The sequence below is a fragment of the Cucumis melo genome, chromosome 5, assembly GCF_025177605.1.
Source record: "Cucumis melo cultivar AY chromosome 5, USDA_Cmelo_AY_1.0, whole genome shotgun sequence".
NCBI classification, from domain to species: Eukaryota; Viridiplantae; Streptophyta; class Magnoliopsida; order Cucurbitales; family Cucurbitaceae; genus Cucumis; species Cucumis melo.
Window position 1 is genome coordinate 16,347,619 of NC_066861.1, and position 72,089 is coordinate 16,419,707.

At 36.9% G+C, this 72,089-nt stretch overlaps 2 protein-coding genes across 8 annotated transcripts in view; one reads left to right on the plus strand and one right to left on the minus strand.

Annotated features, from left to right (window-relative positions):
* Positions 1–3,214: 3,214 nt before the first annotated feature.
* Positions 3,215–18,954, minus strand: LOC103485828 (putative metallophosphoesterase At3g03305). 4 transcript variants are annotated; one of them, XM_051084397.1, is made up of 5 exons: positions 18,427–18,950; positions 16,556–16,797; positions 13,002–14,576; positions 5,147–5,309; positions 3,215–3,847 (listed from the first exon to the last, which is right to left on the minus strand). In XM_051084397.1, the coding sequence occupies exons 1-4, from the start codon at positions 18,731–18,733 to the stop codon at positions 5,190–5,192; spliced, it is 2,244 nt and encodes a 747-aa protein (XP_050940354.1). In that variant the 5' UTR covers positions 18,734–18,950; the 3' UTR covers positions 3,215–3,847; positions 5,147–5,189. The 4 variants fall into 4 exon arrangements, with proteins under 4 accessions (XP_050940354.1, XP_050940353.1, XP_008441771.3 ...); XM_051084396.1 differs by lacking the exon at positions 3,215–3,847 and adding an exon at positions 4,814–5,008; XM_008443549.3 differs by lacking the exon at positions 3,215–3,847 and having other exon boundaries at positions 4,814–5,309.
* A 52,926-nt stretch (positions 18,955–71,880) lies between these two features.
* LOC103485829 (chromatin assembly factor 1 subunit FAS1) overlaps positions 71,881–72,089 on the plus strand; it is an 8,773-nt gene continuing 8,564 nt past the window's right edge. Inside the window, exon 1 of one of the 4 annotated variants that reach the window (XM_051084452.1) lies at positions 71,881–72,089. This exon is cut by the window's right edge and continues 61 nt beyond it. The gene's annotated coding sequence lies outside the window, so the exon portion shown is untranslated. The other 3 variants (XM_051084453.1, XM_008443550.3, XM_008443551.3) reach the window with 3 other exon arrangements.

Below are 72,089 nucleotides of genomic sequence, written 5' to 3' on the forward strand. Positions count from 1 at the left end.
TAAACGGACAAATTAGCAAACAAATATTGATAGTAAAAAATGATTGTAATATATTCGTTATGCAATTTTTCATTTTATAATGTATAATGAATGTGTAGATTGAGTGGCACTTCAACGAATAAAATGATTGAAAAATAACATACTCGTCTATCCCTCGAATATGAAATCAACAGAAAAATTGAGAAAATAGTATAAGCTCGCGACAGTGTGAAAACAAAGGAAAAAAGTATGAGTGAAAGGGAATGGAAACGAAATGAAAAAAAAAACATGAAATACATTATTTAATTAGGAGGAAATTTTCATAAATATAACAAAACACCAAAATATTTACGACTCGTGTAACAAGATCAAAAATGCCATGAAGCTGGCTATTTTTTTAAAAAAATATTTCAGTTTTACCCTTCCTTTCCATTTTCTTGCTTCTACAAATTTTCTTTTTTTTTTTTCCATCATCTTTTACTGCAATTTTTCTTTTAGTTTTTTTTTAAACTATTATTTGTTGTTCAAGATCGTGTACCAAATATAAAAGATCTTGGAAAAAAATCGTTGGGACATTAGTACGTGATCGTCGTTTAGATTTGGGTAGTCAAATCTAAACAATCATGTACCAAAAAATCTTGAAAAAAAAACATTTAGATTTGGCTACCCAAATCTAAACGATCATGTACCAAAGAATCTTGAAAAAAATCGTTTAGAATTAGGTAGCCAAAGCTAAACGATCAAATATAAACGATCTAATAGTAAAGAATAGCCTAATCTAAACGATCGTGTACCAAAATTTTTTTAAAAAAGAAATGATTTAGAAAGTAACCGAATGAGAAAGATGCAAGAGAGCTAAGGAGTTCCAAGAATCATACCCTTGGAGTTCTTGATATTTATTGAGCGTCTTAGGATTGGAATAAACTTCAATCAAAAAACAATATACATGAGGAGTTTTGGCATTGGATTAAAATCTTTTCAAATTAGAAAATTTTAAAAATTGATTTAGATTTAAGTTTGATTATCTTTGCTTAATTTTAAAATTGAATTACGAAAAAAATATATATTTTCAAGTATTACAAAAAAGATTAAAACTATTTACAAATTATAGCAAAATCATCAAATTAAAATTAAAAAAAATAGTTTGAGTTTGAAAATATTGGTGTATATTAATTGTTTTTTCAAATTTATGTTCTAAAACTCGTAGTTTGTAGTTTAAAATCATATTCTATTCAATAAAGTTTTTATTGATCCGAAATTATTATTGAAATTGAATATTATAATCTTAAATCAAATAAACTAAGATCTCGATACTATTTTGAGTAAACTTGAACTTTACGTAGAGATATAAACGTGGATCAAGTTTGAGTATATAGCTTAAACGATTTGTAGTATATGAATAAGGTTTGGGTGCCTTATTATGGAGACGATGGATGTGGCCCACTTTGTAGTTAGCACAAACGATGTGATCTTGGATCGTTCATGTGGAGACATGGAAGTGAAGGCATTCTATGTAAAGAAAAATGAAAGTCATTTTTACATTGTAACACTGTTTACTATACAAAACTGACTATGTTGATTATTGATAACCTAGGCAACTTAATCTTAATTATTCTGAGCTAACTAGGAACTCTTGTTCTTCACACATGATTATCCTTAGAACTGCATAGGTGAGGGCAACTCAATATTGCTAGCTCAATAAGCCTCCCATTTCAGGGATAAGACCGAGTGGATAATTGGGGACATAAGGTGCACGATGGGGTTCACTCATGCCCATTATAAGGTTAGTAGATAGATTGTTCCCTTGAGAACTAAATCCAGGTCTTGAATACCTTACCCTCTCATTGGCTCAAGAGGGATTCAGTTTGTAGGTTGAATCTTAAACCAACTGTTCAATAGTGGATCAGTGGAACTTAAGGAACAAGATGCAATCTCGGAGATCAAACAGTATTTTGATCCAGTCAAGATTACGAACAACCTTTGAAGAATTAATTTAGTAATTATGGTTACATCAGATGGACACAAAATAGTGAAAAAATCAAATCGACTGAAATCGACCAGCGATTCGATCAACCTGTTCAAGCTTCTGGCGGTTGGTGGTCAGTTTCACCATTGTAAAATGACCTAGTCGTTTTTCGACGACGATTTTTGTACGAAATCGCCCCCGCCCGACCAATTATCACCCCTACTATTTAAAGAAAGTTTTTTCAATGTGTTTAGAGACTTTTGGCAATTTTAGTTTATTGTCTTTAAAATTTTAAAAACAAAACTCACCAAAAAAAATTTCTCTCTCAACTCTCAACCCTAACTCAATCCTTCAATTCCCATTCGTATCTTTCTCTTAAATCCTTCACTCATCTGGTTCCACAACCCGATTCTAATAAGTTAGAATGCTACCTCAACATTAGTAGTAGTTTGGATCGTGTTCAGGTGGAAATCGATGCTGTACGGAAACTTCAAAGGTATGGTTTCTTAAAACTCTAGCTAATTTAATTTAATTAGGTAAATACATATTAATTTCTTAGAGAATTATATGCAACTAGAGTAAATTTGATCTGATTTCCGTTGCACCTATCTACTATATCCATCAATTGCATCCTAGATTAAAACCCTAAATTCATCCCAAATTAAAATTCGGTCATAATCCAAATTTTATTCCATAAATAAAGTTTGGATTCTCAAGTCAAGTTAAAAATGAGAACTTTTATTTATCTCAAAAATTTGGTCATATTCCTAAATTTTATCCATTCAAAATCCAAACTTCTTTCAAGTAAAATTAAGTTGTGGATATGACCTTGATTTATCTCAAATTTAGAACGAGGCATTATCTAAATCTTATCCCAACACAAAATTGGGTGAAGTTCAAATTTCATCTTCAAAATTGTTTAAAATCAATAATACGTTGCTTGTATTTTGATTTCAATTTTGTTCCAAATTAAAATTTGGGCATAATTCAAATTTTTATCCAAAATTCAAGTTTAAGCTTTTATCCTCCAATTAAATTAAATTAAGGATAAAACCTCAAATTCATCTCAATTTTAAAATTTGGCCACATTCCAAATTTTAAACTTTGGTACAAATCCAAATTATGGTTCAAATTCAAGTTTATTTACCAAATTCATAACTTGATTCTATTGATACGTTAAATAGAGTTTAAATTAAAAAATATAAAACTTACATTTTGATTCAAAACATATCTTATTCGAGATTCATACACCTACATGCGTGCATAATCTTGAAAAGGGACATTTATTGAATGAAAAAATAAATGCCGTCCTGCGTTACGACAAGGTGACCCATTGCATGGCATGTTGTATCAATGCTTCGGCCAAAAGTCCTTTTCCTGCTTCATTCTTCTTTCGATTTTGCTTCAAATTTCAACAATTTCTTGAAAATTCTATGCTCAACAATCGACACAGACTTACATACTCAATAGCAATAATTAAATGCTCCAAACTACGGGCCCTTAAAACTTTAATCATTCATTAAAACAATAAATCTAAGTACCAAAACATGAAATTATTTAATTTTGTCAACTAACTTTTGCAATGTAGAATAGAACTCACCAATTCTAGAATTAAGTAACAAAACAAATTTTTAAGACACGATTTAACTCTGATACCAATGGAAGAGATTGGAATTCTCACAATGAATGCATACAAACGCCTTATGTCTCAAATTTTGTTTGTAAAACCTAATAGTAACAAAGAAGACGGAAACATGGATACACATGGACCCTTAAGCCTACTTTTCTACATAATTTTTCAGAGAAGAAAAGAGAGATCAAATACTAACTTTTGAAGAAACCTTCTTCTAGCTTCCTCTCCAATGAATTATCACGATGTCTTATCTGCTCCTCATCAACGCTCTGTTCATAAACACATCAATTTATGAACAGTAAGAAAGGTGATCACTCTCACTCATACAGATCAGTGGACTACTCTAATAGACAGAAGTACACAAATCACTTAGAATTGAGGTCAAATCACTTGTGGTCACCTGATGAAATGTAAGCCTCTTTTGGTAACAATGTTATAAAGAGGGACTATTAATTTTGTGGTCTAGTCTTACATACTCTTTAATAGGATACTTTGCTCATGTCTACACATGAATGATCAAGGTTATATCATTCGTAACACTTCACAACAATTGTAACAATCTACAAAACGAATTGTATTTGTAGTGTCACCGAAGTAAGATACCCAACCAAACCCCTACACTATTTTTTTTTTTTTAATTTTTTAAACATGATCCAGCTTTTATATCAATTACATACATGTTTAACTTTATAAATAATAACCAATATCAGTTTATTAGATTTAGTTAATGCAAACGAATAATTTGAATACTGCATTAATATAATATTCTAAAACCGAACGAAAATATAGCATTGACACAATTTTTATGTACATAAAAATGTATTTTAAATAAGTATTGATATACAGTTGAACCAATGTTATATTTCTTGTATAGCATTAGGAAGGATATACTTTAGATTTGTACAATATCTTTGATTTGAAGGTAAGACACCAACAAAAACCTTTTAGATAAATTGAACTTTAATTTCAAAATAAAACTTTAATTAGAGCTCCATAATTTTTACCGATTTAAAGCTCCATACTTCTTTTAGCAACTTGAAGCTTCATTGCCTCTTTTTTCTTTTAACGATAAATCGAACTTTAAATATAAAAGTAAAAGAATACACAAACATAAATAAAAGAAAAGAAAAGAAAAAAGACCCATCAAAGAAAAAATGAAAGTATACAATGATTTAAAGCTGCATAACTCATTTTTTTCAAAACAATTGAATTTTTTTCCATCGAACATCACCAGATTGAGAATAGTATACAATGATTTTTACACAGTAATCCCCACCATTACAAAACAACCAAAAATTTTGTTCTCAAATAAAAATAGCACAACTTCTAAATGAACCTATAGTTCGAGAGATGTGTTTATGGAGCACACTACACTCCAAGAGACATACAGCAAAATTTTAAAGACCTAATTTTCGGTTTCGATCCATTTGCTGCAACATAATGGAGATATTATTAATGGTTGGGCTTCAAGCAAGAAGTATGTTCTTTCTAATCTGTTGGTCCCTATCATGTCAGAAAAAGCATATTTTTTGTATAATATCTTATCTTGCTGCTCAAGAAGAAAATACCTGAAGCTGACTAAAAGTCCAGGGTAAATAGGGCGGTCCATGCTCAGTGAATGCCTCTGGTATGGTAAGCAACATAACCCAACAACAATGGTGTTACGAAGCAGTACACAGGGAAGTGGAGAAAAGGATTCATCTCATAAGCCTTCATAACAGCCCTGCAATTCTGTGATAAAAACACAATGAATTGGTAACAGTATTATAAGTCCTGAATCTAATGACCTTAAGGTGGTAATGGAATCAAAAGTGAATACTGGACTCAAATGACTTCTTGGAAAATATTTGTCCATAACTTTTCTTCAACTTTCATTTTATGGCGTTAATCAAAATTAGTTTATTGCATTGTTTTGTTTTTCCCTTTAAAGGGAGTCAGCAACTTCATTCATTATTGACGACAGCGAAAAATTTTGGAATCAAGATGACACCGAAAGGTTTTCATTTATAACTAATTGTATGTACTAAACAGGATGAGAAAACATACAAAATCAGCCTAAGTTCGGTAAGATCACTAATTTTGTGACCACAGTTTTTATGCTAGCAATTATTCATATAAAATAAAGCTAGTTGGAGCCGGAGGAGAATTCTTTCTCCGTGACAAGTAGGCAACTTCAAAATGTCAGGGGATCGAAGGGTAGGAGATTAGCTGACGCTATTATGATGTCATCTATCTATCACTTAGTAATTTATACTTTGAACCTGTGAAGGCATCAAGTCCCTAGCTTTGCATTTTTTTCTTTATTTTGTTTCTGATGCTATTCTGATGTCATCCATCAATCGCTGGGTTATTTATACTTTAATCTGAGAAAGCATCAAATACCTAACTTTACAATTTCTTTCTTACAAAAACAACTTTCATTGAAAAAATGAAAGAATACGTGAACATACAAAAAACTCAACCCACAAAAAATACCTCCCCCTACAAAAAGAGACTCCATGTAAAATAACTCCTATAGAATAGTAACAAAAGGTCTCTGAAACAAAGCCTATAAAGAAATAAACTTGAAGTAAAGTAAAATACTAAAATACCCCCGAGGCTACAAACTATCAGCAAAGCCCCTTATTTCCATCGGCCTCCCTCAAGTTGGGGTGTAAATGTCAAACTCAACTTGCTAACACATGAGGCAAAACTTGGCCTGAGTAACTCTTTGGTGAGAACATCAGCAACTTGTTGACAAGATGGAATATACGAAATACAGATCCTGTCATTCTCCAATTTCTCTTTTATAAAGTGTTTGTCAATCTCCACATGTTTTGTTCTATCATGTTGTACATGGTTATTAGCTATGCTGACAGCCGCTTTATTGTCGCAATAGAGTTATAGCACCATAAAAGTGCTATATTTTCTAGGCTAAACTTCCCGAGATAGTCACATGTATGCATTAATTCCCTTATTTTGTAAGAAATATTGATCTAGGGAAGCAAAGAAGTCCAACGAAGCAAAAACGACTCAATTCCAAGTTAAAACAAGTGAAAACAAGCTAAACGAAGTTCAAGGCCAAAATCCTAATTTTCTCCATATTGACACCGCTTGCAACGGTGCCCTAAACCGCAACATTTTCGAGCAGTGTCACGACGTCAAAGATGGTTATGCGTAGCACTGCAGCGCTACGAATTTTGTCTGACCTTCAAAGCACGCTTTTGCACGCATTTGACCCCAAATTGTTATAAGTCCCTCTTTCTTTGTTTTTTCTTCATGATTCACCTCCCACGTTCAATCCCAAATAGTTAGAGCACTCTAAATTGTATTTTATCACTCTAAATTCATCAATAAAATCTCTCACTCTTGAAGATGTCTTTTGTGTTCAACTTTCCTCTTGATGCTACACCAAGATCAGGAAAGAACTAAAAGGTACCTTCTAAGGAATGAGTTTTTAGTTTAATCTTTCTTAGGAATTTATGTTTTAATTGCACATTAATTTCAATTTTTAATTGAATTCCAATTCTAATTTTGTATGAGTTCTTGTTTGAATGACTTGATCAATTATGAGCATGAATTTTTGTTTAATTTGTAATGGCGCTAAGCATAACTTTTTAATCAAGATTGATAATTGGTGATTCTTGAATTATTTCCTTCGTCTTTTCTTGCATGATCAAATTTGAATTCAATTAATTAATTATTCTCAATATAGAGATTTTCCTTACTTTCAAATGTCACAACATTGAAACCTAATGCAAACTTAAAGGAGGCATGGAAACCGCTAATAAGAAAATGCATTTGATAAGTTTAGTATGAATCTTGATGCAATTCTTGTTCATTATATGTGTTTAATTAGTTTCTTGAATTAACTAGTTGTGAATTGATTTTAATTGCAATATGTTATTTATTCAATATAGGAAGGTTGGTTAAAAATACTCATTCCCAGGTTTATTATTGACTGAGAGAAAGGGTTTAACATTTGTGCCCAAATTTTATCAAAAACCCAATTAGAATTCTTGATTGTTTGATTAAAGATTTGATTGTCTAAACAAAATTCCCTAGGTTCGACCCCTAACTTCCTCTTTACTATCTTTTTAGTTAGTTTCTTGATTAATTAAGGTTGGGTTTATAAATTATCTTTATTGGTTGTGGATTGAGTGATCTTTAATCACATTTACATTCTTTGAATGACATTGCTCTATTTTACTACGAGTAAGTTGGTGACATTGCCGAGGAATTTTGGTAATAAGTTCCAAGTTTTCGGTCAAAATTTTGAATTCTAAAAGAAAAAATCAAAAGAGAGATTGTGCATGATTTTATTTTCTTTGGTGTTTGACCCACTCCTCTAGGAGTCTTGAGTTTGATTCTTGTGTAGATATTACTCGGGAGGAGAGGCAAATCTGAAAGGAAAGAAGAGAAGAAAGGCTTCATCAAGATGAAGTTCAAGAAAAGTTTCGAGCACAGGGAGTTCCAAGAAGATAAGAAATGGGTGAAACAAAAGAAAGAACCTTGAGAGAACTAGCATACCCAAACCTAACGCAAAAACCATTTTGCACCGTTTATCTGGAGACCACCATTTCGTTCGAGTTAAAGCTAAGGCTAATACACCTCTAGCGAATCTTTAAAAGGAGTTCCGCGCAAACATTTGAAAGATTTTCGCATGGTTTGTAACAGAATGAAACCTCACATAGTTACTGAAGAAAAACTAAATTTGAGGGTCTTTCCGTTTTCTAACCAATGGTGCGAAGAGATGGCTTTATTACCTTCCTCCCAATCAATAACATGGAACAAGTTGAAAATGAAATTTCTATAAAAGTTCCTCTCACCTTTGAGGGCCCACAGTATTAGAAAAGAGATCTACCATATAAGACAAGTCATGGGAGAATCTTTGGTCGAATAGTGGGAGAGATACAAAGAGTTATGTGCGAATTTCCCACATCACCAAATCTCGGACCAATATTTAATTCAATATTTCTACTCTGGTTTGTTAGCCTCAGACCGAAACACAATAGATGCAGCCGCCGGTGGTGCTGTTGCTGACAAGACTCCGTCGGAAGCAAGCAATCCAATCTCTACCCTGGTGGAAAATTCTCAAAACTTTGGGAATAGAGCAACCGATGTGGATTTTTCATCTTCTAAAAAGCTAAACGAACTTAGATCTCACTTGTCTAATTTAACTTCTCTTGTTACACAAATTGTAAAGTGAGCAAATTAACAAGTTATGGTTTGCAGTGTTTGCGGAGTGCTTGGGCACCTAACAAACAAATGCCCCAAGGTCATAAAGAAAGTACGATCCCCATAGTAACACGTACAACGTCGAATGGAGAGACCATCCACACTTGAGATATGGATATTGAGGGCAACACGAATCAAGGTCTTCCAATCCAACAACTTCTTCTAACAGGAGATACACCAATTACAAAAGGATTCTATACAACTTTCTCAAGAGAGCAAATCATTGCAACTTGAAACAAGGACTGGCTTCACTAACTTGGCAACCAAATAACACAGTTAGCAACGGTTGTAAGCAAATTAGAAACCAAAGGTAAATTGCTCGCCTAACCGAAGTATGCCAATGTTAGTGCAATAACTCTTAGAAGTGGAAAGAGCCTACCTCCAACCACTAGAATGCCGGATGATTGCTCCAACCCTCTTCCTTCTAAAATTGAAAACGAGAAAAAGAATGGTGAGAAAAATGAAACAAAAGACTCATTGTCTTCAACAAAGGTTCGTGGGAATTCCTTACCCATGATTCCTAATTATATTCCTAAAGCTCTCTTTCCTAGTAGATTGACACCCGAAAGGAAAGAGGCTAGCAAAGATGAAGGGTTTTTAGAGGTATTCAGAAATGTGCAAATCAATATTCCCCTCCTAAATGCAATTCAACAAATTCCAAGTTACGTTAATTTCTAAAGGAGCTTTACACAAAAAAGAGGCAAGCTAAGAAAAAAAGAAAAAGTGACAGTAAGCACTAACATTTCGGTTCTATCAAAAAGAAATGTCCCGTAAAAATGTAGAGATCTTGGTAAATTTACTTTACCTTGCACTATTGGTGATATTTTTCTTGAAACAGAGACAAACTTCTTTATTAATAATAGAACTCAAGGTACAAGAGAGTTATACAATGAGTGTAACAAAGAAGCCTAGAGAGCAAAAAGCAAGGGGATCAGGAGGCGCACCCGAACATCTCAACTAGGTTGACACCCCTTAGCACCAAAATATCATATATCATATCCCAATTAAAACCAGAATGAAAAACAAAATATTAATAATCAGTGTTCAGCTTAATACAGGAGGCCGAGACAAAGGAAATAATAGAAAACACTGAACCAAAACAGTACAGAAACAGAGCCTAAAAACAGCTACTGTGTAATCAAAAAACAAAACGAATTAAACTCAGAAGGAGGCTTGCCAAAGGGGAGAAACCAAGCTGTGAAAATTGCAGACGAAGTCACTAACGGAAGCTAAAGGACTGGTCGAGAGAGGAAAACAGCTCAATTGAGACAGATATCTTCAATGGAGTAATTCACAAACTCCTTGTTTAAAGAACACCAAGCTGCCGCATTACACTCTGAGGAGCAAATAATTTCTGATCTTGGTCTTTCCTTATCGTGAAAAATCCATTGGTTTCGCTCAAACCATAATTCAGCAAGAAGAGCTTTAGACAGATTTATCCATATTAACCAAGGCTTCTTTGGTAGAGACGAACCCTCCAGAAGCTGAAGCACCGAGGAACTAAGGGATCCATCAAAAACCCAAGCAATATTGAGGATGGAAAAAAGACTATTCCAGCAGAAGGATGTAAAGGATCAGAGCAAAAAGAGGTGGAGTAGAGTCTCATTGGCCTCCATACAAAGAGGGCAAACCAAAGGCAGAAGGCACTTGCTAGGGGACTTCTTCTGCAGAATATCTGCACAGTTAAGAGACCCAAAAAGCATGATCCAAATCAGAATATTAACTCTCTGAGGGCTGTTTGATTTCCATAAAGCTTTAAATAATCGTTTATCCATTGGGGAGGCAGAAAGTAGGTGCACCAAAAAAGATTTTAATAGTGTAACAACCTTGATGGTCAATTGACCAAAATTTATAATCTTCAAAATCTCACTTTTTCAGGTGAGAGGAGAGATAGTAAGGATTGGAATTGTGCAATTTCATCTTCTTTCAAGCATCTTCTAAAGAATAGGGACCAAGATAGGTTATCAAAATCCCAATGATCTAAGTTGGAGGTGTTTGATAGCACCATAAAAGTGCTATATTTTCTAGGTTAAAATTCCCAGATAGTCATATCTATGCTTTAATTTCCTTGACTTAATTCTAATTTGATATTGAGTCTCTTGTTTTTTATGTAACAAGAGGTCCGAGTACTTCCCATGGAACGAGTTCCTATAGTTTGTGGCCTAATAGTCAAAACATCTGCTCAAATATTGACCTTTCAACTGAAATACCTTCGTGTGGTGCACCAAGAGGAAGAGTTAAGCGGCCTTATAATGATCATTCTTATCGCTTCAAGGAGACTTTTGTCTTGGATTTTTAGAGATACAAATTTCAGATGGAAGCCAATGGTCATTTAGGAAAGCAAATTGAAGATTAAAGAAAGTTCTACACTCACTCAAAATTTATTTCCATTTTGTCACATTTTATTGATTTGCACAAATGATTTCTTGAATTGAAGACCTTTTCTTCATTTTGTAACACTTAACAGTATTTTGGAAGTGATTTAGAATTATTCATCAGGGTCCCGTCTCGAGAAACTTCCAATTGGTTGTTTTCAGGCCTGAATCTCTCTTGCAGTCAGTTTACATTTTTGTTGGCATGAGCTCCACTGTCATCTCCATATCTAGAAGTTTTATCAGCTTTTTGTTGGTTCATGCATGAAAAAGCTCACATTTATTTGGGTTCATGCCGTCAAAGTTATTTGGAGTTGGAAAGGATCAGAAGAATTTTGTAGGAAAATGCTTTGCTTGAGTTGCTTTGTTTGAATCCAAACGCTTTTAAGCTTCAACTTGGTGCATTTTTACTAAATCTTACGTTTGATTTACATCATATCTGCATTGCTTTTTTATTTCCATCGGTACTCTCTCCTTTGTAGAGATCTCTTTTCATTTATTCAATAAAAAGTTTTGCTTCTCTAAAAAAGAACATAGAACTTAACGAATGACCAAACATTGTAGAACGAACTGATGTTATTAAGTCATATTATCTAAAACAGACTAGTATTCTAAGTACGCTAGTCATTATCCTCCCCTAATATACTTGGATAACCATTGGCTTGTTTCCACAATATCTGCTTGAATATTGTTGGCAACCTACCTAACAATACCACAATATCTGCTTAAATCTTAACCTTTCGACTACTTGATAAAACCACCATGGATTGATCTAGTGATAAAAAGATAGACATAGTCTCAATAACTAACTAAGAAGTCATGGATTCAATCCAAGGTAGCAACCTACCTAAGAACTAATTTCCTACGAGTTTCCTTTAACACCCAAATGTTGTAGGGTCAGACAGGTTGTCCCATGAAATAAGTCAAGGTGCACATAAGTTGGCTTGGACACTCACGAATATCAACGGAAAAAATGTTGGATAATTTTGCAGTGTCTATCTTCCTTCTACTCCTCATTCAAAACATTTCTTTGTGCTAGCATATCTCATTGTCAACCTCAGGTTCTTCAAAGTCTCCTCAATATTACTATAAAAGTTTAACGATTTAAGTAATAACTTCATACTGACTGCTGTAATCATAATTTCTCCCTTGAAATGTGAGTGAACCAGACCAGATTGTTCGATTTTTACTTAGCTCTTATACCAATTTGTTGGTAGCATAGTGGACAACCTAATATACACTGTTTTATAACAAGGAGCTAAACGGCATATTGTAGGAAGACTTAATGCTTACTCTTGGTGTTTCTTTTTTAAATTTTTCATGAATTTTGTCATTCAAGATATTTGTCTCTGCTTGATTTCGATTTGTATTGTTCAATTGTAGTTGTCCTGCTTTTAGTATTTTTACTTGTATCCTGTATTTTGGAGCATTAGTCTCTTTTCATTATATCAATTAAAAGTTTTCTTTCCTTCCAAAAAGATGGGAAATAAACTATAGGCAGAAAAATCCTATGTATTAGTGATATGCAACAAACGAGAACAAATGTTTGAGAGAACTTTCAAGTCCTATTTCATTTCAACTTTTTAGCCTGAAATTATTTACAGTTATAGTGAATAACTTCCAAAGAGACATGCCAGAAATAAATATAAGACTCTTTAGCCATACCATGAATATATATGAAATTATGGAGTAGGCAATTGAAATTCATGTAATCGGTATTAATAATTTAAATAGGTAGCATCTCATAGGTCATTTATTTTTCATTTCAAGAAAAACTAAAACTTTTGCACATATAATAATGATTAAGGATTATATTATTTGATAAATGACTTACCAAAAAATGCTTCCAACATACAAGTGCACAAATGATCAGAAGAAATTTCCGTATCCACCTCCATCTAAACAAAAAACTAAACCTTCCACTGCTTTTCAAGTCAAATGATTCAGGCCTCTTATTATTGTAGTCATAATCATCTTCTTTCTTTGCCAAAAGAGAGAGGAAATGGTCCACATAGACTCCTCTTTCAACAGCAATAACAACCATGATGAAAATAGCAGGGTAAACCACAAAAAGAAGATGGGAAAGAACCACCACCAATATATCTGGAGAACCAATATATCTATATTTCTCTGATTTATTCGAAGTTTTGACCACCCATCCCATATAGGTCATGTATCCCCAGTCCTTTCCATCTGTGAAGACTTTCCCAATGAACCATGGAAATGATATAAGGTAGATTAGGTAACCTACAATGCAGAACCATACCATGGGTATCTTGCTAAGCTCCTGTATAGCCCATGCCATGCAATTCAGAAAGCTCCTATTCAGCTTCAAATTGTTGTAAGTGTACTGCTTCTTTGAAAAAATAAGAATTGCTTTTGGCAGAATTAGCATTGAAAGCATTATAAACAGAGTCGACCAGAGTACTGGGTAATATAAGGCAGCCCATTGAATTCCCATAACCCTGAACTCGTTCCATGTCCAGGACACCTTTGCAGTCAGACCATTGATAGAAAATGGCCTCAAGTCAGATAAAGTTGACCTTCCTGCAATATCAATTGCTTCTATTTGCAAATAATATCTATCAGGAGATGGATCTTCAAAGGCTTTGTAATTCCATGGAGCAGTGTAAAGATCTCCTCTTGAGATATTATCTACGGGCATTCTACTCATAGGTGCTTCTAGAATCAAACTGAGAGTTCCAGGATTAGAGTCGTATATTCTAGCCACCACAGATACAATAGAAGAACTAGAAAAAACAAGTGATCTTATATTTTCATAAGCTGAAGAAGCCACAAAATGGCATTTATATTCATAAGGTGATGAAGATCTTGACATGAAACGTGAATCTAATGGAAATGTTGGTAACAAAATAGTTTTCTTAATTTCTGTCTTAAAGTCAATGTCAACATATGACACATAACCACCATCAATGGCCAAAATTCGCATGGCCCTACTCTTTCTCCAGTCACCCATCTCCCACTCCCAGAATTCTTGAACTGGTGGAGCTTCAAGTGAACAGTTGGCGATACTTCCAGAAGATATTTCGTGCACATTAAACTGGAAAAAATTCTGTAACAAAAAATTAGAATTTGAATGATGATGCCTCTTCAAGTTTTTGCCAAACCTTGTATGGAGATGCCCGCATAAGTAAGCTGATAAAGAATGTTTCAAAAATGTATCTCTCAGACTCTTTCCTGAGAGGGTGGAAGCTGAGAATGAGAGAGGAAAATGCCCAAAGGAAATCTTAGTTACTGGATCAGTTGCCGACGAATCCCATTGAGAGAGTTCCAAATCTAAGTCAGTTAATAGCTGATCAGTTGGATGCCCAAAGACATTTGATGGCCCTCTCAAACCAACAGACATGGTGCTGTCAAATCCAACAAAGAGGTACTTCTCTTGACCATCCTGAATGACGGAACAAAATACATTATTAATATGTGCTCTTCTTTAGTCAACAATTAGCGAATGACAGGTATTTTTGATTCCAAAAGTTCAACAAATCAAATCTCATAGTTATATTCAGATCCAAGATAAGCAAAACAAAATTTTAAATCAATGAAGTTCCAGTGTTTAACACAGTTGATTGCAGGTATATTCTTGAAGATAAAGAGTATCAACATGAACAACCTTTTTTTCTTTGGATAAGAAGCAATCCTTTAACTAGAAGAATACACAGAAATATATGTATATATGTTGATTGTTTCCTTTCTTGTATTATTTTTATAGTATTGGTTGTATTATATTTGCCAAATTTACATTTTCCTTCTTTGTAATAGTTTGTTCTTCTATTTAAGGAAATCCTTCTCTCTTTGTGAAATACACAGAAAATTACATTGTTTGGCAATTTAATATATAAAGTAAATAAATAAACCCCAAGAAGAGCCATTTTACATGAGTGTCGCCATTTTGCACTTATAGTAAATTAAGTTAATTTACAGTTCAAACGATGAGGATAAGTTCCAATTTTAAAGTGCATAAATCCCCATTCACCAAATATTAAGTAAACCTTTTACTTCTTGAACGTGACTGGTCCAGAATTATCTGGCATTTTAAGTGTTCATTTCTAGCCCCAAAAAGTTCAACTTAAAAGGACACCCAAATAGAAGAGTTCTTAATATACCAAAATATTCCATGTGTACAAATGGTAGTTGACTTGAAATACATTATGAACACAAGACTGTCAAAATTTAAGAATTCTTGTGGGATAGATTTATAGGATAACAGAGGTTGTTTTTTCCTATTAAAAAAAAATGGATTGTTGTTCTGGGATAGATTTATAGGTTGTTGTTTCCTATTAAAAAAGTAAAATTTAAGAATTCTAGTGGGATAGATTTATAGGATAACAGAGGTTGTTTCCTATTAAAAAAAATGGATAATAGAGGTTGTTGGAAGGTTGAATACTTGATGCGCTTGGCAAAGAGTAAGTTCAATCTTCCGACAGGGCTGCCTTATTTATGCCATAATTCTTACCATAGTCCTGAGAGGATGTACTTTCCTCAGTCTACAAAAGGACTATATTAGAGAACAATGATAACGCATCCTCAAATGGGTTATGATTTCTGGACTCCTGAATTGCTCTTCAGTCATGCAAAGAAAGTTACCAAACAGCTGCTTATCACCCTCAAGATGTCCACTGTGCAAGCAAGGAGGAGAAGATTTACTGCATCTGTTTTCAACTTGTTCCTACTCTGCAAATTGTTGGTGGAAGTTCTTCTCAATTTTTGAAGTAGATTGGGTTTTTGGAGAATCTTTTAGCCTAAATGTACAGCAAGTTTTGTTGTGGCCCATTTTAAAGAAAAAACTGAGACTAATTTGGGCAAACTTATCAAAGGCTGTGTTCACAGACATTTGGTTTGAACAAAACCAAAGAAACTTCCGCAATAAGGAAATGTATTGGTTGGAAGACTTTGAGATAGCTAATAGGACGTTGCAGCTAGGTGTATTCTACACAAAGACTTTGAAGCATTCTCCATCCAAGAAATCAGTCTCAATTGGCAGGTCCTCATTTTTCCGGAGCACTAGTAGCCATCTTCTTCACAAATCGCAGTCATCACTGAAAGATTCTTGTCTACTCTTTTGTGCTGCTGCTGTTTTTTCCATGTTGTTTTAGTTTTTTGGCTTTACAGCACATGCTTGTTGTTTTCTTGAAAGACCTTATCTTTAGGCTGTATTTTTGTTGGATATGATGAGAACCTAGTTAAGATGTCAGGGTGCGTCTGCTGATCCTATGGTCTCTTTTTGTTTAGCTCTTTGCATAAACCTTATGTACTTTGTGATTTATTATTATTAATAAAGAGGCTGGTTTCCTTCTCAAGAAAAAGAAAAAACAATGATAATACAAGTACATGTACTCACCACAAACCTCATCAAAGATAATAACTAACCTGAAGAGTGACACTATACACATTTGCATTTCTTCCCAGCTGCCCACTGATGCTATAGTTTGAAAAGTAATCAAACGAACCACCAACAGTCGGAACACCAAATTTATCATGATTTCCTCTGAGGTCAAAGAAGATGCTTTTGTCTAGTCCACTTTGTGTTATAACTTCTTCCATTACATTTTGATATTCAATCCATTCCTCCTCAATTTGTATCATTGTTAACAAGTCCTTACTTTTGCCATCTGATAAATATAGGAAAAATCTCAAAGGTTGTAACATCTTTTTGACATCGTTTGTGACTTCTAAAGGATTAGGAAGATCAAGTTTCTACACTAGATAGGTTTAGTAGTGTGAATAGGATAGCTGGAGTCCACATTCCTTAGCGATACTAGTGCTACTCAAAAATCTGCATGCAACCTACCATATCAAAAAATTCAAGGTCCTATTTCTAATTTTTGCCATTAAGAACTGTAAGATGAACTCAAAAATAAAAAGCAAAAGAAAAGAAAAGAAAAGAAAAGAAAAGAATTGTAGGCTCATTTATCCTCATTGGCAAGTACAATTGAACATGTTTGGATGACATGATGTAGGAGATATCATAAACCATGATGCAGTTATTACCAATTTTCGTTGAATATTTTTCTTTTACATTTTGACCATTTGCATCACTTATAGCTGGTCATTTGTTATCATGTTATGCATAGGTCATTATCTCCCTGTTTGTATTTCGAATAATGGTCTATCTGTTAGACCTCCAATATTGTTCCAGTACAGCAGAAGGAATAAGAGAAAGAATTAGTGGGGATGGCATTTTTGTAATAACCCTTTTATTAGAAAGTTGGTTAGAAGTGGTTGAGAGAATAGGAAGTCGGTGAGAGATGTTATAAAAGGGTTTAGGCGGGAAACTGTTGGGTAGCTTTTTGGAGACTGAAAGAGTGCTTGCATTTCTTGAGCGGAGAAAGCAAGAGAGATTGTGACGACTTCTTGTAATCGAATTGAGATCTCCTCAATTCTGTTTCTACTGATTTTACTAGTAATATACTACTGGATATTCATACTTAAAATCGATACCTATCACTATCCCTCCCTTGAGCTTTAAGCTCGTTCAAAAATGATTAAAATGAAAAGACATTCTGCAGCAACCCTTACAACATTCTGTTAGACCCCCCATTATCCATACCTATAAACGCAAGGGTAAGATGGGCATTGCACAAAAGACAGCTCTTGGAAGGACATTGGAGAGGAAGAAAACTGATGAGGATGAGGGGACCCTGATGTTGGTATTTAAGGAATGTTTTGGGGATTGCTGAAAGTAGGTTTTATTTGGTAAAAATGCTGCTGTGAGCTTTTGGAAGGAGAAGCCACCAGCTCCAGCCTTCTTGAAGGAGCTGGGATTTTTATCATTTGCTTACTGTTTCATTGTTATTTCCTTATCGTTTGTATTGTTCTTCGGTTGACATTGTCTTGTGAGACTCTTGGATTTACTTTCAATACTATACATATATCAGAGATTGTCTCGGTTCTTTCCGTTTGTTGAAATTTTCTGAGTTTCAGGTTGAAGAATCCCAACACATTCTACCACAAGGTCCCAGAACTCTTGTTATGTTTAGGCTTTAGCCATCATCAAAAAAGAGAAATGAACCAGAAGAAATAGTAAGAAACATTCCAACGAAAGCAATTAAAAATTAAGTTTTACCACAAGCTGAAAAGTTATGAAGACCACGACCAGTAGAAACAACCACCAAGCCTATGACTCTAGAGGCATGATACTATGAATAATATACAAAAAGTCAAACAGAAAGAGCAAAACAAGACAGAAATATCATAGAATAAGAGGAATATACATGAAATGAAAACAGAGAGAGCAGAACCTGTGAGATCACCGGTGATAAGAACGAGGGAAGGATTGATCGTGGCAAGAGCAGGCCCAACAAAGTCCCTGAATTGGAGAGCTCTGTCGGGATGGTGAACACTGAAATGGAGATCAGAGAGCTGAACCACCCAAATCAGAGATTGAGGTCCTCCTTTGGCGTCCACTATTTTTCTGTTAGTCCAATTAGTGGGTTCTGAATGAGAGAATCCGTCATTTTCTTGGGGTCTTGCATAGAGAAAGGGAAGGAAGAAGCAAAAAACTAATGTGAGAGCAAAGATATTCATATTTCTTCCTCTCTTCAGCATAATTTTGATTCCTTCAGTGTTGAAGAATCATAATTTCAGCAAGGAGGTGTTGTAGATGGAGGTTCCCTTCAACAAAGCTATACTCGCGAACAAAAAAGGGACTCAGAAATCAAAAGGGGAGAATGGAGAATGGGATCGATGTAACTCTATGAATAGAAAACGAGTAGAAACTCTCGTCTTCAACGTGGTCTTTGCAATTGTAATTGAATGTCGTATAGAAATATTTTTCTATCCATTGCACTCGAGTTTGGAATTGAAGTACGTACATCGTCAAAAATTGAATGTAAATAATTTTTCATTTATTCGCTACTTTTCGAATTAATTATAATTAACTTTAGTAGAATTAACATCTAGGATGTGAAAGCATGAAATGAAAATAGTTTTTCATTTACATTTTAAAAATTAAATATCTTATTAATTCTAATTAACAATATAAATTCAAATATTTGAAAGTTGAAAGTTTTTTGTAATATTTTTTACTACTATATAGAAAGGCTTTATTGATTTTCTTCTACCAATATTGTTATTGAGAAATTTGGATTCATCAAATAAATTGTGTAATGAGACAAGATTGATACGTCGATCATTTAGCAAAAATATTATACATGTTGAAATAGCAACGGGTGATGGTGTAGTAAAACAAATTTTTCTTCCACGAATGTCATTAAGCCCACTGAATGACAATTGATATCCATTCAAGTTCAAGAGAAAACAATTACTCATTCTTTTATGCTTTGTAATGACAATTAACAAAGTACAAAGACAAACAATTCCTAAATTAGAATATATCTTCCTAAAAAATGTGTTTTCTTATGAACAACCTTATGTTGCACTATCTAGGGGAATTTTAATGAAGATAACAAAAGTTTGGATCAAGCTCATAGGTGACAATAAGTTACCTTCAAATTGTACAAAAAAACATTGTTCATAAAGAAATCCTTTTTTAATACATGCAAATCTTACATTTAAACTCTCATATTTTAATCTAATTATTGTAACTTATTTCCATGTACATTTTGAATTTCGTACCTTTAAATTTAGCACAACCTAAATATATACATGCAATGTTTACTATAATCTAAAGCTACACATTATACGTGTCATGCACGTATCTTTTACTAGTTTCTATATAAAATGGGAGAATTTTTCGCTTCCTATTTTACCCTCACCTTCAAAAGTGGAGAAGTTTTGGCATTCGACTCTATCGATATTGAAATTTATATCTAGAACATGTAGTTTGTAGTTTGTAGTTTGTAGTTTAAAATCATATTATATTCAATAAAGTTGTCATTGAGAAATTATTAATGAAATTGAATACTATAATCTTGAATCCAATAAACTAAGGTCCCGAGGTTATCTTCAACTTGAATTCAATAATTCAAAACCTTATTTATATTTAAACTTGAACTTTATGTAGAGACATAAACATGGATCAAGTTCGAGTAAATAGCTTAAACGGTCCATAGTATATGAATAAGCTTTGGACACCTTATTCTGAGGACAGTACGAATGAGGACCACTTTGTAGTTAGTACAAACGATGTGATCCTGAATCGTTCATGTGGAAACATAAAAGTAGAGCAACTTATCTAAAGAGTTTACATAATAATAGAACCATAAAATAGTCACTTTTACTTTATAGTATTGTTAATTGTATAAAACTTACTATTTTGATTTTGATGATCTAGGTAACTTAATCTTAATCATAAATGGGAATATCCTTAGATCTGCATAGGTGATGGCAGCTTAATAGCGTTGACCTAATAAGCCTCCCATTTCAAAGGTAAGACTTGGTGGGTGGTTAGGGGATATTGGGTGCAAGACGAAATTCACTCCTACCCGTTATAGGGATAGTTGATAGGTTGTTCTATTAAAGATTAAATCCAAGTCTCGAACAAGGGGCCCCATCCTTTCATTTAGCCCAAGAGGGATTCGGTTTATAGGTTTGACCTTAAACCAATTGTTCCATTGTGGTTCAGTGAGACTTAAGAAACAAGATGTAATCTCAGGCGTAAAACGGTACTTTTAACCTAGCTTGGATTACCAAACAACCTGTGAAAAACTAACTTACTAATCATGGTTATATCAGATGGACACAAATATATCTATAGCGAAAGGAGTGCAACTACGAGACTTTAGTGGAATGACTTGTTAGTTAACAAATGTTGATTAGCTTGGTCTAAAAGAGTTAGCCAATTAATCTCAGATTGTTGGAGCCCATGATTTATAGGTCCACTAGGTTTTTCTACTAGTTCATATGGAATTAACCTATAACAGTATGTTGGATTAGTTCGAATAGAACGAATTAGGTAAGGAGAAAGAAACCAACAAGTATATGTGATATAGCAGTCGGTTATCAATTTAAAGGTAGAGCTTTATATTTAATTATGATTTAATATAAAAAATATAAATGCATATTCATATTCGAAAGCTCAAAAATGATGAAAATCGTCAAAGTTGTAAAAAGTCAAAGGGTTGACTTTTGAAATTGAAAAGTCAAACTTTGACTAGCAATATATTCAAATGTGATTTAAATTTAGAAAAAATGAATTAGGATTCATGCTCAAGAGATTGAAATTAGTTAAGACTGACAAAATGATAAAAAGTCAAAATGCTGACAAAATGATAAAAAGTCAAAATGTTGACTTTTGATTTGAAATGTCAAAGTTTGACTTTGACTTGAATGATGAAATGACCATTTTACTCTATGACTAAACTTAATGGAAAAATCTAATATTTTGTCTGATAATTCCAATATGAAATGAACTACTATGCAACAAGGATAAACAACCACTTCAGCAAGTGTGACACTCGCGTTCTAGAATAGAAGGATTTCGAGGAAGAAGGTGATGAAGAAGGAAGCTAAGTACAAGTACTACACATTATGAAGTAAAGGGAATTAAATTGACTAAGTATAGGGATGACGCGTTGTGAGAAAGAGCTATGCATTCTAGCTAAGCCATGCAAGGGAAGTTTATACTTTGCATAAGGCGAGGAAGGGTGAGGCAAGAAGAAAGATAGGAAAATTAAGAGAACTTATTTGTCACACCTCATCCTAGAGCCCTTCTCACTAGGCCCAAGACGACAACGTGAAGCTAATAACTTGTAGAAATAGAAGTTATTGTGACCTTTTAGATAAAATAACAGAGTTAAAACATGAGATAAAGAACCAAAACGCGTTACTTTTAGTGCAAATTTATAATGTTAAGAGAATACACCTTACATAAGTCATTATGCCCAATTAACTATGCTTTTTAAGTATTTTTCCACATAGGATGGCGAAAAGAAGAAAAGAAGCAAATCACAAGGAGAATTGTGTGTAGGAACTCAGTAAAAAGAAGCTGCCTGGTGAGTCATATGACAAGATGCCAGCACATCATTATGCGAGACAATTCACTAGAAGACAAGAGTGGTAGTTGGAGCTAATATGATAAGAAATGGCTACTTTCTACACTTTGCAGAGGATAAGGACGGTGTGTAGAAGAGAATTAAATTCTTGTCGTTCAAAATATGCATATAAAAGATTCCAACTCCACAAGAGGTCTTCCCTTAAGAAGGTCGGTGTAAGGACGAGGTTTAGAGTCCTTCACTATTTGTAGTAGTATTTCTTTTTCTACCTTCTCTCCAATCAATATCTAAGTGAGAGTTTAAAGAGATATTAGAGAGAGAGAAGCTCAACCACCATTCTCCTAACTTGTAAAAGAGTCAAGAAATGCATTATGTGGCTCGACTCATTTCTTTACTTTCCATTTTTGTACTTTGAAATATGTTGTATGAATATTCTTAGTCTTATGGTTGAAAGGCCAACATTATCAATACAATGCATGTGTTTTATCCATTGTCTTTCTCCCATTTCTTTACTATTCATATTGTTAAAGTGTTTTAAGTATTTTAAGTGTATGTTACATACTTGATAAGGAATCTTTAATTATAAGACTCATCATGTTTAGCCTGAGCTTAGCTCAATTGATTAGCCAGCGTTTGTCGCCAACTGCTTGAGAGAGTAAGTAGCAAGGACCTCATTAAATACGCGTAAATGGGAGTTTTGGAAATTTTGGTGATTTACCTCTAATCATTTGTGTCTAGAAAGGAGAACAAGTATAGTGTTTAAGCGCCAAGAGATTGCTCACCTTAAATAGAGAGGCAATGTGGATGCTTATAAGTAAGGACACCTAGATATATATATCACTTAATATATCTTTATCATTTGTGTCTCTAAAGGAGAACAAGTGTAATGTTTAGGCATCAAAAGATTGCTCACTTTAAATAGAAGATGGTTAAGTGATCTATACATGTTAAGGACATCTCGCATGGCTTAAATCACCTGTAATGCGGAGACTTTCTTTCATCTTTCTTAATAGAAGTTAGTTCATATTTCATAATCATTCCATTTCATCCATCTACTATGGAATCCTCTGTGTAAATATTTAGATTAGCATAGTTTTATTAAGTGTTTCATTATGCATGACTTGGTAACACCTTTTCCACCAATCCATCCAGCCCCTAGCAAACATGATCCCCACTAGGAAGACCAAATTTAGGGGTGTTTTCAAATTTAGGGGTGTTATCCTTTGTATTTATGTACTCACCTTGTATTCAATTTTGTTCTTTTGTAATACGTTTATTCACTTAGTAATCAAAGTTATACAAGTCTGTTATGCTTTTCTTGGCACTTGTTTCGTTTTTGTATTTTTCGCATTCTTTCTTTTGTTATTCGCAAGGATAACTACCATGATGAGAATTATGCAAACTTTAATTCAAATTGTCTCTAGGGATGAAATTTTCTATAGCGAAATGAACTTAGTAAATGTTTCTGGTACTCTTTAGATGAGCAAGCTTTACCTCAAACCTCTTTTGTAAATTTTTCTAAGTTCATCTTATCTTTCACTTTTTCGCAAAGAGGACCCTGCTTCGTTCTAAATTTGGGGGTGTGCGAAATTTAAGCTAAAGCGTTCAAAAAATCAAAGAACTTTTTGTTTTCAAGCGATTAAAACTTGAAATTTTATCAAAAAAGAAAAAAGAAAACATTAAAAAAAACAAAAAAAACTAACTTATTCTTTTATTCTAAAATTCATTTGAAATAAGGACTTCTATGTTGCCACCTCTCACTAAAAATAAGAAGCAAAGCTTCAACTAAATATGAGCGTAAGTAAATAAGTGGCGATAAGAGTTATAGTTGAGGAGTGGAATGGACTCTTAGAGTACCTATGGTTTTTCACTCAAAGCCTAACACAAATAATAGTAATAAGAGTTGTTGCGAGAAAAAGAAAAGAATCAATAATTTTTGAAACAGCAGCCATTTCGTAAAAATTGAAGATAAGATTTTCTGGAAATGAACAAGAAAATTTTGAGACTTAAAGCTTGTCGTGTTTAGAATCTAGAAATATTTTTAAGTTTAGAGTAGGTGAGGAAAGGATGAAATGTTGGAATTTGAGATGAATTAGAAACACATTCGGAGAAGTTTAGCGAAGTTCGCAAAAGAAAACATGCTTGAAATATTCTTGAGATGGTGCTTGAGGACAAGCATTATTTTAAATTTAAGGGTGTGATAACCTATAGAAATATAAGTTATTATGGTCTTTTATGTAAAATAATGAAGTCTTATCACATAGAAATAGAAGAAAACGAGGGGAAAAGTAAGTAATTTGATTAACTTGTGTATCACGTTTTACAAAAGAGTTTCATCCCTGGTTTATCGCATTTTAACTACATGTTTTATTGCAGAATAATAGGCAAAATGAAGTAGAGTTTGGCGATAGAATATTAAGGAGGGAGACGCGTCCAACCAACACGATGATAAGAAATCAAGCTAGGCGATCCGATGCATTAGCAGACAAATTTGGTTCGCGAATGTTCGAAAAGGAAAAAAGGATGTTTGTACGGTGCTGATGCAGCTTTTCAAAGATATTAATGAAGCATAGGATGTCTTGTCAACATCATTACTTGCATATAAATAGAAGTCTCTACTTCAGAACTGCGTGTGCAATTTATGGCCGGAGAGCAAGTTCATATTCTTCAATTCTTTCTCTCTTGAGTTTTTAGGTGAGAGCTAAGAACAAAAAGAGAGAGAGAGTTCTTCCCTCACAATTTCTCCCTCACGAACAGGCAAAGATCAAAGCCAAGAAGTATGAGAAATTATACTTTGAAGCTTGACACACTTTTTTGTATTCCATTTCTGTTTTTAATATGTACCCTATGTATTGCTTCGTAATATATATTCTATGGCCGAGAGGCCTAAAGATATGTTATTAATAGTAATGGATTTCTTCTATCATTCTTCCATCATCTCTGTTCAATATGTTTAATTAGTTCAAGAGTAATGGAATGTGTTTTTAATACTAGAGAATTTGATTGTATGTTTTATAAGTTTTGTTTAGTTACATGAAAATGTCAACGCATTGTGTATTAAAGAGAAAGACAATGATATTGATCGTAATCACCTAACAAGTGAAGGCATGTAGTTAACTAAGCAAGCGGTGAGAAGATTGTAACAATACAATCTTATCATCGAATTCATCTTTTGCATAAGTTACAGAGATGCGAACGTGTACGAAAAAGTACTAAGAGGTTTTCCACCTTAATTAAGGATAAATTACTAATAATTCAAACAAGTTGATTAGATACAAATCATTTCTTAACTTTAAGTATTTGAATCCCAAGAGGCGAAATAGTATGGCGAAGGTGTCGAAAGGTTGTGGCAAAGGTGTCGAAAGGTCACTTGCCTTAATTCTAAAGTTAATATGTGGTTTGTATTGCCTTGAACTATTAATGCACAATCCATTGCGATTAGTTAATTAAGCATTTTGTCCTACCATGCTTGCAAACTGAGTTCATTTTCCATCTTTTCTCATTGCCATGTTCACCTTGCACTATCGAAGGCACCTTAGTGTAGATAACTAGGATAAATCATACTGTTCATATATATTGTAAATCTCGAATCTTAGAAAAACTTAAGTCATTTGAAAAGCTTGAAAAAATAAGAGTTAAATGGAGTTAAGGATAAAAAGGAACTAAAAGTGTCATTAAAAGTATGTCATGGTTGTTGGAATGAAGGAAATATTTGGCTAAAGTGTCAAGGGTTGAAGTGCTAGGCATTAAATGGTTAGTTGCTTGTGTATTGGGCGGCCAAAGGAAGAAAAATAACCTTTAAAGGAGGTTAGTAGGTGTTTGGACATGTCTAGGCAGCTAAGGCTTGTTGTTTGGGCGTCATAGGCGATTAAGGTATGCTTGGCTAGGCAAGGAAGGCAGTCACTTAAAGCTTATTTAGTGTCTTGAAAGGCTAGGCAAGAAGACATGGCAACATGGTGTTGGGCGAGAGGCATGGCACGTGAGAAGGTCTTAAAGGTTAGTAATGCGTTCACTAGGCGTTTGGGCTTGTCAAGGGACATTGGGTGTTTTGGTTGGGTGAGATGATGAAGAGGTGGAGTTGGTGAAGTGATTTATAGGTGTCCTTGCATGCTTAATTTAGATTTTGGCAAGTAGGTGGTGTCAATAAAGGTTTATGTAGGGTCCAGTATAAATAGGTCACTTTAAATGGACATTGCTCCCAAACCACTCGTGCATTTTTGCTAAAATTACTCTTAAAAGATCATAAATTGAGTCTAGCTTTTAGGTCGAGACTGCTGAATGATTTTGAGCAAAGGAAGGATGAGTTTGAGTTGAAGAAAGTAAGAAAGATCAATTTTTGAGTGAATCTGAGCAAGGTGTACTTCCAGAAGGCTACAAAGCACATCCTTTGGAATTTGAAACTGAAATTTTGAGGTAAAACATTTAAGATGTTTTTAAGAAACTTTATAGACTGAAGTTTTCTCAAAAGAGTTGTGATTTTTTAGTTATGAGCTATCAAAATTGGCTTATGTTTCTAAATGAGAATTGAGGTTTTGGGAAGGTTGATGGTTGACCTAGTGACAAGGTAAATTGGGCAAGATGGGGTAGGTGTTTTGGTGATCGTGGAGGTTAGTGTATGTTGAGGATGGTATTGGATGCACGGCTTGTGCGCAAGATGCGCACGACTAAGGAGGTGCGCGGTGTCACAATCGTAACTTCTCAACACGATTGTGCGGCACTTGCTTAGCTCAATCAGCAAGTCAGCCGTTCGAAAATCGGAATCTGCGGTCAAACTCGCGGTATGACGTAGCCTCCCTTCCCGTTCTTGGAAAAATGTTTTTATAAAATGGGAGAGGGAAAGTAAATAGTTGAAAACGTCATAAAGAAAGCATTGAAGACTGTCAATTGCAAGGAAAATAACTCAACATGCAAAGAGTGCGACAAGGCTTGGGCGGGGGTCGGACTTAGTCATGTACCCCCTATAGTACATATTGAGAATTTTGGCCTTGGCAGGCTTGCATATGAAAAAGCCGAAATGTCACACTATGACTCGGCGACACCTAAACGAAAGAATTAACCTAAACTACTTTCAAGACATAAAGATAAAGTGATTTGGGGGTATTCGGGCATACGACCATCGGTAAATAATACCATGGACAATTATGCCCTTGACATTCTCCCCCACCTAAATGGTTGACGTCCCCGTCAACTGGCGAAGCTTGAAATCTTCTATCTTCTGCTTCCACGCTTCAAGATCTTCGACACGTTCCCAGCTGGTCTCCTCCACAGGAAGGTTCTTCCACTTTACCAGATACTCGTGGATCCTTCGTGTGGGTCTTCTGCCCCTCCTTACACGCTCGACCAGAATTTCTTCAACATCTTTGTCTTCCTTCTGATTAAGGTCGATAATTGGGCGAGTTATGATATTCCGCTGCAGGTCTTCCGTGTCTTGGTGGTACGGCTTCAGGTTGCTAACATGAATTACTGGGTAGATTTTCATCCATGTGGGCAACGCTACTCTGTAAGAAGTATTCCCTACCTTTTTCAGCACTTCAACTGGTCCTTCGTACTTCCTGACGAGACGTTGGTCTTTGCGTCCTCGAAACCTGACTTGCTCTGGTCGTAGTTTGATGAGTACCTGGTCTCCCGCTCGAAACTCAAGGGGCCGTCGCTTCTTATCTGCCCACTTCTTCATCCGCTTCGATGCTTTTTCTAAGTACGCTCGGGCGATGTCGTTTGTCTGTCTCCACTCCTTCGTGAAATTGAGGGCTTGAGGGTTCTTCCCTGCAAAAGGATGATCAACAAGGTGTGGCAGTACTGGTTGCCTCCCAGAAACAATCTCAAATGGGCTTCTCCCTGTAGATGAACTTGTCTGAGCGTTGAAACAGAATTGGGCTACGTCCAACAGCTGGACCCAATTCTTTTGCCTTGCGTTTACAAAATGGCGCAAGTATTCCTCGAGCATGCAGTTGAATCGCTCAGTCTGGCCGTCAGTTTAGGGATGGTAGCTTGAGGATATGTTCAGACTCGTCCCTAAGAAGGAAAATAATTCCGTCCAGAAGGAGCCAATGAATCTACCATCTCTGTCGCTCACTATACTTGTCGGGACTCCCCACAACTTAATAACATGCTTAAAGAACAATTGAGCTGTTGTTTCTGCTCAACACTGCTTGGTGGCAGGGATGAAGGTGGCGTACTTTGAAAAACGATCAATGATGACTAAAATGGCTTCAAAGTCGCCTACCTTAGGGAGATGGGTAATGAAGTCCATAGAGACACTCTTCCAAGGTCTTGTTGGAACCGGTAGAGGGTCAAGAAGTCCAGCAACCTTCACTTTCTCTACCTTATCTTGTTGGCAGATGAGACACGTCTTAGTGTACTGCATGACATCATCTCTCATATTCGGCCAAAAGTAGCCCTTCTTCAACAGGGCATACGTCCGCTGCCATCCGGGATGGCCAACCCATAGAGTGTCGTGACACTCGTACAACAATTTCTTCCTTGAGTCCCCTGCTCTTGGAACATATAGTCGATTGCCCTTTGTGACTAACAAGTCTTCCTCGACCCAAAACTGTCGTGTTTTGTCCGCCTTTGCTAAATTCATGACATTCTGAGCGGCATGATCTTTCTATAGGAACTCTCTCAAGGTGTCTCTGACCGACCCACCAATCTCGCTCTCCTGGAGGTGAGCTAACAGGCATATGGCTGCATGTTCTTGTTTTCGACTTAAGGCATCAGCAGCCTGGTTGCTCGACCCCTTCTTTTGCTCAAATTCGAAGTCGAACTCGGTCAGAAATTCCTGCCATCTTGCTTGTTTCGAAGTCAACTTTGGCTGGGTAAAGAAGTGGCAGGTTGCACTGTTGTCCATCTTCACTACAAACGACGACCCTAGTAGGTATTGTCTCCAGGCCCTCAAACAATGTACTACTGCGAGCATTTCTTTTTCGGACACAGTATACCTCCTTTCGGCTGCATTCAATTTTCGACTTTCCTATGCGATCGGGTGCTCATTCTGTAGGAGCACACCCCTCAACGCATAATCAGACGCATCTGTCTCGACTTCGAAAGGTTTGGTCACATCCGCAATCCCTAGAAGTGGCCCCTCCATCAAGGCTTGTTTTAGGCCGTCGAAGGCGGCTTGGCACTCGGGGTCCCAATTCCAATGAACGTCTTTTTTCAGTAGCTCAGTCAGTGGGCTTGCTCGTTTCGAGAATCCCTCGACAAATCGACGATAGTAATTTGCCAACCCGAGGAAGGAGCGTAACTCTGAGACTGATTTCGGCATTGTCCAGTCGCGTATCGCAGCAATCTTCCCTTCTTCCATTCCAATTCGGCCACACTCTATCACATGGCCCAAGAAGTTTATCCGCTCTTGTGCAAAAGAGCATTTTTCTCTTTTGACGTATAGTTGATTCTCCTTCAATTTCTGAAAAACCTTTTGTAGGTGATCTCTATGTTCCTCCATGGTCGTACTATAGACCACTATATCATCCAGGTAGACTACTACGAATTTATCGAGATATTCGTGGAAGACCTGGTTCATCAACGTGCAGAAGGTGGCAGGGGCATTGGTGAGACCAAATGGCATTACGAGGAATTCGAACGCACCATATCGGGTAACACAGGTTGTCTTCGGTTCATCTCCCTCTACAATTCTCACTTGGTAGTATCCCGACCGCAAGTCTAACTTTGAAAAATACTTTGCCCCATGTAAGCGGTCGAACAAGTCAGTAATTATGGGAAGTGGATACTTGTTACGGACTGTGAGCTTATTTAGGGCATGATAATCAATGCACAGTCGTAAACTCCCATCTTTCTTCCTTTGGAAAAGAACTGGGGCCCCATACGGAGCTTTTGCAGGCCTGATAAACCCTGCATTCAGTAGTTCATCTAACTGTTTTCGAAGTTTAGCTAACTCCGGAGGCGGCATACGATAAGCATTCTTCGCAGGCGGTTTTGCCCCTGGCACTAATTCGATCTCATGATCAATCATTCTCCGAGGTGGCAAAGACTTGGGCAAACTATCGGGCATCACATCACGATATTTCTCTAGCACGCGCATGATCTCCTTAGGGACTGTCTCCCCTGAGTTCTCTGACGATTTGAGTGGGATGGCCATAAATGTTGGTTCGTCTCGAGAGAGACCCTTCTTTAATTGCATGGCCGAGATCATTTTCAATCCATCTGGCTGACGTAGGTCAGTCTGTACAACCGAGGGTGTAGGTCCAGTGATCACCAAGCATTTGGCCAAAGGCATTGGGATTACCTGATGTTCAAGTAGGAACTCCATTCCCAGTACCACATCAAAGTCATCCATTTTTACTACTACAAAGTCTACGAGGCCACTCCATCCTCCCAATCTTATCATCGTTCGTTTCACTAGTCCGATGATAGGTAGGGCAGCAGAATTCACGACTTTCATTCTTCCAGCATCCTTCTCCCAGTGGAGATTCAAACGTTTAGCTTCTACTTCTGTTATGAAATTGTGGGTGGCACCGGAGTCAACCATAGTGCTTTTGGTTGGCTTCTGGTTGATCCAGGTGTCAACGTACATTAAGCCCCTTTCCACTGGCGTGTTCGTCTCCCCCACCTTTTTTTGGAGAGATGACAGAAATTTCAAGGCCCCCATTCGAGGGTTATCAACTTCTTCTGTCTGGTCTACTTCTCTCTCGGTCTGACTTTGTTGATTGTCTGAATCTGAGGCTAAAGATGCCTGGAATGCATTGAAAGCAGTTTTGTTCGGGCATTCTCTGGCCATGTGTGGTCCCTTACATATGAAGCAACTAAGAGGACGATTGGACAGATTCTGGTTACTTGATCCTCGCCAGGAGTTTCCAGTATTCGATTGATGGGATCTACGATCTCCATTAAAGCGTCTGTCCCCTTCTGTAGTTTTAGAAGAACTTGGGCGGTTGTTCCTACTTCCTCCAGATGAGGAACTTGGATGACGTCTCGTATCTTGAGAGTCGTTAGACAGGTCAAACAGCCGTTCGGCTGCAGCGTACGCGGACGTGAGGTCTTGAACTCTTTGTTCATATAGCTTTGTCTTCGCCCACGGCTTCAATCCTTCGACAAAACAGAAAACTTTGTCTTTCTCGGACATATCGCGTATATCCAACATTAGTTCTGCGAACTGCTTCACATACTCTCGAATACTACCGGTGTGTTTCAGCTCGCGTAACTTCCGTCGAGCCAAGATCTCGACATTTTCAGAGAAGAATTGTGAGCGAAGCTCTCTCTTCAAAGCGTCCCAAGTATCTATTGTGCAACGTCCCTCCTGGATGTCAACAAATCGGGACCTCCACCATAACTTGGCATCCTCAGACAGATGCATCGTCGCCAACGTGACTTTGGCTTCCTCTGTAACCGTGTTTGTGGCCCTGAAGTACTGCTCCAGGTCAAAGATATAGTTTTCTAGGGCCTTCGCGTCTCTTGTCCCACAGAAGGTGTAACGCTCCGAAAATTTAAGGTAAAATTTTTCTCGTTTTATGTAAAGTGCAAGTTGATATAATAATAATATAATATTAATTATATTATTATTATTAATATTTATTTTATTTGTTATAATATTAATATTATAAATATTATTATTAATTAATATTATAGAAATATTGTTATTTCTAAAACAATAAAATAAATTATTATTTATTTAATATTAATGTTATTAATATATTATTATTATTACTTTATTATTATAATTATTATTTATATTTAATATATATATTATTATTTAATTTAAATTATTAATATTATATAATTATTAAGAATTATATATATATATATATAATAAATGTTTTTTTTTAAAAACAAACCCTAATTCCAGCGCCGCCCCCCCCCCCCCCCCCCCCGATTTTTCTTCTTCTTTCTTCTCCCTTCCACGCCCGACGCCCGAGCCCCCCTTCCACCTTCTTCTTCGTTCCGTCTGCCCGGCGCCGCAGCCGTCTCTCTCCCTCCCTCTTCGTTTCCGTTTCAGCGCCGCCACCATCCTCCTCAATCTTCTCCTTCTTTTCCGACGGCAGCAGCACCGCTTCCACCTCCGATCTCCGCCTCCATCTCACCGCTACGGCCGCTTCCATCTCCGATCTCCCTCGGTATTAAGTTGCTACGGGTCCGCCGGCCGTCTCTGTCTCTACCACCAGCAACGCCTCTTCCTCCGTGCCGTCCGGTGCAACCCATAGAGTCCAGTGTAAGCCGAAGACCGTCGCCGCCATCGCCGGGTTATTTTTGGTCTGTCGTCGCGCGCAGCCGAGGTGATCGTGAAGCCGAGCCGCCATCCTTGTCCGAGCCGAGCCCCAAGCCGAGCGAGCCGCAAGCCGAGCCGCGAGTTGAGTGAGCCGAGCCGCGAGCCGAGCCGCGAGCCGAGCCCCAAGCCGAGCGAGCCGCGAGCCGAGCCGCGAGCCGAGTAAGCCGAGCCGAGCCGAGAACCAAGCCGAGCCGAGCCGAGCCGAGCCGAACCGAGAACCAAGCCGAGTAAGCCGAGCCGAGCCGAGAACCAAGCCGAGCCGAGCCGAGCCGAGCCGAGAACCAAGCCGAGTTAAGCCGAGCCGAGCCGAGCCGAGCCGAGTCCAAGCCGAGCCGAGCCGAGCCACCTAAGCCTTCCTTCCTCCACTTCGGTTCACGGTGAGTCTTCGGTAAGGATTGTTCTGATGAATTCCCTAATGTTACCTCGTCCGATTCGAGTTTGAATGTTGGATTAAGATATGGCCCTACTTTTCTCCCTTGAAGGTAGTACAGAGTTGACGCTTAAGTTCTCGGGTTCCGCGGCAGACCTGGTTGGAGGTAGCTTCCTTTCCTTGGGTAAGTCAACGGATAACCTTTTTAAAACAACTGCTACTAAAGTCATCAACTAAAACTTTCGTGTTTCGTTAGGTAGATCTGTCGAGCGTGGATTTCGATCGAGGGGCATAACCGAGTTTCAGGTAAGGGTTTTCCTACTACTGGACCCCGAGTCCAGGCTAAAACCGTAGTAATCCACAGGGGATTACACGTTAGTGACTGTACTGAATATCTGTATGCGTGTTGACTGTTAAGTACTGATATTATATTTTGTCTGATGAAAATTATACTGTGACTGCTATTTGTGGATTGAGATTTTATGTTGATGGACCTTAAAGTTACGGTTCAGTATGTAGTAAAACACTGGTCTGTATGTGGTTCATGGAGTTTGGACGGGGAAGAACAGTGAGTCCGGTTCTGGTTGGTTAGTCGATTGAATTTAGGGTTTTCCCTAATGGCGTACGAATCGGTAATGCATATAGCAACTGAGGGTGTAGATGTTTAAACCTATACTATCTGACTGACAAAGCCTATGGCGGGACTGTGATATGAATGCCGTTGGGATGTGATTGATGTAGACAGTTTAGTTTGGACTGAGGGGTAACGGTTAGCTTCATCTATGGGGTAGTGTGCCTTACGGATATGTGCATCCTTCGGGAGCATTAGACTGATATGTGCATCCTTCGGGAGCACTAGACTGATATGTGCATCCTTCGGGGGCACTAGACTGATATGTGCGTCCTTCGGGAGCACTAGACTGATATGTGCATCCTTCGGGGGCACTAGACTGATATGTGCATCCTTCGGGAGCACTAGACTGATATGTGCATCCTTCGGGAGCACTAGACTGATATGTGCATCCTTCGGGAGCACTAGACTGTTATGTAGGGTACCCCCGAATAGGAAGTTAACTGTTGTCCCCTAACGGGCCCAGTAGTGGGTCCCTTACTGGGTATGTTTATACTCACCCTTTCTCTTCTTTAACTTTTCAGGTAGGGGTACAGCAAGGGGCAGACCGACGAGAGGCAGGAAGGATGCGTGAAGGCCATATGGACGCGTCTAGTTTTCTTTTCGCTTCCGCTATGTATTTTGTCAGAATATTTTGACTGTGATTTTGGACTGGTGACTTGACATTTTATTTTGTGATTTTTTTTTTAATTTTTTTTTTTAAATAGGGCCCGAAACTGTCTTTTGTAAGGTTTATAATGTTTTAATGAATCGTATCTGGTCCGTTTTAAATTTTATGTTGAATGGTCGAGTTTTGGTATTTGGTAGTGACCTCAGCTTAGTCCGGAAAAGTTGGGTCGTTACAGAAGGGCTTTGGTTTCGGTATCTTCACTCTACTAACCGGAATGGCTCTCCCAGCGGGAGCTTGGTTTGCCATTGCTCGCATTGTGAGGCTCAGTCTCGCATTCACATCTGCGATTTCATTTCTGACGACATCGAGGGTAGCTCGGAAATCCTCTGACATGTCGTTGATCATCTCTAACAGTGTCTTCTGAGAGCTGTCCAGCTCTTGAACACGCTCTTCAATATGGGCAACAGAGCCCGTCGAACTGTCTCCACGCTCGTAGTTGACAGTTCTTCTGATGTTTATGTTTGTTTCCAGGGCGCCGACCCTTGCCATCAGCTCTTGTATCGGAAACCCTTCGACACGGCCAGCTACCGCATCGATCGTATTAGTTTTCTCAGAAATTTCATCGAGACGAGACTTCAAGTAGCGGATGGAGTCGGGAACTTCGACTAGGTAGAGCATCTGCTCTTCTAGCTCTACTAGTCGGTCTTTCTGGGCCTTGCCCGATGGATTCGACGACGACATGTTTCAGTCTTATCGTCAATTTGCCAATTTGGCTCTGATACCACTTGTCACAATCATAACTTCTCAACACGATTGTGCGGCACTTGCTTAGCTCAATTAGCAAGTCAGCCGTTCGAAAATCGGAATCCGCAGTCAAACTCGCGGTATGACGTAGCCTCCCTTCCCGTTCTTGGAAAAATGTTTTTATAAAATGAGAGAGAGAAAGTAAATAGTTGAAAACGTCATAAAGAAAGCATTGAAGACTGTCAATTGCAAGGAAAATAACTCAACATGCAAAGAGTGCGACAAGGCTTGGGCAGGGGTCGGACTTAGTCATGTACCCCCTATAGTACATATTGAGAATTTTGGCCTTGGCAGGCTTGCATATGAAAAAGCCGAAATGTCACACTATGACTCGGCGACACCTAGACGAAAGAATTAACCTAAACTACTTTCAAGACATAAAGATAAAGTGATTTGGAGGTATTCGGGCATACGACCATCGGTAAATAATACCATGGACAATTATGCCCTTGACACGCGGCAAGCCCTGCACGCATAGGGGCTGTGCGAGATGCCAGACACATTTGACCATGTGAGGCCTGTAGTATGCCTGCGTGTGAGGTTAGCACGGGCATGCCCAACGCACACGGCCAAGGCTTGTCGCCTACCTCTTACGTGCCAACATGTGTCAAGACACATTTTTTTTTGCTCTTTTGGCTATTTTTTGAAATTTTAAGTGCACTTTTAATATTTTCATGGTCAAGGGAAATAAAATAGATTATTTTACCATATTTTCAAGTCAAGAAGAGATCTTACAAATTTATAGACCAAGGACTTGAGCTTGTATTAATGAGTGAAAAAAGGATTTATTAACATGATTCCAAGCATATGTTCTTAAGCTATTGGTCATGAATGATTTGTTTTAAATGTTTAAGCTATTTTGTGAATGATTTTCAAGCATGTTATTGTTTAAAATATTTATTCAAGAATATTGTTAACTGAGGAACGTTGAAGATTTACTGAAAAAATGAACGGATAAAATATTATGAGATTTAAAGGTTCTTTATTTAAAAAGGATTCTTTAAGGAAGTTTAAGGTTATGGTTTTATAAATGTCTTTCTCGAAACCAAGATGTCTCAAATTGTCCCTTAATGAGGTAGAATTAAAGGGCTCCGAGAAATTGAAGTAAGGACGCTTATCTCCAGGATTGGAGCTGAGACGCCTATCTTCTAGGATCAAGTTTAGGGATGCCCATCTCTAAAGGTTTGGAGTTGGTATCGAGTAATCTCTACCACCTCCCAAGAGTAGATACTTGGTATTCGAGTAGAAAAAACAAGGATTTAAGTTATTATTTCTTAAGTGTTTACTGTTCATGTTATTGTTTATTGTTTACTGTTTCAAATGATTTATGAATCGTGATTTCTTAAAAGTTATTTAGAAAACTATCACTCACTGGGCTCGTTTAGCTCACACTCTTCAAAATGCTTTCCCACTTTCCAGGTAGAGACCGTGTCCTTGGAGCCTGAATCGATGTTGTTTGCTAAAGAATTTTGTTTTACTATCATATGTGTCTTGTTATCTTGTATCTATGATCAGTTGGTCTTTGGTGGTATCAGACTTAGGTTTTGTTAAAGGTCGGTTTTAGGTTATGTAAATAAAGTTGCATTATGTCTATAAAATTTATATTAAGTTTGTTTAATGAAAAGGGTTTTACCTAGTTGCTTTTAAAATTTATGTGTTAGCTTTAGCTATTGTCTAGTGTAAAAGGATTTAAGTTAAGGGTCAACTGGTGTCATTCTTGAAAGAGGAGATATCAGTTGGCTTCACGCCACATCTCGGGCCAAGCAAGGAGGTGATCGGGGTGACATGTGATATATATACACTGTAATTATACCGCATGAGTGTGGTTGGGCGACATTAGGAACATTAATTTTCTGTGTTTGACCTTGGACTTACTAGAAAACCTCTTTTCGCTTACACTTAGACGATAGAGAGGAAAACTTGTATTGCACGTATATCATTAGAATTTTTGCAACACATGAATAGGATTGCATCTTTTATCGCATACACCTATTTTAGTCGCCAATAGTAGCTCAATTAAAGCCTTAACATGACATATCTACAAGCAATTGCATATGCACATAAATCAATAAGCACTTTATAACTACGTTTGATAGAGATTCCCTGTGTTCGACCTTGGCTTATCTAGAAAAAACTTGTACTAAACATTAATCAATATGCATTTAGTAACGAATAGGTAGGACATGCACCTTTTATCGCATAACCCGAGCTTAGATGCCAACTTAGTCGCACTAATAGAACCTAGCATGGCATATATCAAATGAGTTTTATAACAACAAAATAACAAAAAGCAAGTAACAGAAACCAACCGACATAGTTCTCCTTCTAACAATGCATGTTGACCCTACTTAACCTGAGCCTTTAACTATCTCTTTCATAAACAAAAACACACATATTACGGAAAAGAAAACATCTAAACTTGGAAAGATAAAACCTCATGAAACATCTTTAGATTCATCCAATCTATTGACAACCTGATTAAACAAATCTTATAGATGCATGAATAAATTCTGAGTCTCACCATACGAAAATATTACATAACATGACTCTAGAGTCCTTTACTAGTCTATTACAAACACAAATACTACATCCTTTGCTAACTTAATTACAACAAAAAAAATGCATAAATGGAATGAATCGTATGCAAAATACCAAATGAAACTTCTAGTATAGTAGGCAAGTTTGCAGTCAGGCATCGGAACCACGATCTCTACTTGCAAGGAAAATAAAACATTTAAAGGATGAGCTTTAAGCCTTCTGAGTGACAACTTTTAAAAACAAAACATATTTATTTAAAACATGAGTAACAAGTAAACTTAACAAAGCTAATTCTTTTTCTCGAACTCAACTTTCAAACCTTTCTCTTTTCTTTCTTGCTATACCTTGAATTTCATGTTTCTACGAGATAAAACTCTAGGCGCCAGTAGCACCATATCTTGTTATAGCTATTATTAGATGAAAAATCTAAGCGTCCGTAGAGGCCCTCATCTTTACCTAGTCTATGTGGTGGAAACTCTAGGCATCTACTGGATACCCTGATCACATGATCTATGTGCATAGAATAATCTCCCCCATAAAGTTACTATCAACTTAAGACACCTAGGTATAGACTAAACATATTCAGAAATCTCATGCTAAAGTTTTAATTTAACTCAATTAGCATGCTCATGTAAATCTCTTACATCAAGCAAGTCTTAAATCGAGTTTTGCTTAAATTATTTTTTTCTCAAATACTTTTAGAAACCCAGCATTCAAATATATATTCATAAATTTATCTTTTAAAGAAACATTTCTCAAATTGAATGCTTTAGAAGTTCAACTCAGACACGCTTTCTAATAAACTCATTTATAAACTTGAAATTCATGATTTGTAAATAAATCATAAATCTAGTATATTCAAATATTTAAAACCAAGCATGCCTTAAATATAATTTTCGTAAATCAAGTTTAGAAGTTCATTTCAAATTCATTTTTGTCACTCACTACATTCAGCAAGTTTCTTGGTCTATCGATTCGTTCTACTTTTTCATGTCCTGAAACAACAAGAAACTCAAGTCAGCTTGGGTTCCAAACTAAAGAATTTACCTTGAACCTCTTGCCTTTTCTTTCAAAACAAAGGTAACACTTCTTCTAACTGGCCTTTTCTCTCTTTAAACTCTTAATGGCCTTGGCTTGCTCATAAGAATCACTTCTACAAGATTACCTTAGCTCAAAACGAGCTCCTGTATGGATTTAGAGTCTAAATCAACAAGTCCTAACTTAGCAAAACTTGCTCTTAAGCTTCTTAAACAAAGAAAGGAAAGCTTGAACTTACTTGAATTTTGTGAGACCCGTACCTAAAAAAGAAGGGAATCAAGAAGTGTTCTCGAGTCATTTTTGGGCTATGGTAGACAGGTAACTTGTAGAAATTTAAGTTATTATTGCCTTCTAGGAATAATAATGGAACCAAAATGCATGATAATGTGTCAAAACGCGTAACTTCTATTGAAAATTCATAAATACAAGAAAATACAGCTTGCATAAACCTCCATGTTTGTTTTATCCTGTTTTGAATATTTTATCACAAAGTTATAAAGCAAAGAAGAGATAATGAATCACAGAGGAGTGCATGCAAAAGCTACGCATATAATCCCTGCTTGACAAACATCCCTAGCCAGGGACCACATCATCGCGTGATAAGAATTCACTAACAAACAAGAATGGTGGTTGGAGTTGATATGATTTGACAAGGCTGCAAGCAACACTGCCATGATCAAAAGAATAAAAGTTTTCCACCAAAAGTAGTCTATATAAAGTCATCTTCCACACCAAGTGTAAGGGGGTCTGAATAAACCAAAAACTAAGAGAGTTCCATTGGAAGTCTGAGTTCCATTGGAACCAAAGGAAAGGACTAGCCTTTCCGCCTTCTGTAAAAGATTTCATCCTCTTCTCTGGTCAATCTTGTAAGTGAAAGCTTAGAGAGAAAACTAGAGAGAGAACCATCATTTTCTTCCTTCAAACTTGTAAAAGAGCCAAAGAATGCGTAGGCATTCTTTGGCTTGGCTTACATCTTTTTACCTTCTAGTTTTGTATTTCAGTGTAATGTTTGATGCTCATATTGTACAGTGGCCAAAGGCCTACATTCTTTAATACATTGCAAGTTTATACATTTTCAATCTTTCATGTCTTTATTGTTTAATTGTCAAAGTGTTATAAGTAGTTTAGGCCAATGATAAGTTCTTAATAAGAAGTCTAACTTATAAGGTTTATTGTGTTTATAGCATCAAAGGCTACCGCATGGCTTAATTGCCTAGAACGCGTAGACCTTCATTTACAATTTCTTAACACAAGTTAGTTCAATTTCCATCATCTCGTCATTTTTTGCCACCTTTTCCAAAATTTCTAGTGTAGATAGTAGGTTTAGTACTTAAACATACTTTTACTTTATGTTGTATGGTTATACTGCCTAGATGAGAGGTAAGTTTTATAGCAAACGTTTGATTGAAATTGTAACGACCCAACTTTCCGGACTAAGCTGAGGTCACCACCAAATACCAAAACTCGACCATTCAACATAAAATTTAAAACGGACCAGTTACGATTCATTAAAAGCATTAGAAACATTACAAAAAGACAGTTTCGGGCCCTATTTTAAATCAATCATAAAAGTCTCAAATAAAGACTCAAGTTATCAGTTCAAAACCACAAGTCAAATATTCTGACAAAATACATAGCGGAAGCGATAAGAAAACCAGACGCGTCCATATGGCCTTCACGCGTCCTTCCTACCTCTCGCCGGTCTGCCCCTCGCTGTGCCCTTACCTGAAAAGTTAAAGAAGAGAAAAGGGTGAGTATAAACATACCCAGTAAGGGACCCACTACTGGGCCCGTTAGGGGACAACAGTTAACTTCCTATTTGGGGGTACCCTACATAACAGTCTAGTGGTCCCGTAGGACGCACATATCAGTCTAGTGCTCCCGAAGGATGCACATATCAGTCTAGTGCTCCCGAAGGTTGCACATATCAGTCTAGTGCTCCCGAAGGATGCACACATCAGTCTAGTGCTCCCGAAGGATGCACATATCAGTCTAGTGCTCCCGAAGGATGCACAGATCAGTCTAGTGCTCCCGAAGGATGCACACATCAGTCTAGTGCTCCCGAAGGATGCACATATCAGTCTAGTGCTCCCGAAGGATGCACATATCCGTAAGGCACACTACCCCATAGATGAAGCTAACCGTTACCCCTCGGTCTATACTAAATCGTCTACCACAGTCATACCACAATCATCAATCATTTTACAATTTCCCTAAAGGCTTTACTGGCCAGGTAGTATAAGCTTAAACCATTACACCCTCAGTTGCTATACGCGTCAACTATTCGTATACCATTATGGAAGAGCCCCAAGACTCAAACAGCTAAATAACCAACTGAACTCACTGTCCTTCCCCGTCTAATCCCATGATCAACGTCCATCAATCTAAAATTTCAATCTACAATTAGCGGTTGCAGTTCAGTTACATCAGACAGAAACAAAATAACAGTGCTTAACAGTCAACACAGATACATTTATTCAGTATAGTCACTAACGTGTAATCCCCTGTGGATTACTACGTTTCCGGCCTCGACCCGAGGTCCAGTAGTAGGAAAACCCTTACCTGATACTCGGTTATGCCCCTCGATCGAATCCACGCTCAACAGCTCAACCTAAAACGAAAACACGAAGGTTTTAGTTGATGACTTAAGTAGAAGTCGTTTTAGAAGGTCTGAAGCATATCCGTTGACTTACCCGAGGAAAGAAGGAAGCTATCTCCAACCAAGCCTGCCGCAGAACCCGAGAGCTTAAACGTCAATTCTTTACTACCTTTAAGGGGTGAAAGATAGGGTCAAAGCTTATTCTAATAACCAACTCGAATCAGATATGGCAACATTAGGGAATTCATCAAAACAAATCCTTACCGAAGACTCACCGTGACCCGAAGTGGAGGAAGGAAGGCTTAGGTGGCTCGGCTCGGCTCGGCATGGCCTCGGCTCACGGCTCGGCTCACTCTCGGCTCGGCTCGGCTTGGCCTCGGCTCACAGCTCGGCTCAACTCGGCTCGGCTCGGCTTGGCCTCGGCTCGGCTCGGCTTAACTCGGCTTGGTCCTCGGCTCGGCTCGGCTTGGTTCTCGGCTCGGCTCGGCCCGGTTCTCGGCTCGGCTCGGCTCGGTTCTCGGCTCGGCTCGGCTCGCGGCTCAGCTCGCTCGGCTCGGCTCACGCGGCTCACTCGGCTCGGACTGGGATTGCTGGCGGCTCGCGGCTGGGATTGTTGGCGGCTCGCGGCTGGAATTGGGTTTCGGGTCGGGTACGGCTCGGGTTCAATCCCTTCTCTTCCGACGGCGACGGCGGTCGTAGGCGGAGACGAAAGAAAGGTCGTCGGTCGAAGGCAGAGACGAAAAGAGAGAGAGGAACGCCGGGGGATGGCGGCTTGCGGGGTCGCGCGGCCGTTCGCGGGCGGAAGACTGAGTGCCGAGTCGGGATCCGTTGGTGGTGTGCGGCTACGAAGACGGCGGCGACGAAACTAAAGAGAAGAAGAAGAAGAAGAAGTGGTGGCGTCGGGCGTGGTAGAAGAGAAATGGACGAAGGAGAACGAAGAGGAAGGAAACCCAGCGACGCGAGGAGAAGAAGAAGAAGAAGAAATGAGGCGGCGGAAAATCGAAAACGAAGGGGGGGGTGTGTGTTCGCGCGCGCCTCCTTTAGGGTTTTCTTAAAAAAAGATTTTTATTATATATATATATACACACTTTTAATAATTATAAAATAATAATAATAATAATAATAATATAAAGAAATAATAATAATATATAAAAATATTAATATTAAATAATAAAATAAATTAACATTAGATAAAGATAATGTTATTGTTTTAAAATAATTTTATTACTATAATATTAAATAATAATAATAATTATAATATTAATATTATAATAAATAAAATAAATATTAATAATAATAATATAATTAATATTATATTATTATTATATCAACTTACACCAACATTTTAGATTTCCGAAAAATTTACATAAACGAGAAAATTTTACCTCGAATTTTCGGGGCGTTACATTCTTCCCTCCTTAGGGAACTTTCGTCCTCGAAAGTTTTATTCCTCGAACAGTTCGGGATAACGGGACCTCATGTCATCTTCACGCTCCCATGTAGCCTCTTCTACCCGCTGATTCCGCCATAAGACTTTAACCAGAGGGATTTCTTTATTCCTCAACGTTTTCACCTCTCTAGCAAGCACCTCAACGGGTTGTTCAGCATAGCTCAAGTTTTCATCAATCTCCAGTGGCTCATAATCCACTACATGGGATGGATCTGGCACGTACTTCCTCAACATAGAAACATGAAACACATCATGAACTGTCGAGAGTGATGGTGGCAACGCCAAGCGATAAGCTACAGGGCCAATCCGCTCCAGAATCTCAAACGGCCCAACAAAACGGGGACTCAGCTTTCCCCTCCTTTCAAATCGTAAAACACCTCTCATAGGTGCTACTTTTAAGAACACCTTGTCCCCTACCTCAAATTCAAGATCCTTCCGCCTCACATCTGCATAACTCTTCTGTCTACTCTGAGCGGTATGCATACGTGATCTAATCTTCTGTATCGCTTCGTTGGTAGACTGAACTAACTCAGGACCCATCAATCTCTGCTCACCCACCTCACCCCAGCAAACCGGGGATCTACAGCATTTTCCGTACAAGGCCTCGAATGGTGCCATGCCAATAGTAGCCTGATAACTGTTATTATAAGCAAATTCCATCAAATGTAAGTGGGAGTCCCAGCTACCTGGAAATTCCAATGCACACGCTCGCAACATATCCTCTAGAACTTGGTTCAGACGCTCAGTCTGACCGTCCGTCTGTGGATGGAAAGTTGTACTAAAGTCTAACCTCGTGCCTATAGCAGTCTGCAAACCCTTCCAGAATTTGGAAGTGAAACGGGCATCTCTATCAGAAACAATCGACACTAGCACTCCATGTAATCTCACTATCTCAGACATGTACAACTGTGCCCACTTACTAGCAGTATAGGTGGATTTACCCGGAACGAAGTGCGCTGATTTGGTAAGTCTGTCCACCACAACCCAAATCACTGTAAAACCCCTCAGAGTTCTCGGCAGCCCTGTAATGAAATCCATGGACACGTTTTCCCACTTCCATTCTGGTATGCTCAAGGGTTGTAATAAACCCGCTGGTTTCTGCCTTGGTGCCTTAACCTGCTGACACACCAAGCATCTACTAACAAATTCTGCTACTTCCCTCTTCATGTTGCGCCACCAATAAACCCGCTTCAGGTCCTGATACATCTTCGTACTACCTGGGTGCATGGAAAATGGGGAACTGTGAGCCTCAGATAATAATTCTGTCTTAACCGCACTATCTGACGGCACACAGAGGCGTCTCTCGAACAAAAGTCCACCATCAGAGGATAATGAGAACTCAACCGCTTGCCCTGCTTCTGCTAGGCCACGTTTCTCAACCAGATTAGGATCGTTACTCTGAGCATCAATGATCCTTTGCCTCAAAGTCGGCTGTACCAACTGGGCTAACTGCATAGTAACTGCCCCCACTGACACTGCAATCTCAGCCCGCTCGAGATCCCGATGCAATGGGGCCTGTCGGGTAATAAGTGCTGCCGAATGTGATACCTTTCTACTAAGAGCATCAGCTACCACATTCGCCTTGCCTGGATGATACAGTATCTCACAATCGTAATCCTTCACTAACTCAAGCCACCTTCGCTGTCTCATATTCAATTCTTTCTGAGTAAAGAAGTATTTCAAGCTCTTATGATCCGTGAATATCTGTATCTTTTCACCATATAAGTAATGTCTCCATATTTTCAAAGCAAAAACCACTGCTGCCAACTCTAGATCATGTGTAGGGTAGTTCTGCTCATGACTCTTCAACTGACGAGACGCATAAGCGACCACCTTACCCTGCTGCATCAAAACACAACCCAAACCCTTCTTGGAAGCATCACTATAAATCACAAAACTGCCAGAACCATCAGGTACAGTAAGAACCGGTGCGGTAACTAGCTTCTGTTTAAGGTTCTGAAAACTGTCCTCACATGCCTTGCTCCAAACAAAAGGAGCTCCCTTCCTGGTCAACTGAGTGAGAGGAGTAGCTATACGAGAAAAGTTCTCCACAAACCGTCGATAATAACCTGCTAAACCCAGAAAGCTACGAACCTCACTGACAGTGGAAGGTCGGGTCCAACCGGTGACTGCCTCTATCTTAGCTGGATCCACAGAGACCCCAGCCTTAGAAACCACGTGACCCAGAAAGGACACCTGCTTCAGCCAAAACTCGCATTTCGAAAACTTTGCATACAACTTATTATCCCGAAGTGTTTGCAAAACCATACGTAAATGCTTCTCATGTTCGGCCTCCGTCTTGGAGTATATCAAGATATCGTCGATAAACACGATCACAAAAGTATCTAGGAACTCCCTAAACACTCTGTTCATCAAGTCCATAAACACTGCCGGAGCATTCGTCAAACCAAAAGACATCACAATAAACTCGTAGTGTCCATACCTGGAACGAAATGCTGTCTTCGGTACATCCTCATCCTTAATCCTCAGCTGATGGTATCCCGACCGAAGATCAATCTTAGAGAACACTGTGGCTCCCTGTAACTGGTCGAATAGATCGTCAATCCTGGGCAAGGGATATCTGTTCTTTACAGTTACCTTGTTCAACTCCCTATAGTCAATGCATAGACGCATCGATCCATCCTTCTTCTTAACAAATAAAACTGGCGCACCCCAAGGTGACACGCTCGGTCGAATGAATCCCTTATCAAGCAATTCCTGTAACTGTACCTTCAGTTCTTTCAGTTCTGCGGGGGCCATTCTGTAAGGGGCTCTGGATATAGGAACCGTGCCCGGCTCCAACTCTATGGCAAACTCAACCTCTCTGTGCGGAGGTAACCCTGGAAGTTCCTCAGGAAAGACATCCGGATAGTCCCTCACTACTGGTTCTGATGACAGGGATACATCGGACTCTCTAGTATCCACCACGCTCGCTAAGATACCCCAAGTACCCTGACTGAGCAGTTTACTGGCCCTGATGGCTGAGATTACCTGAGGCAACGACTTTGACCCTCCTCCCTTAAATTTAAAACTGGCCATCGAGGGAGGGTTAAACGTTACCTCCTTACGTGAACAATCTATGCTGGCGTGGTTAGCGGCCAACCAATCCATACCCAGGATTACATCAAAGTCTAGCATATCCAGGACTATCAGCGTTACTTCAATCACATGGCCTACTATCTCAATCTGGCATGCTTTCACCTTTTCCTTCGACAACATACATTCCCCGGAAGGAGTAGATACTGATAGAACATGGTGTAAGGGCTCTACCTCTAAGCGGGCATGCAACACAAATGCGGAAGAGATAAAAGAATGTGACGAACCCGAATCAAACAAAACTAAGGCGTAATGCCCCAACACTGGGAGCGTACCTGTCACTACCGTGCCTGCCTTCTCAGCCTCAGTCTTGTTGGTAGCAAAGACTCTACGTTGATGTGGAGCACCTGCTCCCTGATTCTGCGCGTTCCCCGTGAGTCTCAACAGGCATCTATCAGCTGTATGACCCTCTTGCCTGCACTTAAAGCAAGTCCTTGTCCCGAATAAGCAACGGCCCAGATGGTGCTTCCCACAAGTGGTACACAACGGCTTCCCTCTGGCAGCCTCCCCTACCTCAAAAGGTTTCTGCTGGAAGCGGCGAAACTCACCACCTGATCTGAAATTCCGCTGTGGCACTGGAACAGGCTGCTGCTCAGCCTTCCTCTTCTGTCCCGATGTCGAACCTCTACCAGCGGTCTTAGACGAGTTAGCCCTCTCCTGTAAACTGAGATCCACTGCCAGGCGCAGTGCATCGGCATGAGTAGCGGGTCGGAAAGCTCGGACCAAACCCTGAATGTCCAGTCGGAGGCCTCTAACAAACTTATCAGCTCTGACCGCCTCGGTCGCTATCATCTCGGGAGCGAAGCGGGATAACATGTCAAACTCCGCATCATACTGCTCCACTGTCATGTCACCCTGCTCTAAGTTCAGGAACTCCTGCCGCTTGGCGTCTCTCAAACTAGCAGAGAAGAATTTCGCATAGAAACTCTCCTTAAACTGCTGCCACGTGATCTGACTCACATCACCACCTAGCATTCTCTCTGTAGTCTCCCACCATAATTTCTGATCCTCAGGGCATTTCATGTAACGGAATATGGTCTCCAAGGACGATAACCACATCTGAGCCCTGGTGGGGTCCTCTAAAGACCCATCGAACGTCGTGGGATTATACTTCCTGAAATCCCTCAGGTGCTTAGCCTCTGCTGACAACTGATCCGGCACAAACTGGGGCGCAACTGGTACTGGAGCCGGAGCTGGAGCAGGAGCTGGGGCTGGAGCTGGCGCTGAAGTTGGCGCCGGAGTTGGCGAGGCAGGCTTCTGCTGCTCCCGCATCTGCATAATCAAATCTCTAAACCTCTGCTCCATGGCGGCTAGGTCCGCATGAGTAACTGGCGCAGTCGGGTCAGGGGCTTGGGCTACAGGCTGCACCTCAGGTTGAACGCGTCCTGCTCCCCTTCCTCGGCCTCCTCGGCCACCCCTACGTGCACCTCTCCTTGGCGGCATTTCCCTAACAACCACCAACGATCCCTTTAGTCATAAATGGTAATTGAATTTGCAGTTTAACTTAGGTAAGGTAATGCATGTAGAGTTATACATATACTTTCATGGGAGCGTACCTGACGAGCGGCAAGGATCGTTTCAGCCATAAGGACACAAAACACAGACTCACATTATAAGCCAGTCTACAGAACCTAAAACTTAGGCTCTGATACCAATTGTAACGACCCAACTTTCCGGACTAAGCTGAGGTCACCACCAAATACCAAAACTCGACCATTCAACATAAAATTTAAAACGGACCAGTTACGATTCATTAAAAGCATTAGAAACATTACAAAAAGACAGTTTCGGGCCCTATTTTAAATCAATCATAAAAGTCTCAAATAAAGACTCAAGTTATCAGTTCAAAACCACAAGTCAAATATTCTGACAAAATACATAGCGGAAGCGATAAGAAAACCAGACGCGTCCATATGGCCTTCACGCGTCCTTCCTACCTCTCGCCGGTCTGCCCCTCGCTGTGCCCTTACCTGAAAAGTTAAAGAAGAGAAAAGGGTGAGTATAAACATACCCAGTAAGGGACCCACTACTGGGCCCGTTAGGGGACAACAGTTAACTTCCTATTTGGGGGTACCCTACATAACAGTCTAGTGGTCCCGTAGGACGCACATATCAGTCTAGTGCTCCCGAAGGATGCACATATCAGTCTAGTGCTCCCGAAGGTTGCACATATCAGTCTAGTGCTCCCGAAGGATGCACACATCAGTCTAGTGCTCCCGAAGGATGCACATATCAGTCTAGTGCTCCCGAAGGATGCACAGATCAGTCTAGTGCTCCCGAAGGATGCACACATCAGTCTAGTGCTCCCGAAGGATGCACACATCAGTCTAGTGCTCCCGAAGGATGCACACATCAGTCTAGTGCTCCCGAAGGATGCACATATCCGTAAGGCACACTACCCCATAGATGAAGCTAACCGTTACCCCTCGGTCTATACTAAATCGTCTACCACAGTCATACCACAATCATCAATCATTTTACAATTTCCCTAAAGGCTTTACTGGCCAGGTAGTATAAGCTTAAACCATTACACCCTCAGTTGCTATACGCGTCAACTATTCGTATACCATTATGGAAGAGCCCCAAGACTCAAACAGCTAAATAACCAACTGAACTCACTGTCCTTCCCCGTCTAATCCCATGATCAACGTCCATCAATCTAAAATTTCAATCTACAATTAGCGGTTGCAGTTCAGTTACATCAGACAGAAACAAAATAACAGTGCTTAACAGTCAACACAGATACACTTATTCAGTATAGTCACTAACGTGTAATCCCCTGTGGATTACTACGTTTCCGGCCTCGACCCGAGGTCCAGTAGTAGGAAAACCCTTACCTGAAACTCGATTATGCCCCTCGATCGAATCCACGCTCAACAGCTCAACCTAAAACGAAAACACGAAGGTTTTAGTTGATGACTTTAGTAGAAGTCGTTTTAGAAGGTCCGAAGCACATCCGTTAACTTACCCGAGGAAAGAAGGAAGCTATCTCCAACCAAGCCTGCCGCAGAACCCGAGAGCTTAAACGTCAATTCTTTACTACCTCTAAGGGGTGAAAGATAGGGTCAAAGCTTATTCCAATAATCAACTCGAATCGGATATGGCAACATTAGGGAATTCATCAAAACAAATCCTTACCGAAGACTCACCGTGACCCGAAGTGGAGGAAGGAAGGCTTAGGTGGCTCGGCTCGGCTCGGCTTGGCCTCGGCTCACGGCTCGGCTCACAGCTCGGCTCAACTCGGCTCAGCTCGGCTCGGCTCGGCTCGGCTTAACTCGGCTTGGTTCTCGGCTCGGCTCGGCTTGGTTCTCGGCTCAGCTCGGCTCGGCTTGGTTCTCGGCTCGGCTCGGCTCGGTTCTCGGCTCGGCTCGCCTCGCGGCTCAGCTCGCCCGGCTCATTTGGCTCACTCGGCTCGGCTCACGCGGCTCACTCGGCTCGGCTCACGCGGCTCACTCGGCTCGGACTGGGATTGCTGGCGGCTCGCGACTGGGATTGTTGGCGGCTCGCGGCTGGAATTGGGTCTCGGGTCGGGTACGGCTCGGGTTCAATCCCTTCTCTTCCGACGGCGACGGCGGTCGAAGGCGGAGACGAAAGAAAGGTCGTCGGTCGAAGGCAGAGACGAAAAGAGAGAGAGGAACGCCGGGGATGGCGGCTTGCGGGGTCGCACGGCCGTTCGCGGGCGGAAGACTGAGTGCCGAGTCGGGATTCGTTGGTGGTGTGCGGCTACGAAGACGGCGGCGACGAAACTGAAGAGAAGAAGAAGAAGAAGAAGTGGTGGCGTCGGGCGTGGGAGAAGAGAAATGGACGAAGGAGAACGAAGAGGAAGGAAACCCAGCGGCGCGAGGAGAAGAAGAAGAAGAAGAAATGAGGCGGCGGAAAATCGAAAACGAAGGGGGTGTGTGTGTTCGCGCGCGCCTCCTTTAGGGTTTTCTTAAAAAAAAGATTTTTATTATATATATATATATATATACACACTTTTAATAATTATAAAATAATAATAATAATAATATAAAGTAATAATAATAATATATAAAAATATTAATATTAAATAATAAAATAAATTAACATTAGATAAAGATAATGTTATTGTTTTAAAATAATTTTATTACTATAATATTAAATAATAATAATAATTATAATATTAATATTATAATAAATAAAATAAATATTAATTATAATAATATAGTTAATATTATATTATTATTATATCAACTTGCACCAACATTTTAGATTTCCGAAAAATTTACATAAACGAGAAAATTTTACCTCGAATTTTTGGGGCGTTACAGAAATTCCCTATGTTCGACCTTGAATTCCCTAGGAAACCTATTGTTTCGCTTACCATTGGGTAAGCAATAGGAAAACTTGCACTACGTGTTTATTGTTTGGAAATCAGCAATGCATGAATAGGAACAGCACCCCTTTATCGCATGATTCTATTCTATTCTAATTGCCTGATTAGTCACTCAATTAGAGACTTAACATGACACATCTACTACAACTACAAACTGCATATGCACACATATCACAAACACAACAAGCACAAACTGAGATGAAGGGCAGAAAGGTTTTCAGAGTTGAATCTTGAGTAGTCAAGTGGTATTCCAAACAAGATTTAGGACAAAAAGGTAATTCTTGGGCAATCTCGGTGCTAGTTCCACCAAGATCAAAAGAAGGGAAAGGAAATTAAGGAGATCTCGGGAAATCTAAGACACGAGTTCGATCGAGATTGAAGGTAAAAAAGGAAAATGGAATGATCTCTAGGCAAACTTGGGGTTGTGCCAGTCAAGACTAGGACAATAAAGGTTTAAATGGTAATCTTGGGGTGACCTCGGGCTAATTTCGATAAGGATCACTAAGAAATTAAGTCTTCAGTGAGTTGGATTCCATGTATTATGACATGAAAGTACTTAAGAATTTTAAGAAGCAGAAGCTGGCGAGTTACTAAGAGTTTAAGGAATAAGTAATATATTTTAAAATTAGTATTAATAAGAGGTAATCATAAAAGAAAGGGGTTGTTCAATGAGATTTTACTAAAAGAAAGGGTGAGAAGTTGTGGTATGGAGAAGCTTTTCGACAAAGAAGAGGGTTTGGGGCAAAGCTTCTCGAACAAAGTTTGTGAGTGATTTTCCAAAACTAAGATTGGTTTAAGCTTCCTTCCAACGTTTCTAGTGTCTTGTGATTTGCATGTCTCTTATTTACATTTATGGAAGCATGTTTTACGTTGTTAAGGATTTACAGAAAGCATATTGTTGTGATTGAACACATTTATGTTGAACTTTGGTTTCTATAAAGAATGTTTTATAAAAAATATTTAATGTTATGTTTAAAGGAAAAATAATGTTTATTAATTGTATTTTATGCTATGATTGAGAGTAAACCATTAGTCATATTCCTATTAATAAGCTAGCTAATTCGTGCATATAATGAGTCAAGACAAGTATGAGGTGAAAGGACCACATGACGTGAGAAGCTAGCTAATACGTGGAAAGAAGTGTATTGAGCTTAGCGACCTGAGCAACGAGAAATAAACCAATGAAATCCCAAGAGGTGCTGATTATGAAAGGACATCATAGTAGTCTCTACGTGGAATGGTTCATGTTCTTGGTGGAAAGGAATGTGGATGACTAATATGTGTTTTACGATTTTATGATTTATTGAAATGAGGCATTAAGCCTTTATTTATGAAACAAAAATGATTTATGAAATGTATTCCTAAAACGGTTTTTAAAACTATTGATAACTTGTAGAAATACAAGTTATTATGGTCTTTTATGTAGAATAATAGATCTAAAATGCATGATAATGTATCAAAACACGTAATTGCTTTTACAAATTCATAAATATAAGAAAATACAACTTGCACAAGTCTCCTGCTTATTTTACCATGTTTTCTAGTATTTTATCGCAAGATTGTAGAGAAAAGAAGAGACAATAAATTGTAGAAGAGTGCGTGTGAAAGCTACGAGAAAGGAGCCTTGCCTGGCGAATAACATTCCTAGGCGAGGAACTACATCATGACACAATAAGGACTCATTAGCATACAAGAATGGTAGTTGGAGTCGATGTGACTTGACAAGGTTGCAATCAACGTTAACATGTATAGAAAAATAGAATTTTCCATCAAAAGTAGCCTATATAAAGCTTGTACCTCAACCAAGGAAAATGGAGGCCAGACATCTAAATGGACCAAAACCTAGAGAGCTCCATTGGAGCCGGTGAAAAGGACTTGCCTTTCTGCCTTCTATAAAAGTTCTTTCATCTTCTCCAGTCGATTGCAAGCAGGAGCTTAAAGATGATTAGAGAAAGACTCCACCATCTTCTTTCCCCCTAGCTTGTAACATCTTTCATCTCTTTACTTTTCATTTTTGTATTTCATTGTAATGTATGATGTTTATATTGTACATTGCCAAAGGCCTACATTCTTTAATACATTGCAACTTTATCCCTTTTCAATCCACCATGTCTTTACTGTCCATTTATCGAAGTGTTATAAGGAGTTCTTGCTTGTGATAAGTGCTTGATAGAAAGTCTAACTTATAAGGTTTATTTCGTTATTTGAGTTATATTCCATCACTTGGCCAATGTTTCTCGCCAACTACTCGAGAGAGTAAGTAGCAAGAACATAGCTAACATGCGTAAGAAGGAGTTTGGAGATAAACTCCATCTTGACAATTAAACGTCCATCATTTGTGTCCTGAAAGGAGAACAAGTATGGTGTTTTGTTGCCAAGAGGTTGTCACTCTTAAAAGAGAGGTAATATGAGTCTTATAAGTAACCACTTCTAGATAGCTATCGCCCAATTAAGTTTTATCATTTGCATCTTGAAAGGTGAGCAAGTATGGCATGTAAGACACTGAGAGGTGTTCACCTTAATTTGAAGATAATTAAGTGATCTTTATTGTGTCAAGGATTATCGTGTAACTAAATTTCTTACAACACAAAGACCCTCCTTAACACTGTCTCTTAATGCAAGTTAGTTCATTTTCTATGCTCTCACCCTTCCTTGCCACCTTTTACAAAATCTATAGTGTAGATGGTAGATTTAGTACATAATCATACTTTTGCTTTATACTGAATAGTTATTGTGCACCGCCTAAATGAGAAGTAAGCTTTATAACTAAAGTTTGATAGAAATTTCCTGAGTTCGATCCTAGACTTCCTAGGAAACTTATCATTTCGCTTACTCTTGGGCAAGCGATAGGAAAACTTGTACTACATGTTTATTATTTGAAAATCACTAATGTATAGATAGGGTTTGCTCCTTTTATTGCATAATCCTAGTCTAGTCGTCCAACATGTTGCTCAGTTAGAATTTAAATATGATATATCTACGACTCACTATATACCTCTACACAAAATGACAAGCAAGTTTATGGCATCGTTGTTGGAGAATTTCATTTTCAAAATTAGAGATAAGGTTTTATTTTAATTATTGGGCAAAACACTTCATGCTAGTGAATCACGTGTTTAGTCGAAGATCGTGTGAAAAGATCTATGGTACCAGAGAAAACTTTGATGCATGAGCTCACCCTAGAGATCAAACGAGTCTTCCAACGTAACAAGATGAACCTTAGTTAATGCGATTAAATGTAAATGAAACTGTGTACCTCAAATTCCTTCAGTTAGAAACAGTCTAATCTCTTACAGAAAAGAATCTTTACTAAGGCATCAAAGAAAGTATCCACATGATAAGCTCAGTGAGACACTTTTTCTTAAATGACTATGTGATGAGAGGACCAAAAGATCAATCATAGCATCACAATGAACGATTGCAAGTAGGGACTTATAGTGATGAACAATCGTGGAGTAGATAGCCATGTAGCAATTGATCAAAGTCATTCAAAAAGGGGCAACACATTTAGGATGGCTACGCGGAGCATTGATTGCGATGAGACCAAGTCATCCACATTTACAAATATGAATACATGGATGCTTTTGTAATGTGTTACTTTCTTTAACCTCATTACAAAATCCATCAACAATTTTGTGCATATTACTTTCGTGTATAGCTTTCCTTTACCTGTCTTTTATAGCTTCCTTTATTTTGTTTTTTTTCTTAGAGTAGATATTTTTGATAAGTTAGGAAGGCTACGAGTTCTTTTACCTAAAAATTAGGTGATAAGATTGGGGTCCACGCGATAAGACTACTATACGAGCTAGGCTTAATTTCAAAACGCACTGCGTGATATAGTTGTCTCACAAAGTTCATTGCGTAAAACAAAAGACCATGGGTCAATTAAGGTTTCAAGGAAATTGAAACGTTTCAATTCAAATCAAAAGTAATGATTATCCGTCATGTTGAAAACCCAAACGATGGTGTCAGAACGTCACGTCGTCATTATATTGAATTGCATAATGCCAATGTTGTGGTAACCAAACCTTACCAAGATTAAAGTCACTTAAAAACCCTCTTAAAACCCTAATGCACACTTTTATGCCTCATACATTTTTTGGGAGTCTGATGCTTTCACGAGTACTCCGATCATCCCTTTCGACAAGTTCAAAGTCAACTTTCATTTCTCAATCTTTTAAATTTCATTCACATACCTCCTCTCTAGTCCAAATGGCTTAAACGAGAACTTAGCCCAAGCTTTTATGAAATATGCATTTGGTGAACTAAGCAAACCTCAAGAAGGAATTGAGAAGGCCCGTTCCAACGATCTTGTGTCAGAACAAGCTGAACTTAATTCTATGACTAGAAACCCCAAATGAACGAGTAGTACAAGCCAACCGTTAACAAAAGGGGTTAAGGAGGAGAGCGAAAATGACATTTTGAAGCCATTGATCATCAACGGAGTTGAAGTAGACTGTCTAAAAATAAATTGGTAGCTTTACTAGCAATGATTCAAGAAACACAGGCAGAGAGGGAGAAGAGGGAAAAAGAAGAAAAAGAGAAGGTGAGAAAGAAAAATATGGAAGAGAAGAAGAGGAAAAGAAAGAGAAAGAAAAAGGGAGAAGGAGGAAGAAGGAGGAATAAGCAAGAAGAAAGAAAGAGGAAACAAAGCATAAGTAGGAGAAGATGAGGGAATAAGGTGAGTAAGAACAAGGAACATTATCCTCGCCTATTGCCCAAACTGAATTTGAAAGGGTTGTGAAGAGAGCCTAAGAAAAACAAGAGAAAGTCAAATTTGGGATGTTGAAGATCAAATTAAAGGTGTAAGGCATTAAGGCCTTGGCAGAAGAAAGGAAGGAGATAAAGTTAAGGAAGCGAAAAGAACTCCTCAACAAAGTTGAGCTAGTATCCCTCTTTGTTGAGAAGGGAAAGGCAAAGAAAACTTCGAGCAAACTGTACGAGGAATTGGAAAAATAGCTAGAGGAAGAAAGCCCACTAGAAGAAGAAGTGGTGAAGCCTTCAAAGAAAAGGAAGGTCATAATGAAGAAGAAAGCCCTTAGGGATCTAAAAAGAATTAAGAAAGGTCATGCATGTGAATGGACCTAGAAGCAGAAAAAATGAGGATCTTGGGCTAGGCAATAAGAGCACGACGCTCTTCGTCAAGCTCATAAGTAGAAACTTTAAAATCGAGAAGGGGCTCTTACCCTTTAAAGGCAAATTACCAAGTTTCTTGAAGGACCCATTCACGTGTTCAAGTGGGAGAAATTTTTCGAACGAGTATTTAAAATTAGGGCAGACGTAATTAATATTTTCTACGAAGGTTTTATAAATGACGAAGAAAACTACGCAGTGGTCAAGCAAGAAAGAGTATATTTTGGGGCAGAACACATTAACACATTCTTTGGTTTGGATGAAAGCGCAGTGGGGCAAGTTATTTTAAAGAACCCAATGTGGGAAGACATGCAAGATGCGTTAAATACTATCACATGAGAAGGCAGGAATTGGGACAATATGCCAACTGGGAAGTATCAACTTTTCTCGCATAATCTCAATACAAAAGCCAGTGTTTGGCTATTTTTCATAAAGAAGAAGTTGATGCCCACTCGACATGATAGCACGATCTCCTTGAACAAAGCAATGTTGCTTTACTGTATAATGCAAAATATTCTTGTCAATGTTGGCGAAATTATCTGCGAACACATCCATGTGTGAGTGAAGCATCTAGAAGTGTTAGACCATTCCCTTATTTGGGTAGAACAATTGTATTTATAAGCAGTTCCCGCACTGAAACAAGGTAGTGATGGGATTCGCATAATGATAGGTCTCAATTGCATACTCAACCTCCACAAAAACAAGGCAAAAGGAAAGCGGCTTAAAACTAAAAATGCTGAAAGCGAAGGAATTGGGGTTGAGAATGAAATAGAAGAAAAAATTGAGGAACAAATCCCCCTTATTTGCACAAGGAAAGGCGAGAACAAGGCCTTTAGGTCAAGGACACGAGAGAAAAGACCTAAGACTAAGGAATCTAGGTACTCTCTCTCCCTTGCGACAGTCACCCTATGTTCAATTATTATTATTATTTTGTGAACCTTAATTTAGTTTAAAAGATAAATTTTGGTAACCATTTTTATGGGTGTTGTAGGGTGCTAACACCTGAACAATTTAAGTAGACCAATGTTTTTTTTGACCAATCACACCTTAAAATGGTTGGTGGTGACACCAAATCTACTATTTATTAAGATTAAATCATCAAGGATGTTGATAGCTTCGTGTCGCGAAAGAGGTAAAAGGGCAATGGGTATTCAATTTGTTGGAGAGTTTTTTAATTCATTTTTAATTTTTGTATGTGAATTAAATTTGCATCTAAAAAACAACTTGTTTTGATTCTTGTTACAAATTCTCCTGATATTCCCTACATATTCTTTTATGTTTTCCTTTTTCTATTAACCACTCTCCTTTCAAAGTTCATCAATCCAACTCCAATTTTCACCAAAATTATCTCTAAATTTCACTTTGCCGAGAACTTTTCCCTCTCCATTTTGTCACTCTTCTCCCAAAAACTCTAGCAATCTTGTTTACTCTTCCCTCTCCATTTTGTCATTTTTCTCCCAATAACTCCATCAATTTTTTTTAATCCTATGGAAAGGTAATCTTCTAAGGTAAGAGAACAATGGGTATTCAATTTGTTTGAGAGTTTTTTCCTTTTTTTATTTTTATTTTTTGTTCGTGAATTAAATTTGCATCTAAAAAACAATTTGTTTTGATTCTTGTTACAAATTCTCTTGATATTCCCTACATATTCTTTTATGTTTTCCTTTTTCTACTAACCACTTTCCTTTCAATCTTTAGTTTCAAGAATTTTTATTAGCAATCATTCCCTTGGGTCTGATATTCTAACTTGCCACCAAGCTACTGTAAAAAGTAAGAGTAAATTTTTTTTTTTTAAGTTAAATTGGTGAGTTTCTTACCCTTTTTCTTGGTTCTTAATTGACTTGCAACTAGTATATCACATTTTCCAAATAGTAAAAAAATTTCATCTTTCCTCACTTAAATGACCTTTTTTGTTTTTTAAAACTTCTGTTAATCTATGAAGTATCATGCTATGTAAATTTCATTATCATCTAATTTTAACATTTACGAATAGTGATAGACTAAATTAAAAACTATAAGATGGTAAGATACAAAACTAGGACTTCTCAATTTAAGTCATTAAAGATTTGCTTATGTGTTGTATGTCAATGATGATGCTTTCTTGTGTTATGGTTTCCAGGGAAAAACAAGGATTATTTGGATCAATCACTACAAGAAATTTGGTCTTTAATGTCGGTTGGTAACCGACATCTTTGCGAGCGTTATTAAAGGCCTTTAATGTCGATTAGGCTTTAATGTCGGTTATAAACCAACATCTTTGATGATATTATTAAAGACCTTTAATGTCGGTTTAGAACCAACATTAAAAATATCTTTAATGACCGACATTAAAGGCCTCTTTAATTTCAGTTTAAAAACGACATTTTTGCCTTGTTCTGGGCCCATTTTTTCAATTTTATTTTTATTAAATTGTTTCATTAATGTCCATTTTTTATAAACCGACATTGAGTTCATGTAGATAAATATTTTTCTCACTCCAACAAAACAATAAAATTAAATTATTTTTAAAACTATAATATTTGTCTTTTACATTTGTATACACAAAATGGAATCTTAATATTATATTTATATATACATTCTACACAGTACATGAAACAAGATCCTAATACAAGACTTTAACAAGAAATTCTAAACGTCTTCTCAGTCTTCAACCTTCAAAAATAGTCTGTCTATCTACACAATCGCTTCGCTTTCAACCCGATATATCTTCAATCATTCTACAAGCAATATCAAAATAAACCATTTAATTTGACTATTGAAACATTAAAAAATTTCTTTACAGCAATTAAAAGAACATTGAAATTGACTCAAATAAGAGAAGCTAACACTATTAAGAAAGCACATCTTTACAAAAAAACAGTTAATACCCAATATATGAAAAGGTAACTACCCTCTCTTCGAGCATTAGTCTTCTGAGTCTTGATGAAAACGACTTTCTCAAAAGCTTCCTTTGTACTATTTGTACGTTAGTCATCAAAATAAGCTACATCGAAATACTAAATTAAGTAGCCTACTGAAAAAGTTTCACATATATTTATAATAGAGCATATGCTATAAAAATCAACAGAATACTACCTCATCATTTTCAATTATCAATCAAAAACTCCAATTCGTCATTGTTTTTTTTTTTTATGAATATCGCATTAATTCCCAAAGGCATGCTTTATTTGGTTCTTTCCATCAGCCAACATTTGGTCATTAACTTTCATGTTGAAGCTATTAACTTATCAAGCATAAAAGCATGTTTCTTTCAAAATAAAATCCAATGTCATAACAAAGTTCCATAAAATCAAATGCACCATCGAAGGGAGCAGTCACTTCAATACCCATATGAAAAAAGAAAAAAGACGTTTGAGTAAGAAGTAAAGAAGAAAGCTACATTCTTCATATACAATTCTACTAGATTTTCTTGTGAGGGTAGACACATCATATATAATATCGGAACGCTCAAAGAACACTATTGTACAAAAAGACAAAAGTACAGAATCTTTAAATCCATTCAAGTAAGCAGTCAAGAAAAAGGCAATATTACAAACCTTGTTGCGGTTGAGCATGACACCCTTATCCATTGCCTTCATTGCAAAGTATTGATCAATCCCACACAGTTCTACAAAATGCACACTACAGCCAATAATGTAAAGATTTGTGCTTAATGTTGATACAAAGATTTATTCGATAAATTAACATTGATTCATTCTGAACAGAACCAATAAATATTGGGGAAAAACAAACTTCCAGCATCACCAAATCCTAAGGCTTCACTGACTTAAAATGTTCCAATCCTATCTTTTTTCCGCTGTCCAAAATCTGTACCACAGAAGAAGATAGCATCAATTTTTACTAAACTGACAATGACATAAATTCAAAAAAAGATTACACAACGAGCCGACTATAATGTAAAAAATTAAATCCCATCCTCTCTAAGCTTTAATAGAAGAGATCTTGCATACAAGGATGCATACCTGTTCATTATTCTCTAATGAAGAGCTATTTATCTCCCGTGAAGAGCCATTTTTTTTTAAAGTAGTTGATAATGAAGTAAAATTAAAAAACAAAGCATAGCTTTGGAATTCAACATATGACTGTAAACAATAAACATCTTCAATATAATTCTTTCATCTGAAGAGTTATAATTAGATTTAGCATAAAGCTTTTCCCAAGTTTTGGCGAGAATGAGATGGGTAGAGGCTTTACATAATGCATTTCAGGGATATATGTAGATAATGGGATGAGAGCCTGGGAAGCTCTAACCTTTTGAGAACAAGAAGAGGACCAGCTAAAGAAGTTGATTTCCTTTGGCATTTGTTAGGGAGTCTCAAATGGGTGATGGTGCTGCTTAAACTCTCAAAAGATATGTAAATAAAGAATCCAACATGTCCAGGGTTGATCCACTTCTTTGTTCTGCTTTGTTGCAGCTGCGGCAAACTGGGGATTGGTTATAGCTCTCCATTCATCTATTCATCAACTACTTTAACAGAAAGATATTTTAGCAAGACCTTCAAAGTATAACATAACTTTAAATGCAAGTATTAATCATGACTAACGAGAATGCCTATTAATTCAAAATGACATAATATGAAATCACAAACTCTCTTCAGAATTATCATTCTCTTCTAACTTCTTCCCTGATGTATAATATTATCCAAACCCTTCTAGCCAGACTTTATAATCCAAAGAAATTCATGAAAACTTGTGCAACCAGCCACTTGAGAACAACTTTAAATAGATCGCACATACCTCCCTGAGAGATGTCCCTTCAGAAATTATATTCAGGTTTGTTTGAGGATCTTTAAACCATTTAATGGACTTCGCAGCAACCGTGCAGCCCAAATCATGAGCAGAATACGAGTGTCCATGCAGAAGGGCCTCAAGTTATAAAAATAATGTGAAAATGGGTATTTAACCACTTGGTGGATGCCAAAAATTGTAAGAGCAAAGCTTATTTCAGCGTTGATCAGAGAGTGAAGGAAACACAAGCAGATCATAATGCAATCCTACACATTAACCATATAGAAGTCTGCTGATAGATTTTGATTGAGAACTACTAAAACTAATCGAAAATGTATTAGAGTGTTGCCTCACGAAAAACACAAATAACCAAAATAAGCTGTCATAAGATTATGATCATCTCATAGACAGATGATAACAAAGAGATATTGTAGCTAATGACACAACCTCTGCAGTAATTATCTTAGAGTCACCAATAAAGGATTCAAATACAGAGTTTGAAGCTAATGTAGCAGATAATGGAATAATTCCACCATTCATCAGCTTTGCAAAGCAGGCTATATCTGGCATACAATGAAGTAGCTCCGCAGCAGTCTGTAAGGAACCCATAGATTGAATTACCCCTTTTCATGTTCTTAGTTCCAGTGAGATAATGAAATTTTGTTATGATTAATGGCTACGTACCTCAGTACCTAAGCGCCAAAAACTAGTAAAAACCTCATAAAAATGACAGAAATCTTTCTATCTTGGCATTCTTTCACAAGTACTCGTTGGAAGAGATGATCCACCATATGCATTCCTTCAACACCTTGTATTACTGTATAACAATTCTCAGGTTAGATGATAAAATAATTAGTTAAAGGAATTGCATTCGTTGTTACTTAAGCTATGACTTAAAAGTATGCAACCAAAGTCATAAACACTCCAGATTTCAAAATCCTTTCCCATCAGAGGTACAAAAACTAATTATAGTTTTTCCCATCTGAATTAGCCTTAAAATAATTGGAATCAAATGACAGTAAGCGCTGCACTTCAAGAATCAACATTCTCAAAATAAAAATGGAGAGGACTCTACAGGTTTCGTGAAATTTACCCCTACCCATATTACCTCTCTCCACAAAACAAGATACACTTTAATGGACAAGAATTACATTCACTTACAAACATTCTCAAGCCTCAAGCTCTCCGGTCGCAATCCAACTGGCAAGGAAAAATACCATTTGCCTCCGTGCATATAGACTGTAGGAGGATCCAATAAAACACCTCTTCCAGAATACCTGTTGTGATTATGAGAAAAATGATATTAACATGTACCGAAGGATCTTTATTACTATCCTCTCTTTCGAGCATAACTATTATCCTTCATTAAGTTTAACAATAAAATTACAAGTCATAGGCTAAAAAAACCATGAAAAGAGACTGAAAATCAAGAGGCTTTCATGCAATAAGAATTACAAGGTACACAAGGTACTTGTTTTTCTTAAGCTAAAAGAAGTAAATGACTAGTTACATCAACAATGTTGGAAAACCTACAAGCGACACCAAAGTTTTTTGCCCCGATTTCATAGATAGGAAGAAAATCAAATTAAAATACTGTTTGCTACTAATAATTTTGATTTTGGATCACATCAAGTGTAGTAAAAATACATAGCAAATAATTAACCAACGATCACAACAATAGCTCAAAACGCCACAAACCCAGGTGCATTAAAATATATATATAGACGCTTCAAAGCAGCTATCTAGTATTTTAAGATCATTGATTGATAGAAAATATTTTTACAAATACTAATAGAATTTAAACATTTCCAATTCCATGGTTTCCATTATGGATGAATTATGTTTGGCAGCAAATCACTAATGGGTGTTAGGTCATATTATTTCTAGGTGGTAGAACCCAAGAAAATTTACGTTCAAAATAGATACTATTAGAGAAAATTTGATGGTAACCAATCTTATAAACCCTGATCTTAGAATAAATGTCCAAACGAAAATACTTTCTCTTTGATTTCAATTTCTTTCTTCCATTATAGTTAATGATAAGTTTCTTCTTCAAAAATTAAACTAAAGCAAACATTTTGAAACTCTTTGGAAAGAGCTAAACAATTATCATCCCATGAATGAACTTTCATCCTATAAATGAAATGAACCAAGAAATCTCATCAAGTGGATGGTTTCTATGAACTTTCATCCCATGAATGAAATGAACCAAGAAATTTATATTAGCAAAGGAATTCAGATCCCTCGAAAAATGTTGGTTTTCTCTTGTAAAACCATTCACAACAAGGAAACATTGAATAAAATTAATTTAAGCTAAGTAGAATAATACTAGATTAAAAGCAAGGCATCATGGGAGATTAACCATTACAAGAAACAAATTTCCAAATGGAAATAATGCAATTATAAACCAATCAGCAAAATATTAAATATTAAACTCAACCTCTACATCTTTTTTAATATCAGCCCATTTGATAGAAAAATATTAAATAACCAACCGACAAGCTAAAATATCAAACAATCGGACTAGTGAACTATTATCAACAATCAACGACACAAAAGAAAAACCAATGTCATCATTCAGTCATTTCATCAAACATGTTGTGGCCATTAAAAAAATAGAGTAAACACAATAAACCATGGTTAAATAAAAGGTTGGTCTTGATATCAACTATTGACTGGTTGAAATCGAGAATAACAATGAGAAATGAAATTAAAAGAAAAAGAATGAAAAAGAGTGGGGTTGGGTAGGAAGACCGAAATACCTCCAAAGGAGAAAATAGAAGTTTCTGATGGTCTTGTTGAATGCTCCCAGCATCCATTGATGGGTAATTAGTAAAGTAAAAGATATTGATAATCGTAGCAAATGCAAACCCCACTTGTAGTTGGTGCGTTTAATTAATTCAAGAGTTGAAAAGAAGCGTAAGGTCTAGTAGCGGTTGTGAGCTTGGGTGTGTCTGTCTTAAGTAACTATTTAAACAAAGGTTGAGGAACTAAGAGAGGTTGAGGTAAATCGAAAGAAAGAAGAGCGACCCAAAGTAAACTTACCTGATGGTGGTGGCGAGCACAATGACAATTGAAGAAAAAAACTAGTCCAAAGGAATATTCGACGACGACTGGTCATGAGCTGGGCACGAGGAATGACGATGGTGGTGACGGCGGAGGCTGTTCGAAGAATGGAGGGAAGAAAGTGAGATGAGATTGAAAAGAGAAGAAAGAAATTGAAAGTGAGGAAGAAATCGTGTGGCATCAGAAAGGGTAAAGTAAGAGAGAGAAATATTTAATTTTTTCTAAAAAAAATTATCATAGCTTTAATGTCGCTTTTCAAAAGGTAGATGTTTAATGTCGGTTTTAAACTGACATTAAAGCTCTCTCTTTAATGTCAGTTTAAAACCGACATTAAACATCCGCTTTTTGAAAACCGACATTAAAGCTCCGTTTTCATTTTTTCCAACTGACATTAAAGGCTAGATTTCTTCTAGTGAATATATTGTCTACTTGATTTTTTGGGTTGAATTTGATAGAAGAGGAACTACAAGAGATCTTTGATAGCAACACTTCCCAATCCTCATGGTAAGAAAGTTTTGAAACTTACTTATTTTGCAACTGCATTTTATATATTATTTGGACTTTTATAGTCACCTTCTGATATAAATTTTTAGTTTGTTTGTTATTTGTTACATTGTTTGTTGTTTTCTCAAAACATTGGTTGCAACTTTTGTTCTTGGAATAACTTTGAGAATGATGTTAACTTAATTTATCATGAACTCCGTTAGGGATCAAATAATAAGTTAATATGTTGCATATGAAACAATAATTGTATAACTTACGTAGTTTACTATTCATTATTAGGACTTCTGAATTTATAAGAAAGAAGAAGCCTCTGTGGAGGGTAATCAAGATATGAGGGTGGGGATTTAGTAAAAGAAAGAGGTAAGTGTGCTTTATGTTTTGTAACGTAACTTAACTATTTTGTTTTAGGAATCATGTTAACATGTAATTAAGAATGTTGCTTTGATTATCCTGCAGTGGTAGCCATTGAAAAGCTATTTTGTACGATCCACTTAGATATATGTTTTAGGAATTATGTTGACATGTACTTAGGAACTTGATACTTTGCTTTGTTGACTATTCTGCAATTATGATAATCATTGGAAAGCTATTTTGTTCAATCCGCTTAGACATATGTTATAGGAAACATGTTGTTTTGTAATTACTTTGGAGGGGGGGGCTAAGGGTAAGTTTATGCTAAGTTTCAACTTGATGCAAACTAGAACGTTGCTTGGTCTATAAAGATTGAATCGAAACTTACATTTGCAACATTTATATACTATGCTTATACTTATGCTTATATAGTCGGTGTTTTTTATTTATCTTTTGCGTTCCTTATGGGTCTTTTATTAAAAACTTTTGTTGTATGAACTTTGGACGCTTATTTTGAAAAGTTTATTAGTCTGCTTATTAAGAAGGTGATTTCTATTTGGCATGTACTTAATGTTTATGCCGATGCATTTTCCGTAATGAATGTTAGCTAAGGTTCATTTTCTTCAAATTTGCAGGTAGTTGAAGAATCCATGGACCACGGTATCGATCAAGTTCTCATTTATGCGTCAATTTGATTAGATTGGGTCATACAACATGTAATATTACAGTAAATTTATCTTTTGGATTAGTGTAAAATCTTTACCGACAATGTAAGTTATATTTTTTATTATCAATATAAATATCTTTCCAAACATATGTGGGTAATGTTGAAATTTAATATTTAATTTTCTAGAAAGAAGAAACATATGACTAAAAGAATTTGTGTTGCGAAAATGAAGAATAACAACACCAAACATGTGTTGACATATAAGCCTTTAATAAACAGAAACAGTGTCATTAAAGCACATTTCTTGACAACAATTTTGTGTAACGAAACATTTACAACGACAATATATTAGTGTCGAGTTATATTGAAAGGTGACACGCTTAAAGTGTCGTTATAAGTGTATTAATGACAATATATTGGTGTCGAGTGATAGATAACGGTGACACATTTAAATTGTCAATGTAATAGTATTAATGAAAATATATTTGTGTCGAGTGACAGATTACGGTGACACATTTAAAGTATCAATATAAGGTTATTAATGACAATATATTTGTGTCAAGGTATAGATAACGGTGACACATTTAAAGCATCAATAAAAGGTAATTAATGACAATATATTCATGTCGAGTAATAGGTAACAGTGACAAATTTAAAGCGTCAATGTAAGAATATTATTGAAAATATATTAGTGTCAAGGTATAGATAACAATGACACATGATTTGCGTCAATGTAAGGGTATTGATGACAATATATTGGTGTCGAGTTATAGATAACAATGAAATATTTATTGCATCAAAGTAAAGGTATTAATGACACAATTTTGGTGTCATCTAAGCATATTTAATGACACGTTTTCGAAAGTGTCGTTAAATAGCCTTTCTTGATAGTGGCTTCAATGACGCAAAAATTGTGTCGTTGGAAGTCTTTATGACGCAAAATTGGGTCGTTAAAGCCCAAATTTGTAGCAGTGGAGAGAGAGAAATGAAAGAAGAAGGTATAATGAGACGTAGGTAAATGGTAAGAACATATTTAACTTTGTTTTTTTAATATAAGATTACTAAGGCTAAAAGTGTGATGACATTTTTGCAACGATGTATTAATTGTTCGAATTTATGTCTTAAAACTCATAGTTTGTAGTTTAAAATTATATTCTATTCAATAAAGTAGTTATTGAAGACTTATTAGTGAAATTAGAATACTATAATCTTGAATCCAATAAAACTAATGTCTCGAGGCTATCTAATGTAGACTTGAACTTTATGTAGAGACATAAACGTGGATCAAGTTCGAAGATATAACCCAAATGGTTTATAGTGTATTAATAAGGCTGGACGTTTTATTCTGGAAATGCTATGGATGTGGTCCGCTTTGTAGTTAGTACAAATGACGTGATCCTGAATCGTTCATGTAGAGACATGGAAGTGGGAGCATCCTATGTAAAAAGTTTAAATAAAACTGGAACCATGAAATAATCACTTTTAAGTTATAACATCGTTGACTATATAAAACTGACTATTTTGATTATTGATGACCTAGGTAACTTAATCTTAATCCTGAGCTAACTATAAATTTCTGTTCATATGGTATTATCTTTAGATCTACATAGGTGAGGGCAGCTCATCGACGTTGGCCCAATAAACCTTCCATTTCAGGGGTAAAACCAGATGAGTGGCTAGAGACATATGGTGCAAGATGGAATTCACTCATACCCGCTTTTAGGGTTAGTAGATAGGTTGTTCTCTTAAATATTGAATCCAATTCTCACAAGGGTCCTGACCCTTTTATTGCCCCGGGAGGGATTCAGTTTATAGGTTGGGCCTTCAACCAATTATTCAATAGTGGATCAGTGAGACTTAAGGAACAAGATGTAATCTTGGGGGTAAAATGGTATTTTGACCTAGCCGAGGTTATGAACAACTTGTGAATGATTAACTTACTAATCATGGTTATATTAGATGAACATAAATATATCTAAAGTGAGGGAGTGCAACTACAAGACTTTAGTGGAATGACCTGTTAGTTAATGAATGTTGATTAGCTCGGTCTAAAAGAGTTCAACCAATTAATCTCGGATCGTTGGAGCCTATGATCTATAGGTCCATTAGGTTTCCCTGCTAGCTCATATAGAACTAACTTAGAATAATTTGTTGAAATAATTTGAATAGTTCAAATTAGGTAAAGAGAAAGAAACCGACGAATATATGTGATATAGCCACCGACTATCAGTTTGAGATAGAGCTTTATATTTATATGTGATTTAAACATTAAAAATATGAATACAGATTCATATTCGAAAGCTCAAAATTGATGGAAATGGTTAAAGTTGTAAAAAGTCAAAATGTTGATTTTTGACTTTGAAAAGTCACACTTTGACCGGATTTATATTTAAATGTGATTTGAATTTCGAAAAAAAAAGGAATGCAGATTCATGCTCGAGAGGTCGAAATTAGTTAAGATGGAAAAAATGGTCAAAAGTCAAAAAGTTGACTTTTGAATTTAAAAGGTCAAAGTTTGACTTTGACTTAAATGGTCAAATGACCATATTGCCCTTAGACTAGTTAGTCGAAAAATCCAACATTTTATTGGATAATCTCACTAACACTTAGTAGGATAAGTGGCTACATGAGATGAAGACACCTGACCCACTAAGTTTCACTAATGGTTAGTGGATTATTAGGTGTTGAGATTTAAGAAATTAATTACATGCAATTTTGCATGAATTCGCTTATTTAAAGGGCATTTTTCAAATATTTGAGAACTTTGAGCAAAATTTTGTTATTTTAAATTTCAAAAATTCTTCCAAATTTTTTTCTCTCCCAAAATATCAAACCTTAATTCCCACCTCCAAATTCCATCTATCTCTAAATTTTCTTCACACATCGGGTGCCACCACCCGGTTCTAAGGTTGAAAAATAGCAACTCAACTCTAATGGAGGTCCCAGTTCGGGTTCTTAATGCATGTTAATCACTAAATATAGTTTAGTTGCAATTAGGGTAAAAATTCGATCTTATTTTCGCTGCGCATGTCACACCCTCTCCTAGGCTACTTGCTAGCTTAGCCTTAAAGACGACGTGATGTTGACTGACATATCTCTTTATTTTAACGATATCTGTCGACTCTGCTGAACTCTTGAACCTGATAAACATGCTAATATTGTATATAAACTATTTTACGTGCAACACAACACAGCGGAACCTAGACCAATCATAGATATACATGAAGTGCAACCTTGAAATAATTGATTTAGCAAGTAAATCAGATGGAGATACCTTAACAAAAAACATACCCAACAAAGGTTTACACAACCGCAAAACCTAGAGCTTACACAAATTGTAGAATATCTATATCTTATAAAGACATATACAACATAACAAAACAAACTCTATGTACAACTCCAACCACGCACTGACAATCGATATGAGAGTTTAAGCAGACTAAGACATTCTATCAGGTACCGGGAGCTCGATCTCTACCTGGAAAGTGGGAAAAACATTTTGGAAGGGTAAGCTATAAAGCTCAGTGAGTGACTCAATTTAAAACTGTAAATCTAGAGATCAGAGCACGTGAAAACTTTACGCATATAAATCTGTTTAATCAAACCATAAATACAAACGTATAATAATAATAACAGCTTTCTCAAATACTCAGCATGTATGTCACTGAATTCTAGCAAGGTATATCAAGTATATCAAAATATTTTAACTAACATGACAAATCTACGTTGTGTAGGACAAGCCCAATACAATCAATGTTTACTAGTTCTACGATGTAGTGGGGCTCACCTATCACTCCCATCGTCTTTGTCATAATGGGGTCCCCCCAACACTCATGACAACATCGTTGTTACGAAGTACACTCAACGTCAACAACAAAATCTAACATGTGTGCACATGATACCACATAGTCTCGTGCTCAACATCTTAGTCATGTAGTTAACAGAATCTTCATAAAACTCAAGCTTACTCAGATTGTTCGTGGAAAATTGAAAATCTAAAAGCAATACTTGCTTAAAATGATATTGTTTCAACTACTTTTCAGAAAGTCGACAATAACGTGCTCATATATAAACTTCATCATACGACCTAAGCTTGAACATACGCTTGAAACCGTTCATATAAATCATGTACTATTCATAGAAATATAATCATAGATAAGAGTTTAGAAAATTGTTTTGTCACTCACAACATTAGGCTAGTTCCCTAGAGTGTAAACTCGACTTATTTCCTCTTGACCTCTCAAACAAACCAAAGCCAAGTATCAAAATCTTATATAGTCTTGTATCTTTATACTAACTTAAGATGACGCACAAAACATGATACTCAACAATTCCAAACTTAGACATAAAAGAGTATTTCACCTATTTTCCTAGAATTTTTTAGATTGAACAACTTGACTTCAAATATTCATAACTTTCTCAATACTTCACCAAAATTAATGCACTGTATATAAAACTCTTTGTTTTTAACTCCTTTACAACTTACTTGAAGGAAAAAAACGAGATTCCTAATAGATTGCTACAAAAATGGCCCAAAACAGAGAGTCCAAAATTGAGTCTTCTACTATCCCCTGATTTGCTCTTGAAATTAAGCTTACTTTTAGTCATTTTAACTCACGATTTCTTCATAAATATTGTAAGAAAATTCATAAGATTTTCAAACATATCTAATAGAGCTTCTAACTTCCTCTATACGATCTGAAAAACTTAAAAAACAAAGCCTTCACGAATTCACACCCAAACTTGTGACCTGAATGCCTCTTCGAAAAACACCAACCTAGCATCAGAATTTGTTCATGCTTCCTTCACAAAACCTGTTAGAAATTGAATTAACTTTCCAACAAAATAAGCCTCACCTATTAATTCCTCTTGAGTAGTGCAAACTAACTTAAAAACCAGAGGATGTCTATGTGAATTCAATCTGTCTAGAAAATGACTTGAGCTTGTTGTTTCCTATCTTCATCAACCTCCAAACTGTAGAATCTTTGCTTCCAATCTTCTCAACTCCTTCCTCAACATAGCTTTGAAGTTGAAGAATGCAAAAGTGATGAGAAATAGGAGAAGAGAGCTTTGGTGGTGGAGAAGAAAATTGAGAGAAAAAATAAACCGAAGGACACTTTTTACTTCGTCTCTTGCTTTCCACTTTCTTTTCTTTAATTCTATTTTAAATAATAAATATATATAATTTTATTTGTATTTTTCTTTTTCCTTCTTTTTTAAAAAAATTCAAAATGCTTAACACAAAGCATTGCCGTTTTCTTCAACAACTTAAATTCAATTTCCTATATTATATGACAATAGTAAAGAATCCTAAGAGAATCTCGGGTTTACCGCACATGTCTCTTTTTCCATCATTAATGGTTTTTGTTTATATATTAGAATATTATGTATTTCTTTTGAAAAAGTGTGAGATAATCATAATATCCTTTAGCTAATTCTAAATCAAATAACGGAAAGAATAACTAAATATTCAGCAGATGTAAATAACACATAGAACTTTTGGTAACCCAGTTCGATGAATGCCACCCACGTCAAGGAAGCTTTTTTAGCTCAGATAAGTAATATTATTAAAATTCAATGGAGTCAATAATTTAACAATACAATAAGGATCTTTCTTCTTATGTAACGACTCTCTTTAAGTTTATAAAGCCATATAAAACTTAAACACATTCAGGCTCCCCCTGAATTTGTGGGTGAATCTTCTTTAAGACAGAATTATGCTCCCCCTAAGCTTAACGACTGTTCGTTATAAACAGTTTCTTCATTCATATTACTTATCATCGATTCATAATAATTCCATCAATTGATCATCACAAGATGCCATAAGCAAGAAGATAATAAAACTACCTTCTACACGCATAGCTTGAGTTTTCTTGCGTTGAAGAATAATAATCTGCTTAATCAGTCCGTAAACTTTTAGTTACTCGTATATATAGCTTCAACGAAAATATCTAAAAAATATACGAATAAAAGATTCCTAATAATGTGGAAGATCTTTTATCTTTTTAAATATAAATAGCAATAAAAAGAATCTCATTAATTCTTTTTGACAAACATACTAACATCTTTTAAACTTTAAGAATATTTTTGAAACTTCTAAAATTTGAGGGGTATGTGTGAATACAAAACATTAAGACCTATTTGGTAATCGTTTTATTTTTGGTTTTTGGTTTTTGAAAATTAATTCTATTTCCTCCCTACTTCTTACCATGATTTACATCTTTTTTAAGTATAATGATTAAATTCTTAGCAAAAATCTCAAAATAAACACAAATGGTTAAAAACTATTTCTAGTTTTCAAAATTTAGCTTGTTTTTCAAACAATTGGTAAAAAATTTAGACAAAAAAGGAAGAATTTCAGGAGTGGAAGTAGTGTTTATAAAATTAATTTTAAAAAACAAATTCTCAAAAACCAAATCGTTACCATATGGAGCCTAAGAAACTGTTTAGAGAATTGAAATATAATCATGATTATAGAGAATAAGAGGGGTTTTGGAATATGTGAAGATCGAGGATAGAACAAAATTGTAGGAATGAAATGAGTTTGATATTACAATTACATTTCTATTCCAGTACAATTCAACAAACACTCCTCAATTGCTTCTTTCTAAAAATAACCATAAAAATATTTTTGAACTATTTTTAATGTTTAAAAAAGTGTTTTTGAATTTTTTGTTCATAGTTATTTTATAGAAAAAATAGAACAAAACGGGAAAATATTATATGGTATAGAACAATTTTGAAAAAGGAAAAAATCTACAAGCCCACAATGTAAAATAACAAAACTACCATGCAATTAATCGTTCAAACATGCACAAAAAATGATATTGTACCAAGTCTAAACGATCTTGTATTCTGTCTAAATGATTATGTATTCAGTCTAAACGATCTTATACCCAATCTAAACGATATTGTATCTATTTTAAATGATCTCGTACCAAATCTAAATAAGGCGGGGAATGATCGAAGGAGTGCAAAAAATCAGACTTTTCTAACAAAGGAGGACTCGTCTCGACCGCCCTGATCTACAGGTGTATCAGCGCAGGACCTCCGCTTCCACTATTCCACAGGTTGAGCAGGCGCAGTTAGAATGAGAGGTTGAATCAGACCCCCCGACTCTGTCATATTGACAATCTAGCCTGCACTCCTGCCCTGTAGGGAGCAATATTCCGAAAGACAAGTCCTTCTACGCGGCAAGGAATGCTATCTTGATACACGATCTTCTCTTGTACCAAATTTATATAATATTGTACCAAATCTAAACGATCTTGGTACAATACTCGATAATGAAAAAAGAATAAGAAGAAAAAAGAAGAAGAAGGAGGACTCAATATTTGATAATAAAAAAGAATAAAGAAAAAAGTAGTGTCTTTATGAAAAAGATGACGTCGAAGACGGGAGATGAAGAAGAAGGAATAAATTGTATAAGAGGAGATGGAGAAATTCTAGAAGGGTAAATATGAAATTTACTAAAAATTAATCCTAAGTTATAGAAGCATTTGTTATTTTGTATTTTGAATTTTGTTATTATATATGTATACGTAAATGAACCTATTTTATATAATTTAAAAAAAAAAAGGAAAAAGGAAAAAGGAAAAAGCAATATACTGGAAAATGGAAATGGATTTGGTGTAGTGCAGAGGTTTCGCACGGGATAGAACCGTGTCGCGCCAAGCGAGGCCAATTTTGGAGCCAAATCGACGCCAATTTCGTTTGGCGGGAAATATAATTTTTAATTTCCATTTTTTCTTTATTCTCTCCAATACTATATATCTTTATTGACTTAAATTATTATTTTTTCTTGTCAAAGCAATACCCATTTCTCTCCCACCCACTTCTTCCAAAATC

What these genes read in the sequence shown, in the direction of transcription:
- LOC103485828 (XM_051084395.1), bottom strand. Translation starts at nt 18,733, where the DNA reads ATGCTGAAGAGAGGAAGAAATATGAATATCTTTGCTCTCACATTAGTT. An exon ending in TGTATAGTGTCACTCTTCAG is followed by an intron (nt 14,577 to 16,555) that starts GTTAGTTATTAT and finishes TCCGTCATTCAG; the next exon opens with GATGGTCAAGAGAAGTACCT. An exon ending in TATGTTGGAAGCATTTTTTG is followed by an intron (nt 10,471 to 13,001) that starts GTAAGTCATTTA and finishes TTAACTGTGCAG; the next exon opens with ATATTCTGCAGAAGAAGTCC.